Source organism: Telmatherina bonti (genome assembly GCF_933228915.1).
Source record: "Telmatherina bonti genome assembly, chromosome: 24".
NCBI classification, from domain to species: domain Eukaryota; kingdom Metazoa; phylum Chordata; class Actinopteri; order Atheriniformes; family Telmatherinidae; genus Telmatherina; species Telmatherina bonti.
This window is the reverse complement of record NC_136633.1, coordinates 11,200,897-11,272,985: the sequence shown is the minus strand read 5'-3', so window position 1 is coordinate 11,272,985 and position 72,089 is coordinate 11,200,897. Positions and strand designations below refer to the sequence as shown.

Genomic DNA, 72,089 nt, shown 5'->3' with positions numbered 1-72,089 from the left:
TAGTTGGAACCACAAGGACGGGAAATAAAAAGGAGGTGAATGTGGGAATTTAATTGCACTGTTATAGCTAAACACACACGGAAATGCAGACAAGTCAGTGAAAATAACACAGATAATTACATCCAGAGCAGTTTCAGCTAATTACCAGAAAGTATTTGCACTAAATGTGTTAGCTTGTACGAAAATAAGTTTGTTTGGACTTTTCTTAAGTTTCCATGGTTACCGTGTCATAATTCAATTCAGTTATCTCAAGGCTCAAATACACACAGTCCAATTCTTTATCATCCAGTTATAATCTACCTAAAATAAACAGTTCATACAAATCAATGCTCAGCAAAGGAAACCAGGAGGTTGCATCAGATTTCCATCTGGAGCTGCATGAGGTGACAGTGGAGGGGAAAAACTCCAGCTGAACCAGAACCAGGAACAGGTTGGGGGTTGAGAAGACAGGAAAGACAAGTCAACAAGCCAACAAGCACCACAACTCCAAACCAGGTATACGTGCTGAGAAAGCAAATTAACGACAATGTAAAATATGGGAGTAAAGAGGTGCCCAGTGCATCATGGGATTTCCCCCCCCAGCAGTTTCGGACGACAGCAGCAGAACTGAAGCGATGACTAAAGATCCATTTATGTTCTACACTAAAGTCAGAAAGCGTTTCGTCCACCTTCTGCGTCATTTCTGTGTAATAATGGCCATTTTTGGACATTTGTGGATGCATATTGTGACAGACTAGCAGAGCAGTTCCACCAGAAGATCCTGGATATCTAATATCTAGTCATAAAGACCTTTATATGTCAAGAAATCCATTTTTTTCATGCTTTTTTTTTTTTTTTTTTTTTTTTTTTAACAAGGAGCCATTTCAGAGATACTAAAGTTGGAGCGTCATGACTCTGCGGCTAGTTCTCATCAGAACAGGCGCCGCTGTGTCCGCTGGAGGCTTTCAGCACATCAGCTAGACAGAACAATAATCAGGAAAGTCAATTTAGTTTAGTTTAGGTTAGTTTAGTTATTCAGAATGAGCAAAAAAAGGTAAGAAAAGAAAATATATGTACTGTGTACTATACTTACATATGTACACACATATACATACATATACATACTAAGGAAGAAAATATTGACCATATTAATATTAATAATAACAATATTAATAATCAGGCCTCATCAGTTCATTATTTAAAGAAAAAAAGGAGTTTGAAAAAGGAGTGGGAAGAAGTTAGGGTTAGGGTTAGTAGTTACCCTACTTTAGTCCCGTTTCAATTCCGATTTTTTTGGGTGCCGATTTGAATTAAATTGCGATTCTCACAATTCCTTGAGGTTGCTGATTTTTGTAGATTAAAAAAAAAAAATGTACAAAATTTTTTTTTATTTTGGCCACTAATTTTTCTTGATTTCAATGAGGGAAAAACAACCCAGTAGCCAGACCGTTATTCTGCTGCTATAATGCCCAGGAAGACAAGTAAAAAGATCAATAAAAACAAAGAAAATTACATATTACAAAATTGTGAAACTAAAAATCCCAATTTTTCCATACGATTTTCCCACCCCTACTTATTTGGTACTTCAATCTTGAGTTTAAAAATACATGGAACTATACAGTCCGTCATCAATTTGGAAACACTTTCCTATTGGGTTCATCAAGAAGTGTGGTCGTTTTTCATCACTGTAACAACTGTGTTGGTTCAGCAGACCGGACACAGACATTCAGACGTCAGGACCAGTCGGGGATGATGTTATTACAACTTAAGCAGAAGCGATTGCCAGCTCTTCTGTGGAAGTGAGAAACACAGGCGAGTTTGCTTGAATGAGTCAGGAAACGTTTAGATTCTTACAAGGTTTGGCAGAGAACAGAGAGCGAGGCGGAGAGAGAATACAAGCGAGATAACGACTGAATGAAGCTTTTATTATCATCGCATGGTGTAAAATGACAGTTTGAGTGATATGTTTACAGATTATATAAACACCAAAGGAGAAAAAAGTGTGAAGGAAACAATTTTGTTGGTTCAATTACTGATACACAAGTATTGTAAAATACCTTCAGTTAAAATATTGGGCTAAAAACATCAAGAAATATTGATTAAAAAGTTTAAAAAAAAAACAACAATACACCAGTTATGCACACCGTAAAAAAATGTGAACTGAGGATTCTTAATAAAATTATGGCAACAATGTATGATGGAGTAATTTTAAAAGTCTAAATTTAGGCTAGAATATATTGAAAAAATTAACCGGATTTAAAAGAAAAAATAAAGTAGATGTTATTCGACAGAGCAGAGGAAATGTGTTGCATATACAGTGTGTTGCACTGTATATAAAAGATGGGCGGATCCTCTGTGACGTCACCCATAGGTTTCCGACGAGCTGAATTGAAGCTCGGTGGGCGGTTCCTACCATCACCATCTTGACAGGGGAATGCGTGTCGTCTCGTCCGGAAAATACAAAGATGGGCAAAGAGGTGGAGCTGAGAGGGGAGCTGTGAGCGTCATGGTGGATGATTGACGTCGAGCGAACGCCGAGCTGCCTGTAGCTAAAAGCTAACCCGGAGATAACGGGAGCTAACCAGCTAACAGAGGTAAGCGGGCTAAAGCTAAGTCACGTTGTTAACCGGCTAAAAATCGCGGTTGTTCTACGTTCTTCTTACTTGAAGCGGGATATCGGGTACCTGTCAATCAAAAGGACATGCCCCTAAATATGCCAAATTTCAAGATTAAATTACTTTTAACGGGGCGAGTTAGAAAAAAATTCACTCCCCTCACAGTTGTCATGAAGGTAAACCTGACCTTTTAAACCTAAAATGGATTTTTGAACCAGGCTGTAAACATGTTTATTTCTGCTGTAAACATGTTTATTTCTGCTGTTAACATGTTTATTTCTGCTGTAAACATGTTTATTTCTGCTGTGAAGTTGGTCTTTTTAACATGGGAGTCTATGGGGATTCGCTGTGTTTTGCAGCCCCTAGTGGATGAAGGGGGAACTGCAGTTTTATGCACTTCCACATAGGCTTCACTTTTAACCGCCGGAGGCTGCCGCTTGGTACAAACCCAGCTTCGGTCAGAATGTTTGTGCTGTGGCAACGCATGGATAATTTGAGGCAAAACCAAACGATCCCCGTGAGAATCCTTCTGTTTTCATCCATCCAACCACCTCCACATGACAACCCCCCCCCCCCCCCCCTTCGGTCAGGGCTCTCAGACTTTGATGGAGAATCTGCAGCAGATGGATTTTCCAGCCAGCTAAACGTCTTCTGTTCCGACTTTTCCACTTTGTGATTGTTCACAATAAATATGATCTGCAGCACTCAGAGCCATAGAACAAAACCCCACAGACCGAACTGCAGAGAGACATAACCATTCATAGTGGAGTGCAAAAACTCCATTTTCTCTCAGCACACACACACACGAACATGCACACACACGAGCGGGGGCTCATGTCACAGCTATTTGAAGGACAATCTGTGGTCAGACTCAAGTGTTCTACACTTTGCACCTCATGCTTTCAGCTGAACACAGTTTATCATGAAACATTCTTTACCGTGTGTTTCTGAGTGGAGCGTAACCTTTAGTTTCTTCGTGAACTGATGCATTCTTCGCTTCGTAGGGCATTAAGCTAATGTGCAATAAAACACAGGAGCCGTGCTGCTTTAAAGGAGCTTATTGCACCCCTGCAACACACACACACACACACACACACACACACACATCATATACAGTAAAATGTGAAAAAATCATTTAGCTTTGCTGCAAATGTGGCTCTGGACAATCTAATACGTAAAGCCTTGTTGTTGCTTTGGAAATACACAAGACGTTAAGTACTCCGCTGTGGAAAACACTCCAATACCTACAGAACATCGCGTTATTAATGAAAACAACTCTTTGCTTTTCATTTCTATTTGAAGTCCAGTTTAGTTTGTACGTTCAGTCTGACACGATGGATCCAGGTTTTCACCGACTTCTGGTCCAACTATCTGATACGTGCAGCTGAAACGGAGACTCATCAGACCAGCAATGGTTTTCCAATTCATCAGCAATTATTCACACAAATTCAGCCAATTATACATTTTATTTGATATAATTTTCAATGTATTTGAATTATTTAAGTCTTGCCATCGCATGCAGGAGAAGACAACTCCGAGTTTTTAGCTACCTGAGGTCAGGATGCAGAATTCCAGTATGTGGGGAAGTTTCTGGATGCGATCAAGGCCCACTTATTCCTACATATTGTCATATAAATGACTATATTGACATATAAATTATTTAAAAGTTCTGGTAACAAATGGCTGCTTTAAAATTGGCACTGATGGACTGGAGACCAGTTCAAGTTCTCCCATGACTAATTGGTCTAAGTGGTATAGGACATGGATAGATGGATGCATTGAACTGTAGTCTTACTGCCATTACATTTAACTGTTATTTACAGTATCCTTTAAATTATTTTGTATTTACATTTTTTAGATTTCATTTTTTATTTTTACTTGGTTTTACTGTGTTTTTTACAGTGTACCTTTTGTACTTTCTTTTAAACCAAAGATAGTTTTTATTGATATCATGACTTGTTCTGCGCTTTGGTGAAGAGAGGTTGTGTTTAATGTGCCATAAAAATAACATTTGAATTGAAATGAATTATTTTCTTTCTTCTTCCAGATTATTGCATAAACTCTCCTCTTACAGAGATCCTCTATGTCCTTTCATCAGGTGAGTTATAAATCTTACTTTCTTTGAGGTTTTTGTTCATTTTTATCTACTTTCTCAAATCTTTTCTGAGTGTTTTAACAGCTTTATATATAATTAGTTATAATACAGTTATTTGCGAACTCATAAAATCTAAAAACTTTATGATGGGATGGATTTTTGTATATCGGTTCCTGAAGCTCTTGTTTATAAATACACAATAAAAACTCAACTAGATCATTACTGTCTTTTCTACATATATATTAAAAATAAGAAGAAAAAGAATAACATTTAAGCTCCGCGGGAAGCCTCGTGTCCAAACGGTGCCTCTTGGCAGAGGGAATTTGTTTTGTAGCCAGACCATCACTCTGTTGTCATGATGTTGGACAGGATGGGTAAAAAAAAAGAAATAAAAACTGAGAATTGCTCTCACCTGGTTTGTCTGTGTGCCTCACAGATAAGAGATGTTGGACAGGTCCACCAGAAACCACTGAGCTCCCAGTGCACATTGGTTGTCTTATCTGTCTGTGGTCCTGGCTGAGGACGCTTCGCCTCGACTCCGGTTCCTGGGGGACGCCTCGGAGGGGAATTGGACTTTACCAGGACTGATCAGCCTGCTCCAGTTTTGCACACTTTTAGTTTTTAATTGTTTTTATTAAATCTTTGGCTTTCTTCTCTTTTCAGACTTAGCTGCTCTGCTTCCTCCGGGGATATTTTAATGGATGAGGTTTTTGGGGCTACTTTTGTTAGTTGTCAGCCTCTGCTGGGGATTCTGTTGTTTTTCATTTTTATTTTTATTTGCCATTACTTTGAGTGTTTTAAGTGTGTGCTGTGTGAGGGGAATATATACGGTGATCACGTTTGTGTAGTTTTTAGTTAGTAAAGAGTTTGCGCTTTACTAACTAAAGTAAAGAGCATCTCTTTAAACTCTTAGTTTAAAGAGATGGGCGGAGCCTCCGTGACGTCACCCGTAGGTTTCTGAAGAGCTGAATTGAAGCTCGGTGGGCGGTTCCTACCATCACCATCTTGGCAGCGTCATGCGCGTCGTCTTGTCTGGAAAATACAAATGTAGGCAAAGAGGTGGAGATGAGAGGGGAGCCGTGAGCGTCATGGTGGATGATTGACATCGAGTGAACTCCAAGCTTTCTGTAGCTAAGAGCTAACCCGGAGATAACAGGAGCTAACCAGCTAACGGAGGTAAGCGGGCTAACGCTAAGTCACATTGTTAACCGGCTAAAAACCGCGGTTGTTCTACGTTCTTCTTACATGAAACGGGAGATTGGGTTCCTGTCAATCAAAAGGACACGCCCCTAAATAAGCAGAACTTTGAGATTAAATTACTTATAAACGGGCGAGTTAGAAAAGAATTCACTCCCTACACAGTTAACATGAAGGTAAACCTGACCTATTAAACCGAAAATTAATTTTTGTACCAGGCTGTAAACATGTTTATTTCTGCTGTGAAGTTGGTCTTTTTAACATGGGAGTCTATGGGGATTCGCTCTGTTTTGCAGCCCCTAGTGGATGAAGGGAGAACTGCAGTTTTATGCACTTCCACATAGGCTTCACTTTTAACCGCCGGAGGCTGCTGCTTGGGTGACTCTGAAGTGTCACAGCAAAACAAAAGCCACAACACAACACAATAAGTCACAACGGGAGTGATATTGCTTTTTATTATTTTCTTCTTGGGACCACCGCAATGGAATTTACATCACCTGAAGTGAGCAGCGACGTCAGCTGTTCAGTCCTCACAGATCATAAGCAGGAGATTGTTTGAAAAAGTCAGAGAAGTACATAAAACACTGACGGTACAATTGAAAATTATTAAAATTATTTCAAAAGTGTATTATTTTTAGTATTACCTATCATTATTGTCTCAACTATGATATGTACACAAATCTCCGAAAATATTTTATTTCTCTGTATTTGTCACAATCAGCCTTGCTTCCTCCAGCATTGCTGCTTGCCACACCCCTAATCAGTTCACTGCTCTCACCTGCCTCTGCCACCTGTTCACAATCCCCATCAGTTCAGCCTGCGCATATATGCAGCCTCCACCATTCACTCACTGCCAGATTGTCATTGCTCTCATGCCTGACCTTCCAGCACTCCGACCACAATTGCCTGCCCGTTACCGACCTGATCTGTCCCCGACTTCCGCTTCCTGCCTTGCCCTTGGAGCCTGCTCCCCAGTGGTTACTGGGTTTCTGTCCTGGAGGACCCCCAACCGTGAGTTGTGGATCTTCACTCACCTTGTTGTGCTAGGTGTCCACTCTGTCGGCCCAGAGGAAAGTTACTCTGCCCTGCTCTGCTCCACTCATTGGGAACCAGAGTTCAACTCCAGCACCGAACCTCACCAAGTGGCTAAAATAAAGACTGTTAATCTGCCCAGATCTCTTGTGCTGCTTTTGGGTCCTTTCTCCAATCATTTCAATATTGCATTTTATTATTTCTTTAATAATGGTGTTGTGGCTTTTTTTTTTTTGCTGTGACACTTCAAGGCCACCGTAGAAACCAGAGGTGGCAGCAGGTTCTGTGTGTTTTATTTATCTAGTCCAAGATTTTTTAATGACCTTTTTAAAAAAGGTGATTTTCGATTCAGCCTTATTTGTATGGCGTTGCTTAGCAACAATGTCATCTCAGGACACTTAACAGACACATCAATTCGAGCTAATTCAAAATAAATAGTCTTGTTAGGGAAAACCAATAGATTGAATCAAAACTGCCGGAGGTTTTCTTCCTGTTAAAGGGGAGTTTTTTTCCTTCCCACTGTCGCCCCATGCATGCTCAGGATGGGGGATTGGATCGAAGTCATGACTCGATGCAATCAGTTGGTTTCTATTATAGGATATGTATGAATTGGCTCGAAATTATGTGTATGTTGATTCATGTATGTAAAGAACCCTGTGGCAACATTGTTGTGAAGTGGCGCTAGACAAATAAAGCTGAATTGAATTGAAGTTGAAAACTTCAATCTCATCTCCCATCCTGAGCATGCATGGGGCGACAGTGGGAAGGAAAAAGTCCCTTTTAACAGGAAGGTAAAACCTCAAGCAAATCCTGGTTGTATAGTTTGATGGGAAAACAGCAACACAGAAACCTGAGAGTCCTCCACTGGCCAGGTATTTTGCTGGTGATATGTTCTCCATCTTCTCATAAAAAAAGCAGCTTACATTTCTGTCATGGGGAGGATGCTGAGGTGTGGACCTAAATACAGACCAGAGAGGCAGGGGTGCAGAATCTAGAGGATTTAGTCTTTCGACGACAGAACACAGGAAACATGAAGACGCGCAGGGACTAATTCAAACTCAATGAACCCGCAAAACGCATCTGAACTGAGGGCGAGAAATACTGACAGAACTTAACAAGATTCAGGTGTAAAGAATGAACTAATGAGACCAGGTAACCTAACGAACAAGAACAAAGGCTACACAGGACACATTCTGACGGGTGCTGGGGTGTTACGTTCTATGTGGATTTTCTCTGGACTGTAGTTCTGATTTCCTGATTTATAACACCAGGTGTCATTGTTACTTATTTTGCTTTTTTTTTTTTTGCTTTGAACAAAAATGGGGAATTAAACAGATTTGTTCACAGTATCAGTTATCAAGTCCAAAAAGGATCAAGATGAAGTCATCACTTCATCACCTGCAGTCTGCACTGCTGATCCAAGCCAGGATAGATCCATGTTTTCATGCTGTTTCCACCAAACGCTGATCCTACTGCGGAGCTGAAACGGAGACCAACCGGATCAGCAGCGTTTTTCCATCTTCTATCTCAAGTTTTGTTGAGTCTGTGTAAATTTTCCCTGTGACTGAACCAAGCGGCAACCTCCGGCGGTTGAAAGTGAAGCCTATGCGGAAGTGCATAAAACTGCAGTTCCCCCTTACTCCACTAGAGGCTCCAATACAGGGCAAATCCCCATAGGCTCCTATGTTTACAGCCTAGTTCAAAAATCCGTTAGATTTAACAGGTCAGGTTTACCTTCATGACAACTGTGGGGGAGTGAATTTTTTTCTAACTCGCCCGTTTAAAAGTAATTTAATTTTAAGAATTTGGCATATTTAGGGGCGTGTCCTCTTGATTGATAGGTACCCGATCTCCCGCTTCAAGTAAGAATGTGAGGACTGAACAGCTGACGTCGCTGCTCACTTCAGGTGATGTAAATTCCATTGCCGTGGTCCCAAGAAGAAAATAATAAAAAGCAATATCACTCCCGTTGTGACTTATTGTGTTGTGTTGTGGCTTTTGTTTTGCTGTGACACTTCAGAGCCACCCAAGCAGCAACCTCCGGCGGTTAAAAGTGAAGCCTATGTGGAAGTGCATAAAACTGCAGTTCCCCCTTCATCCACTAGGGGCTGCAAAACAGAGCGAATCCCCATAGACTCCCATGTTAAAAAGACCAACTTCACAGCAGAAATAAACATGTTTACAGCCTGGTACAAAAATTAATTTTCGGTTTAATAGGTCAGGTTTACCTTCATGTTAACTGTGTAGGGAGTGAATTCTTTTCTAACTCGCCCGTTTATAAGTAATTTAATCTCAAAGTTCTGCTTATTTAGGGGCGTGTCCTTTTGATTGACAGGAACCCAATCTCCCGTTTCATGTAAGAAGAACGTAGAACAACCGCGGTTTTTAGCCGGTTAACAACGTGTCTTAGCTTTAGCCAGCTCACCTCCGTTAGCTGGTTAGCTCCTGTTATCTCTGGGTTAGCTCGGTTAGCTCTTAGCTACAGGCAGCTTGGAGTTTGCTCAATGTCAATCATCCACCATGATGCTTTCGGCTCCACCTCTTTGCCCATATTTGTATTTTCCAGGCGAGACGCCGCGCATGCCCCTGCCAAGATGGTGATGATAGGAATCGCCCACCGAGCTTCAATTCAGCTCTTCAGAAACCTACGGTGACGTAATGGAGGCTCCGCCCATCTTTTATATACAGTCTATGGAGTGAACATGTGGAGCTTATGGGATGACTTGCAGGTGTAGACCTGATCACAGCAGCAGGTCCAGGATTACAGCATCTGTTTTCCCCACTGAAATCCCCCCTTTCTGTTCCTCAAACTGCTCCGTCTGCAGATTTTGTTTGTTTAGAGTCTGAAATGTGCTCACAGTTGGGTTCCAGTTCTGACGTATCCCAGTAGAAACCGGCATCTCAGATTTTCTGACTCAAGAACTTCATGACATCTTCAAAACCTCCTTTCCCAGCAGCCTCACGTTTGCAGCATCTCCTCTTCAACTTGCTCAGAATTCGGTTTGCATCTCATGAGTTTAGACGCGCCAACCCATCATAATAAATGTTAAATAACACAGAATCATCCCAGAGTCTCTCATTAACCAATGCAGAAAGGAAAAAGCGGTTTCCTTTTTGCCACCCTGTCATCACCGGCGTTTCTGACTCTCATGTTGTCATTTCAGGTCCAATAATGAGCAGGAGAGATTCTCTGCAGTTTGCAAAATAAATAATTGACTAAACTAGTGCAGTGTGTGTGTCAATGTAAAATGTTTCTGCTTAAAAATGGCAGATTGTGAATGCAGCATGAGTGAGAGACCATTTGTTGTGGGAGGAATGAGCCGTCAGCAAGTACAAACTGATTTCAGATGCCAACTTCTGGCAGCACTGAGTCAGCACCACTACTACTGGAGGACTGGTTTGGATACAGCATAAGACATTATCTAGATTGAAAATATCTATGTCCTTTATTTTAGAAAGCTAATGGCAGATAATTGATCATTTGCCAACATATGAAGCACTCATTTTCATCAGACATGAACATATGATAGAACAACATCAACCGTTTCTTAATGGGAGTTTTTTATGGAATAACATTAAGCAGATGGTCTCATGCAATGTGGATGAATGTGAAAAAGTATAACATTTTGTAGGTAAAATAAGCATTAAATCTGTACAGGAAGAAAGCAGAAGAGTGGAGAGCAAATAAAAAAGTGTTTGGATGTGATGTTACACTACAAAAACGGAAATCTAAGCAAGATTAAATATCTTAAATTGAGTACACATATAATACAAGATAATTCTTAGTTTTTATGCCAGAGAATTCCTCTTGTTTTAAGAGAATTTTTACATGTTTTGGGAAATCTTGACAAGCCTAATTTTCTTTTTCTGTTGACAGATAATTTATTTTATTTTAAGCAACATTTACCTAATTTTTGTATATTTTTTTCTTGTTTTTTAAGGCTGACTTTTTGCAGTGTAGAGATGGACGCTGCTGCTGTTGGATACCATCCTGGAAACATAGATGAGAACAGACCGGACCTTGGAGTCGAGGATGATGTTCCAGAGAGGAGCGTAGTGGTTGAAAAGGAGCAGAAGCTCACATGGCTGAGCTTAAACAGCTGTGTGCAGACCTAGAAGTGAGTCTGTAGCTCGCATTGACTGGCAGCAGGAGGGTAGAAGTCAGGACCTTGGCATCCTGCAGCTTTTAGACCCAACCCTTCTCCAAACAGGTGAAAGACTCCTTACCAGGTCTCTGCAGGTCTGAATGACGAGTGGTGGAGGGGATTTAGTCTTTTATTTCAGATGTGATGGAGAAAGTTTGCATCTAAAAGTTGCAGGACAGCAGATCTGGTCCAGCAGGACCAGACTTGACAAGAGTAGGAAAGAGCTCATTGTATTTATAATTAAATGATGTGTTCAGAAAGGTCATTACTTGGTTGCCCATCTATGTATTTTCTTCTGCTAATCTGAGGTCGGGTTGAGAAGGCAGCAGGTTCAGGAGGGTGACCCAGACGCCCCCGTCCCCAGTGACACTCTCCAGCTGAGAGTACCAAAGTACTTCACAGCAGGATGTACACATTAAAAGGTTTGGAACGTCTACTGTCTACCTGCCTCCTGCGTCAATCGTCCTGCATTTAAATTTATCCTCTTCGCCACATAATGAACAAACCAAACTTCATTCTTCCAACTGGAAGAACAAAAGCTCTACTAGATCCTGTCAAACCCTATTTCTAGTTGAAAGCAGAATCACTTATATATATTTAGCTTCAAATATATATATATATATATATATATATATAGATCAAGGCAGTCTGGAAAGCTGGAAAAACCCCCATGATGCTTGTTAAAGGAACAGAGAATTTAAAGCAGCGACATGAACATAATATCATGTTAGCCTCACATAAGGAACCAAAAATGGCACTTAACAGTTTTAAAAATCAGCTTAAGTCACTTAGACCAATTCAAACCCCCCGCATACGGCCAATTTCCACCTCCTTGACATTATTACCTGCTATACTACCTGCTTGCTCCCATCAGGGCAATGCTGTAGGACAAGAAGGAAAATATGGACAAACACACTGAGAAACAGCTTTTTTCCACCGCTGTTACCTCTATCATTATGGGAGATGTTGTTCATATTTATATACTATTGTGTAGTATTGTGTGTGTGTGTGTGTCTGTGTGTGCATATGTAAGTGTGTAGGCAAGGCAAGTTTCTTTGTACAGTACAATGCAACAGGGTGATTGAAATTGCTTTAAAGAGACATTAAAAGATTACAAAATGAAAAGAATCAATTAAAATAAAGACAGAGGAGAAAATAAAAAGTAAGAACCTGAGATAAAAACTTCATAAAAAAAAACATGTTCACGTTTAAAAAGTCATGCTTGAACAAAACATATTTGGACTTTAAAATAAAATTAAAACGACTGTAATGCAACTACATGTATATACATGTACATATACATATATATATATATATATATATATATATATATATATATATATATATATATATATATATATATATATATATATATATATATCATATGTGCATGTATTTGTACATCTGTGTACAAATGACTTTTTGGGTTGTAAACAGGGGGTGTCAGAAAATCGACCTCAGGGACAACTGGCTTGTGGTGTTCATAGCGAAGTCGCTTTTTGATCCTTTGACGTCGGCTGTTCCCATCATTGTGAAGCAGAATTCACCAAGCGTTGGATTGTTCACCCACTAATGGGGAATGTGAGCTGGGTTTAGACCATCGTGAGACAAGTTAGTTGATATGATATGTTGTTGCAATAGTAATCCTGGATGTATGTATGCATGCATGTATATGTATGTGAAGGTATAAGTACATATATATATATATATATATATATATATATATATATATATATATATATATATATATATATATATATATATATATATATATATATATATATATATATATATATATATATGTGTGTGTGTGTGTGTGTGTGTGTGTGTGCATATGTATATACAGTCATGGGCCACTATTGCTTTCCACACAACTCTACCTTTTGTTGCAACAGGTATTAAAATGACCATGACCCAGATGGTCTAATCCATGACTGTATATGTAGAGATGTACAGATGAGCAGAAGTTCACCAGTCTGAGACAAACTGAGTCTAAAGTTGTGTAATAATTTCCGAAAAAATAAGTGGGAGTTGTATGATAAAGGATTTAGAAAGTATTGACTGCGTTTAAACAGGATTAAACTATGTTAAGCAAGTAAAAGGGAGGCTCGTCTCATTTTCAAGATGTATTTTAAATCAGTCTGCCGTTGTGAACCGCTGTGCATCAGTCCGAGTTCTTCACTCAGTCAACTTCAGACATGCATCCTCTTCTAAAATATGATGGCATAAAATCCTCTCCAAAGTGGGAACTCCATCACTGGTAACTACTATGTCTCTGTATTGCCACATAATGGAGCAACGAAATGTGAGCAAGCGAGATGATTGTATTTCTACCATGCTGTTTCTGGTTGCACTGCATGATGGTTGCAGTAACAAGAGCAAAGAGTTAAGTCAGCAAAGTTGAGGGATTTACTTCTTATTACTTGCTGTTATTGCACAGTTCAGTTCAGTGCTGCTCTCAGTTGTTTATATCTCCCCAACAAGCAGATAAATCCTCAGTCCTGGACCAACTGTACGCTATTATAAACAGACCAGACGGCTCACAGTCGGAGGCTCAATTGATTGTAGTGGGAGACTTTAGCAAAGCCTCAACGAAGATGGTTCCACCAAAAATACCAGCACACTGTTTTCCTGCACCAGACGTGATTAGATGCTCCGTTACATCCCATCCAAGGGCTGCTGCAATTCCCTCCGTGTCCCTATTTAGAAACTGAATCAATGTGCTGCAGAGATGGAAACAGAAAAAACTATTTCCACTGAGGCTAAGAGGGTCTTACAGGACTGATCTGAGACAGTTGGTTGGTAAATAACAAAGTCAGAGGCTCTATAATTGGTTGTTTATGCCGAACAGCTACTTCAGGTTCATCCCTTCAATTACCAGATAACACAAATATGTAATCAGCCAATCACATGACATCTGCTCAATGCATTAAGTCATGTAGACGCGGTCAAGACAACTTACTGAAGTTCAAACATGAGCATCAGAATGAGGAAGAAAGGGGATTTAAGTGACTTTGAAGATAACATGGGCCCATCGATGGACTGGCGAGGGGTCCAGGGTGTACCCTGCCTTTCGCCCACAGACTGCTGGGATAGGCTCCAGTTTCCCCGCGACCCTTAATCGGACTAAGCGGTTAGGACCATGAATGAATGAATGAACATAACATGGTTGTTGGTCTGAGTAGTTACTGAGATTTTCACACACATCTTTAGAGTTTACTGAGAAGGTATGAAGAAAAGAAAATATCCAGCGAGTGGCAATTGTCTGGACCAGAAGGACAACAGGAAGTAAAAGAAAAATCACTGGTTTCACCCAACATATGCAGAACATCATCTCTGAACACACAAGACGTCTAACCTTGAAGCAGATGGTCTCCAGTAGCAGAAGACCACACCGAGTAGTTTCCTTGTTCCTTAGTTAACTTAGCTAACTAAGAACGGGAAAATCAGTCTACACAGACTCAAAAACTGAACAGTCGATGATGGAAAAACGTTGCTGGTCTGATGGGTCTCCATTTGGGTCAGAATTTGGTAGGAACATCATGAAAACAAGGATCCATCCTACCTTGGATAAACAATTCAGGCTGCTGCTGGTGTACTGGTGTACGGGACATGTACTTGTCCTGCTTTGGTCCCCTTAGAACTAACATGGCATGGTTTAACCACCACAGCCAACCTGAGTATTGCTGCTGACCATGTCCATACCTTTATGAGCACAGTGTAGCATCATCTCTGAACACATGTCCAACCTGGAAGCAGATGGTCTCCAGCAGCAGAAGACCACACCGGGTTCCCTCCTGTCAGCTAAGAACAGGAAACTGAGGCTACAATTCACAGACTCACCAGAACTGGACAATAGAAGATGGAGAAACGTTGCTGGTCTGATGAGTCTCCATTTCAGCTCCACATTCTCACGAAAGGATCAGAATTTGGTGGAAACATCATGAAAACATGGATCCATCCTGCTTTGGATCAACGCTTCAGGCTGCTGGTGGTGTAATGGTGTGGGGGATATTTTCTTGGCCCACTTAGTACCAACATGACATGGACCATAGCCTACCTGACTATGTCCTTCCATTCATGGGCACAACATAGCATCTTCTGGTGGAAACTTCCAGCAGGATGATGCACCATGTCACAAAGCTCACATCATCTCCGACTGCTTTCTTGAACTAATGAGAGAGTTCTCAATGGCCTCTAAAGGGATGTGGTGGAACGGGAGATTCTCATCATGGATGTACAGCAACTGTGTGATTCTTTGTGTAAATATGGAGCAAAGTCTCTGAGGAATGTTCCCAATACTTTGCTGAATCTTTGACATGAAGTATTAAAGCCATTGTGGAGGTAAAAGGTGGTCCAACCTGGTACTAGCAAGGTGGATTAAAATAAAACAGCACCCCTCAACGATTTGTCGAGTGCTGCCTGAACACGGTGATCCATTGATTAGATTCAAGTGTGGTGCAGCAAGAAACTCCCAAAACCTGCAGGTCTGATGCCTTCAATCCCCCAAGGACTAACTTCGGACACCCTGTAGTGTATGCAAAGTGGGTCTGTACACCTTTCATAAATAGAAAATCATTGACAAAGATGAAGCAAGAGGTTCAAAAATGATTGCAAAGTAGACACATCTAAGAATGAGAATGCTCGGAAATCAACTGAACCCTTGTCAATGAATTTGATTAATGCAAAGAAAACTCTTCATTGCTCATTTCTAATCATACGACTCATGAATGCGCATTCTCTGTGTTGATCCATTTAGAATGGTTCGGTATTCATGCGCCGGCTGTCCGTGACTAATGATAATACGACACGGTCAGCTTGATTCCTTGCCGTCAATGAACTTTTGGAATCTTACTCTTAAAACCCCATAACGCCGACATGAAGCTGCAGATCTGCTCGGCAAATTAATTCACTTTCATTTGGCGGACAGGAATCGATAAGCGCATTCAGTGTTATTAAAGCTGGAGCTGATAAATCTGCTTCTTATATTGTGACGGACAGCTCGGGATCATCATCCTTTTAAAGCAGACTCTGTCACCGGCTCAGATGATACAGTCATTTGTAATTCTCCTCCAGTTCATGCTTTGATTACTAACCATGACACTTCGACATGAGGGAGTGCCCTAAAGCAATCAACACACAAACATACACGCTCGGGCAGACACACTGGCTGCTATTTACATTGGGATGATAAGCTCGTTAACTCCGTGGCTGATCGGTATCGCCCTCAGCTGCAATTCCCCAGCCAACCATTTGTCCTGGCTGAGATATCAGCAATCACCATTTTAAATGAGGAAAGGTGATATGAAATGCAAATTCAGCAACTTCGATCAATACTTTCCACCCCAGGGGAACGGAGTAAAGCAGCGCCTGCTACAAGCAGCTGTCCTTGAGCACTTAGTGAAAGACATGACGTCTCTCTGCAAAACACAAACTGTCACGAGCTGCGACTGAACGAGGCACTTCATCTTCTGCCAACACGTTTAACGACGACAACACATTTATAGGGACAGCCGATGCAAATGAGCTTGTTAGCTATGATCCGGTATGTTTACATCGGTTGCTTATAGATATTCACCAATTTGTAGAATCCCTATATAAAAAACCTAATAAATAAAATGAAAAAATATATAAGAAAAGAAAAATCACTCATATCACAACTTGAGAGAGGAATAAAGAGAGAGGTTCTAGTTCCGCTGGTTTTCCTCCTCACTAGCTGCGTTTCCATTGCAATATTTCAGAAAATAAAAGTGATATTTGTAAGTTATGATAAACAACAACTGGAATGTGCAGGTGTTTCCACTGAGCAGTGTTAAGTGCGCCAGCCTCCCTTCTCCACCGGACAAGATTTTACGAGAATTGCGGCTTATGCTAGGTAGCTACGTAGCCTTATTTTGGGGTTTTCTACTTGTTGTGGAGAATTTGCTGTGGCTTTTTGAAGCTTTTCCCCATCATTTACTTTTCTAAAGCTCTAAAATTCACTGCCGTTTGTTCCACACCTCGCTATCTTCACCAGAAATGAACTGGTGACGACCCCCCACGTCACATCTTGGGACACATAAATGCGAAATAACTGTTTCCATTCCTCTTTTGTGAAATATTTCTATATTGAAACATCTGTAAAACCACCTTATGACAGCCTGAAAGCTTTTTAGAGATATTTAATACTTTTTTCAAATTGTCGGTGTTTCCATTAGCATTTTTTTTGCTGCGATATCTCATTTTTGCGCAATTCTGCATGTAATGTGAACACAGCTACAGTTGCCTCAGGCTTCATTTGAACTTCAGCAATTCATCTCGATCTAGTCAATGTGACTAAAGACACTGAAATGCCACCATGTGATTGGCTGATTAGCTGTTTGAGTTAACAAACAGTTTACCGTAATGAAGGGACACATTAGTCCATTTCTTTTTGTAATTTGTTAAACAAAAAACAGTGGTTGCAACTATGATCTGCATCATATCAATGAAATCTGTGAGCTCTCTCTGACGTTCAAGTTTCCAAGTTCAAAGTCAAGCAGAGTTTGAATTTCACATTTTACTGAGGCCACAGTCAGACATTGAGGTTTGAAGGCAGGCAGAGACCAGTTGCATGTAAGAAGTGAAAATAAAGTTATCCAGGAACAGTTTGAGTGGGAGAAAAACCACACAAAGAAGCAGATATCTGCAGAGTGCAAGGAGGAGAGAACAAAACAGCAAACACCAAGAAAAAAAAGGTGCAAAGACATTTTGGCACCATATCATGTCATCTCAATGCAGGACAGGAGAAACTCAGGCCGGAAATAAAGTTACTGGAAAAGAGTTTTATTTTCTGTGTTTGTACCAGTTTTTGGGGTTTTTATTTTGCTAAGGGAGGAGGACATTTTGTCTTTTTAGGTTTTAAATTCCATTTAAAAGTAACACTCGAGCAGTATAGAAGAGTATTTTAGTGGATTTTATTCCCTTTTTTGTGAAGCACCACCCACACATTTAGCTGTTCAGCTCGTTCCAAAGAAGCTTGATCCTTACAGGTTATACATTAAAGGTGACTGATCGGGAATTCCAACAATATACTGTATAATGCAACAGTAATTGTAATATTAAAGTTTAGAAATGAGAGCCTAAAGACAAATTCTCATATTTTTTGTGTTTCTTTTATAGTAATCCATAATAAAGATCAATATTCACATTAATACAATGATTTATTAATGCTTCCTAACATTTGTGAAGTCCGCAAATCCCAGCCTGACTGTAGCTGAAGGTCAGTTTAGGCTGTATTTATATTTCCAGGTGCAGTCAGTTTCGTGTGAAAGTTACTTAGTTTAGACCAGTGGTTCTCAAACTGGGAGTTAGGACCCCCACAGGAATCGTGAGATCAGTGTAGCAGGTCGCCAGGTAAATGTATTATATATATTTTATCTAAATTTATTAATTAAATTTGGTATTTTTATCAGGACTTCTAAAATTAACTATTAATGCACAATTACATCTGCTTAATAAGCACCTTTGGTTTTTTTAATACATGAACCCATAAACAACTAGAAAGAGTGCAGATCTCCACCAAGCAGCTGATTTCCACCCACACTGAAGAAAATTCCTGAGTCAATATTTCCCCCCAGATTGAATGGAATCAGAGTTCGATGAAACCTCCTTTGCAGAAAAAAAATCACAAATCTGCACTGTAGTTTCCGCATAAAGTAACTAATAAAACATACAGATTAAAGCGTAAAACATTCTGTCCTTGATAGAGGTAAGAAAGTTTGGAAACATGTCAGATTCAACATCTGAATTTAGCATTATCTCAGCAAGAGAGGCTCATTTTTGGCCTGTAGGTTCCTTTTCACCGCTGTAAACCAAATCCACCACTTCATCCTCCTTATTTATGAAGATTCTGACAGTTTTCCAGCCCACATGCTGCAAATAATCATTTGATCCATCACAGACTTAATTGCTAAGTCGTTGCGTGTGGGGTGGAGGTCACCAACACCAGTGTACGTTATCTCGGAGGTCTTGGCTCAGAAAGTTTAAGAACCACTGATTTGGACTACTTTGAACCGATTCCTGCAGTGTCCATGTGTCACCCACCTGGGTCTGAGAGGCTTGTCTACACATTAAGGGCACATTCACATCAGCCTTTTTGATCCGAATCCGAGTCCATTTGCTTGGAAAGTCCACTTCGTTTGGGGAGCTGTGAATGCGCCAAACAAATCCTGATTCGGACCAAACAGCGGACTCGGCCCGCCAACAAACGCAGGTCTCGGCCCGTTTCAAGTGGACCAAACACAGGAAGCGGACAAAAAAAAAGATAAGTCACTTCCTGCATTTGGCGTAGCATTGCATTGTGGGTAAATCCATAGCGATGGGGTTAAGGGTCCTCTGCCTCGTCTGTTGTTCATACTGCGTCCATTGTTGCAGTGTCTTTCTGCAGTATACTTGCTTAAGACACAATAAAAACCCAAAACAGGGATAGTTTTATCTTCATGTTTAACTCTCAACAGAGTTTTCTTCTTCACGTGGGTCTTGTTCTTTTTTTTGCTAAATACTGGTGCAGCACCAACTTTGGTGGGAATGGGTATATATTATTGTAAAGGTTTGGCATGTTTGACCAAAGTGCAGCGTGAACGCGATCTGCGAATGCGATCGGTCTGAATGGATACACCCCCCTACAACTGAGCCGAGTGCCCAATTGGAGTCTAGCGAACTATCCTGATGTGAATGCACTCTAAAACATATGTGGAGGAAGAATGAAAAAACCTCTGCAAATTCTAGTGCTCCATCGAATCTAATTTCCTGCCGACGACATAAAAAATTACATAAAAGACAACAGGAGCTGGGTTTAGCTCTCAGCAATGGAGATTTCCACAACATTATCAATCTAAGCCTGCCACAAAGAGGGACAAAATGTGTGTTTGATAGCTTAGTTATTTATTGCGACAATGCTATTTGGTTCTATGTCTTATATCGTTGGAAAGCCTGAACTTCCCTTTGGAATGGTGCCTTTGGAAAGAAGACTTCGTTGGAGAAGCAGCACCCAAGCATGTGAGTTGTGGCCATGAAAGGCTTGCCAAATCTTCCCTGCAGCTTTCAGAGAGAGATAGATACTGGCATCTGCGCGGTTCAGCGACAATAGGAAGGATTTGTCAACACCAAGAAGACCAATGAAGTGGTCACTGATTTCATGGCCCAATGCTCCTCCTGTTTCTCCTTTCCATCAACAGAGACCTTCCTTTACATTCCAGTGACCTAATGTATCTGAGGGCCTCCTGGACAGAGAGCAATGCAACACTGGTCAGAGGCACAGCAGTGTATCTATTACCTGACAATCCTTTGGAGAAGGAAATTCTACGGAGAGTGTCCACTTTACTGCATTGCTGTGGTTAGCTGACTGCATGGCAGGGACAGAAAGAAGCTTTAGAGGGTCATCAAAGTAGTGGAATAGACTATTGCTTGCCCCCTGCTGTCTTTGTATGTCCTTACAACCTCCAGATGCCTCTCTCAAAATGGCCAGATCACTAACATACACCTCCATCCAGCCCACCACATGCTCAGGGTGATGCCATCAGGGACTAAAGGAGGATGATGATGTTTTCCTTGAGCCTTTGTACTGTATTTCTTACCCCAGCTTTCTCTTACTGTCCAAAGACATGCATGTTAGGTTAACTGGTTAGTCTACATCTGTAGGAGTGAGTTTGAGTGTGTTGGCCCTGCGATGGTAGGTATATTGCAGGGCCATGGTATGGTACAAAAAGGGTGTAATTAAAAGCAGAAATCCAGCAACCAAGGTCTAGGACTGTAGAGCAGCTAGAATCCTGCATCAGATCAGAACGTGACAACATTCCTGGTCTCCTCACTTACATGTTTACAGACAGATGTTTAAAGAAGATGGGTTGTCTGAGCCGGTCTGAGCCCTGCCCATGAGGTTTTCAGGACAGGGCTGGTAAATCCTAATACACCTGGGAGAGCTCAAGAGCAAAATGGAAAAAAATAAAGACACAATACACACAAAAAAGGCCACTAGTGTTACTTTAACTAAAATAAAAAGGTGTCAGGCATCTGAAATCAGTACATGATTCATGCAGTCTGCACTGTATAGCAAAGTGCTGCAATATGATCATAGCAAACCTTGCTATTATCATACGATGCATGACATTGTCAGTATCATGTTAACTTTTTCCTTGTTTCTGCAGAATGCAGATCCAGTTGATGACACACTGGAAGATACCATAAAGCAATGGATTTTTCTAATAAGAATGAATGTCATCAAAATGAGTCAGAAGTGCACAGGGTAAAGGTACACAGTCTTATCTGGTGCTGCTGTAATTATACAGCTGTGACATTACACAGTAGGAGATGTGAGAACTGCATGATTTACATACAAGACATGGTTTCAGTGATTTAATGTACTATAAGGGCAGCAGCTCAGGAAGACCAGTCATTTCCCACTAGATAGTCGATGGATCGATTCCAGGCTTCCCCTCACTACATTTCCAAGTGTCCTTGGGCAAGACATTGAACTCTGCATTTCTCGCGGATGTGCCTGTTGGGGTATGTGTGAATCTGTGACACACAGTCATAGGTTGGGCTGTGACGGTATGCTTTTGTCCCGATTCAATTCCGATTTTTTGGGTGCCGATTCGATTTAAATTGCAATTCTCACAAATCTTTGATATAGCTGATTTTTGTAGATTAAAAAAAAAAAAAAAAAGTAAAACTTTTTCTTGCTCATAATTTTTCTTGATTTCTATTAGGAAAAAACAACACTAAAGCAGACACCCTCCCCACCTTTAAGACTAGGCTGAAGACTTATCTTTTTGATAAGTCCTATAGCTAGGGATGGTTAGCATCCCTTAGTTATGCTGCTATAGGTTTAGACTGCTGAGGGACATTTCCTGATACACTGAGCTTCTTTCTCTCTCTCTTTAGCTCTCTATCTTATTTCCCCCCCAATAACAGTGTTGCATCATTAACATGTATGTCTCCTGTCTCAGCAGGTCTCCTTGGCTGGGAGTAGCAGTACCTGTTGTCTGTTGTCTTTCTGTCCTCTTCCCCCCACACAGCAGAGGCTGTCTGTCGGAAGTTTCCTTCCTGTTAAAATGGAGTTTTTTCCTTCCCACTGTCACCAGTGTGCTTGTTTAGGATGGGAGCTTCCAACTCAATCTGTTGGTTCCCTTATATAGGCTAATTGGCTTTCATTATGTTTTTTTTTTTTTTTTTTTCCTGTCTGTAAAGCGTCTTGAGATGACATTGCCGTGATTTGACGCGATAAATAAAGATAAGAAAGTTAAAACACTGTAGCCTGACCATCATTCTGCTGCTATAATGCCAAAGAAGACAAGTAAAAAGATAAATATAAACAATAAAAATGACAAAAATTTTATTGTGAATTTTTATTTTTCCGGAAAAAACAGACAATGTTTTAACAAAAAAATCTATTTTAAAATTGTGAAGCAAAAAAATCCAGATTTTCGATTTGATTTTCCCACCCATAGTAACAGGTACCTATGACAGGGGGTATAAAGTGCTTTATGTGGGGAAAAATGCTGTATTCCTTTTTACCCCTTTTTATTTAAGCAAAATCCTTAGCATGATGTACTAATTAGAATTTAAAAAGCAATAAATAATAATGATAATAATAATAATGACTCGAATAAAAATAATAATGAGATGCTGCATTAGTAGATTTTTTTTCAGATCAACAGATCTGAAACAGATTTTTTTTCAACAGATCAATGTAAAAAAATATACATTTAGCAAATAAATATGAGATTTTTTATTAAGGTTGTCAAAATTATTGTGCTAATGCAAAGAGACTAAAGTGTGAAAATAACATGTCAGTTTTCTAATGCACTATTAAGTAAATAGCAAATCTATTGCAGTAGCAAAATTCTGACATTATTTTTAATGACCTCAATAAGAAAAGATGATTTTCAAGAATTTGTTACAGTTTAGAAACAGCTTCTCTAATTCTTAGAAGTCTTGCATATGAAAACACTCAGCCATGACTTTCAGGTCCACCTGTTCAATTACATCTTCACAGTTATTAGCTTAGCAGCCGATCACATGGCAACAACTTAGTCATGTAGACATGGTGAAGACGACTTGCTCAAACTGAGCATCAAATGAAGGAAAAAAAGGATTTAACTGACATTTTATGTGAAATGCTTGTTGGTCTGAGTATTTACTGGGATTTTCACACACAACCATCTCTGGAGTTTACAGAAAGGGTTTGATGAAGAGAAAATATCCAGCGAGCAGCAGTTGTCTGGACAAGAATGCCTTGTTGATGTCAGAGGTCAGAGGAGAATTGACAAACTGGTTGGAGATGATAGAAAGATAACTGGAAGTCAAATAGGCATATGCTCTGGCCGGTACTCCTTATTGGCCTTCTGAGCTCCACCGACAACTTTAAAAAGAGGAAAAAGACAACAAGTAAAATGGGAAAACAAACCTAAACAACCCGATAGGCTGTCACACCCCAATCTAAAATTTCAGAATTTCTCTGTTATATTTAGTTAAAGTAAAATCACTGTTTCACAACTGACACAATGAACTGAAAATCACCCTTGCATATACAACGCAAGGAAGGTTGAATTTGTGAAATTGTGAAATGAAACTAAGTGCCACTAAAACAGCTAGCCTCCAGCGCTAGCTAGGAGCACTTCCAGCTCTAGCTTTGAGCGCTTCCAGTTGTCTCAGTGGCAGCAACACATTTAACCTGTCGTTCATGGTCAGCAGGCAATGTGGAAAATGAAATCCATCATTGGAAATGTGATTAGAGCATCCAAAGGCACAACACAGTACTATATTTCTTTCTACAGGAAAAGCTAGCTGTAGCAGCAGAGCCGCTAGCTGCTAGCGGCTAGCAGTTTGCGTGATTTATCTTTTTTCCACCCAACAACGTTGCTAACATACCAGTCACGTGATCAGTGACAAAAGTGGAGAATGGTCTTTTATTTGTAGACTATGTATTCATTTTTGGGAAATATCGTTGTGTCCCATCATGTTTGTTAAGTTTGCTGTTGTCTGGTCTGCTTCCCATTTTGGTTGTGTTTTTTTTTTTTTTTTAAGTTCTTACACTCCATGAACTGTTCAAGCAAATATGCCTGATCTGAATCCAAGCCTGTAGTTAAAATTAAACTATTTAAATTCAAATTGTCTCGGATGTCCTGCTTTTAGGTCCTGTGCTTGATATCAGCCTCACAATATCATGTCAAAATGCTCCCAAACAGGTAATGTCTTGCACTGTTCTGGTGGTTCTCCGTCTCAGTCAGGATAGTCAGTCGATGTGCTGAGTCTCAACATCACCTCAGATCACACAGAACACTTCTTGCATTTAAAGCGACATTTTCAGTAACTTAAATCATTCAGCGAAGTCGTCATGGGTTTTCACAGAGACATGTAGCATGATCGTGCATTATTTGGACACGCCACCTTTTGTTGATCAGGTTTTGGGGCTTCAGTGTTGGTCGTAAAACCACTATTTAACATCAGCAATTGAAAAATATTTACCATTTCATTGAAGCTATTGAGTCATTTTGGTTTTGGAACAAGGTTGTAAATGTTCATATGTGTAAGCCATTAATTAAAAATGTTTGGTTATGTATAATTCTGTATTTCAACCCCTGAGCTGAGCTCCATCCTTCATATGATGACTTCTAACACCTGAACTGAAGGAATTCAGCTCCTAATCAGACTTTGTGTGCAGTTATCCTTCTTGTGTTTCTGGCTGTGATGTTTTTTTGTTTTTTTTTTTGTACCATTCCACTATTTATATCCACAGACACACAGTTTCAGTCAGACAGCAAAGTGTGGCTCCAGGCTAGCTTCATCGCAGTCTCCTGCTACTTCTTCCAGACTGTCATCTCTGTGTTGTTGTGTTGATTTGTGGGATTGCAGGCATCATCAGGCTTATCCTCTTTTCCTGTGTGGTTTCTTCTGCACTCCTAATCTTATTGTTTCAGAGAGAAAAAGGTCTTTTTTTTTTTTTTAGTCGTATCAAAGCTGGAATGACACAAACAAACTCACATTTTTCATCAGTCTTGTGTTCTCCATACAGTCATGCTTTCTGAGCTAATGGGCGGTCTGGTCAACATCATAAACTGCGTCAAAAATGACTTTTTAGACAGAAAAATCTGATTTAATCAGTTAAATGTTGTCAAGCAGAAGCTTCAAATCCTTGTTTTTGGTTGGTAAAACAGGATAAAAGGGGCTTATTATGAATAGATAAATTAAAGAAACAGGTTTGAAGAGAAAAACAATGCTATTTTCCTTCTGGGAGGAATAAATTTAACAAGCCCAAAGACTTTCTGTAGTCGGAACAATATTTAACAGTTTTTGATCCACATCTCTGACAGGAACACAATGAAATGTACCTTCAACCTGAGAAGCAAAAATAACTGGGAAAAAATAAAATCTGCGATAGATAAAAATAAAACATGCTGCTTGTTATTGATCCAAAAAAAAGCTCATCTTCCCATTTTTATAACTATGATCAAACCAAATGCAAATGCTATATAAAAAGTTGTGAACAGTGGAAATCAGAAAATAAATTTCCCAAAAAAGTAATTTTGATGTACATCTCAATGTGACGGATCAATTATTCCTTCTATTGATTCTAAGAGCTGCGAGTGAACATGCTCTACTGACAGAGCATTTCATGTAACAGTTCAAGGTGTTTTACATAAAACATCAAAACCATTTCGACAGGAATGTCGAAATGGAATTAAAAACAATTAAATTATTAATTAAATTATATAAAAGGAGCTAAATCTCATATCATCTCTCATTTTCATTGTCTTATTCATACCTCGTCTACTGTTAAACTGCACCTTATCTACCTGTATCCATAATTTATGTATCAATCTTTTATACTTTATATTTATCCTTTTGCTTTTAATCTCCAGGATTACTTTTTTCTCTTTGTTTGTATATTTAATTTTTTTTTTAATGTATGGAAACCATGTCACAATTTCCAGCAGGATCTTATCTTATCTTATCTTACCTTACCTTACCTTACCTTACCTTATAGTAGATTAATTCCATGAAATACAAGTTCCAGTGTGAGGAATTGCTTTATTTTTGATAAAAGGCAGCAAATGGTCAAAAGGTTTTAACCCTGATTTTAAGCAGCTGAGAGTTTCAGCAGAGCTGCAGGTTTCTGAGAGTTTTTTTTTCCACATGTGAGGTGCAGAAAAACTGAACTCTCATTTAACAGAAAGCAGTTCTGACAGCCAATCTTCAGTTTAATCAATGCATTTGATCAGAGTTGGATTGGTAAGATGCTTATGTAGAGTGGTGTGTCAGTAATTTTAGAAATCCTCTGGTCCACCACCTGTTATCCTCAACACATCTCAGTTAAGACGAGACCAACAATAATGTCCATATGTTATATGTATATCATATGTATATATGTACATGTCATATGTATATAGTACATATGTAGTACACAGCAAGTACGCCAACCATTATGTTCACTACAGAGCTGGTTTTCTACATAATGGAAAGTGAGTAAGTTCTTGATCCTGAAGTGGAAAAGAAAGTCAATCAAACTAAGATTATTTTCTAGAATCAATCATAATCTTATCAATAATTATATTCTAAATGTGACAAATATTAACATTTATAAGAAAACCGTAGCTTCTGGTTCTGCTGGAGGTTTTGTTTCAGTTTAAAAGGAGTTTTACCTCTCCACTGTCCCACCCTGCAGCTCCGGAAAGAGAAGATTCACTACAATCTGTTCGTTTATTTACCAATGATTTTTTAAATGACTGGTTCATATGAACACAATAAACTGGACTAACATGGATCAGACGATGAATTTATTTTCATTGGAATATAATTGGACTACATTGAAGTAGATTAAATTGAAGTGTCTGTCTTGAATTTAGTGCACAGACTCCACATGAGCCACACAATGTGCTGAGCACCGTGCTTTACAGGAGGGCTCTTTTACAGCCTGAGGGAGAACTCTGTATTCACCATCACGGTACACAAGATCTCTGACGAGCTGCAGAGATTTTATTTAATGCAAAGAAAGCCAGGCTTGTGGCGCAGCTTTCACTGAGCGGTCATTGACTGGATGGATGAGCTATTCTGACGTGGTCCATCTGAATCCATTTTCAGCTGATGCCACATTTGTCAGATATGACCATTTTTGGACAAGAGTGGAACTTAATAGTAATGTCAGACAAATTATATTTATTAATACTCACCAGACACTTTATTAGGATCAACTGTTCAACTGCTTGCAACCTGGTATCTGCAGCACATAGTTGCCGATTAACAAATCTTATCTCCCAATTTTGAAGTTACTTTGTTTAATTGGTGGAAAGACCATGAAAACATGGATCTCCCTGCCTTATATCAACGCTTTGGGCTGCTTGTGGAGTAATAATCTATCTATCTATCTATCTATCTATCTATCTATCTATCTATCTATCTATCTATCTATCTCAGAAGCATATACACTCATCTCCACTTAAAACTTTTCTTTTTTATTTGTTTAAATTTGATTTATTTCTAATAATGCTAGAAACTTTTTTGGCTATATATGAAGAATCACGCATAAAATCTGCGTGTTGGTACACAATGTAAAACGGGTCATGAACTTTGATAAAGTTAATGTGCACTGAAAGCAAAGACACGCGGACTTCATTTCCCAAAAGCCATTGCGTCCGGTCGACAAAAAATTATCTGTGGAATCGCTGAAGTCAACTAAAATGGAAAACTTTTATGCTTCATCGACTTTGCTGCTTAGCTTCTACATTAAAGTTATGTAGTACTTAAAGATAGGTATGATTATACTATGTTTATGTAATTATTGGACTTTCTGTGTTAGCTTTGTTTGTCCACGTGTAGTGTGGTCAAGACGGAAATAAAGTGTGGAGTGAAACCGAGTGAAACATGCCCGTGTCTGGCAGAAGCTACAAGCCTGTGAGCCATGTCATTTTCGACATGGACGGATTATTGCTGGGTATATTTAAAGTTGTTATTCATTTGGTGCTGTTTTTCTTTTATAGTCGATTAATTAATCTGAACTGGAACCTCATAATGAAATAAATTCATTCATTCACAAGCATGAAGAGTTGTCACAACGAACTTCGTTGGAAAAGTGTCTTTTTAGGACATTTATTTAGAAATACTCACATATAGCCGCTTTTAAAACAAGTATTACCATTAATTTTATACATTGTGATATACTGATAAATTCGGCTTACATTTAAATGTCCAAAACTGCCATAAATAAGAGATATTAATGTTTAATGTTCTCCAAAATGACTGGAAGGTCATTCGTGTAGCGTTTTTCATCTGAACTGACACAGCCTTTAAATGTTAATAATTCACGGAAAATTAAACTATTTTTTAAAACATACGTGAGCCGAATTCAAGAATAACATCTACTGCCTATCCTGTAATAGTCTAATTTTACCTGACCATAATATTAGTACAGCATAACGGGGAGGAGGTAAGATATACAATTTTTAAATGATATTTGGTTGACATGTCTTAAAGACTGTCATGTGTTGCTGGGGGAGTCATTTTATATTTAACCTTGGTGATCAGGTTTCCTGGTTAGTTCAGTTTTATATTCACAAGTGGAGCTGTTTAAATGAAGATTGATTGATTATTATTGTCATTTTCATTTTAGACACAGAGCGACTTTACACGGTGTCCTTCCAGGAAATCTGTGACCGCTTTGGGAAGCAGTACACATGGGATGTGAAGTCATCGGTGATGGGTAAAAAGGCTCTGGATGCTGCTCAGATTATTCGGGATGCTCTGGAGCTTCCTATGACAGCTGAGGAGCTGCTTGCTGAAAGCAGGAAGATACAGGAAAGGATCTTTCCTTCTGCCAAACTCATGCCAGGTGTGCTTCACAGGATGATCCTCACAGAGCGAAATATAGAAATATATAGTCTGCTCAAATCTGGTGTCAAGTATGAGAGTAAAAACATATTCAGCTGCCAGACTGTTTTATTTTTTGCCCTCTGCAGGAGTTTGCTTGAATTGGAAGTTTGTTTTGTGTGAATCAGGTGTGGAGAAACTTGTGAACCATCTCCGGAAGCGCCGCATCCCCATTGCCGTGGCAACCAGCTCGGCCGGTGTGACGTTCAGCCTGAAAACCAGCCAGCACAAAGATTTCTTTGGTCTGTTTGACCACATCGTTCTGGGCGACGATCCTGCTGTGAAGAACGGTAAACCGCAGCCGGACTCCTTCCTGGTGTGCGCCAGCAGATTCAACCCCCCGGTTCCTCCAGAGCAGGTAATAGCTGTGGATTTACAACGAAGCCCAGTCACACAGGATTTTCATCCTTTCAGCTCTGCCTCTAGATTTGATGTGAGATTAAAATGAATGTTAACTTCCAGGTTAAACTAACACATCTGTTTTATGTATTTATTGTTACCTCGTCCTGTCCGGCAGTTTAGTAATCTCTGTAGATGTAAAACTCTTTTAGTAGTTGAGTATTGATGTTGGTTATTGCTGAGCTACTTTATTAAGCGGTACCTTATTTTTCAGACCAAAAGATGCACTGGATTATAAGGTGCAATATTAATGATCTTTTAATGTCACATCTTTTCTTTATACACACCGGGTTGTAAGGCACGTTATGGTCAGTGATAAGTCTGATGCCAACTGGCGTGCAGTATTTTTGTACGCATGCACACATAGTTTGGCAAATTAAATCACCTTTATATCATTCGCTTTTGGGGGTCACCATAGCAGTATGTTAACCAGATGGTTCAGATCAGCTGGCTTTTGACAGGTGAATAAAAGAAACGCGCTGTAGCCTGACAACAGTTGTTTGGCATAAACATACATCGAAACAAACATAAAACAGTTCCAATACTTTAGCATATTTAGTAGGGTTGGGGAAATCTATCGAAAATGGGGATTCTTTTGCTTCACAATTTTAAAATTGTTTTTTTGTTTTAAAAAAAAAAAAATTGATATTTTTTTAAAATAAAAAAGAAATTCCATCATAACTTTTTGTTTTTTGTCATTTTTATTGTTTTTATTGATCTTTTTACTTTTCTTCTTGGGCATTATAGCAGCAGAATGACGGTCTGGCTTATTGTGTTGTTTTTTCCAACTTAGAATCAAGGAAAATGACAAGCAAAAAAAAAAAAAAAATTTCAAATATTTTTTGGTTTTTAATCTACAAAAATCAGCAATATCAAAGAATGGTGAGAATCGCAATTTAAATCGAATCGGCACCCAAAAAAAAAAATCGGAATCGAATCGGGACAAAAGCATATCGTCACAACCCTAATATTTAGAAACCGTTGTGAAAAAGGAAATAAACATTTGCTATAAAATGTTTACTGTGTGGGACTGAGCAGGTTAAACAACGCCACTGCACGTCGCGGTGCTCTAGACTCCCTTTTATGCATTTAAACCCTTCCGATAATGCACGGTACCAAGTTGTTTATTGCACTTATTTCATGGTCCTACAAACTAAACCGGTTACGTTGAAGCCGAAGCTCAGTACGTATCACTCCGCGGGGCTGCTGACAGCCTTAACGTTCCAAAGCGGAGCGGCTTCGTAGCCTACCAAAGTTGTACACAAACATTTTGATAACTTTTTGAGCACCTTGTACCACATAAAATTGGTTTGAGGTAAATAAGCACAACCAGAATTAATTTTATACATAAGACACACTGGATCATAAGGCGTACTGTCAATTTTTTAAGAGAATTTAAGGATTTTAAGTGCGCCTTATGGTCCGGAAAATACAATCATATTTGTTCAGTGGCACCTACGTTGCTGATTTCAGACCAGCTGCTTGAAGCTTAGCACTTCTTGTTGCAGTAAATGAAACAGAGGCTGTGAGTTCGACCTAATTACATTTCTCAGATTCAAGTGTGCCAAATGACCTCTTAACAGTTAACAGTAGTCATAATGAGATCCTCACGCACATCCCCGATCCTGATCCTGACTGAAATTGCTTCATCAGAATGAGGAGATAAGGCACATTAGGCTAATGGCGCTTCTGAAACTGCCGGAGAATCTCCAGGTTTTATAGATTGTGTCAGACTGATGATTGTGGCATTTTGACATGAAAGAACAGTTTCTCGCCTCAGAGAAAGAAAAGAGTGATCCAATCAGTGCTGTGGAAAGACCTACAATTACCTAATCAGAACCACAGGCTGGTTGTCAAATGACGTCATGTTGAACATTGACATGAATTATATCCACTAAATATATAAAAGTCACATCACATCACTTTGTAGTTGCCTATTCATTAAAGCTGTGGGTGATGTTGCCTCTCTGGCATCACCCAAAGATTTTTAAAGAGCTGAATTAAAGCTTGGTTGGCGATTCCTCCCATTGCCACCTTGGAAGCGCCACATTCGTCGTCTTGACTTAATAAACCGAAAATGGTTTATTGTACCAGGCTGTAAACATGGTTAGTTCTGTTGTAAAGTTCGCCTTTTTAACATGGAGTCTATGGAGATTGACTCCTTTTTAGAGCCCCTAGTGGATAAGGTGGGAACTGCAGTCTTTTTCAAATCCTGTTGAACACAATTTTAAACTCGTCTCTGAGTAGTTAATAGATGCCAGGAAACAGAAAACAACATGATAATAATTTCACATGCAAAAAATAATAAATATCCCAAAAACATTTGATAATTGTCGAGTTACATTTAGTTTAAGGGTCCAATAAAGACCTCATATATAAAAAAAAAATGGTTTTCTCTCACTATTTTTTCTTATGTCAGGCTATAAAGGGTAACCCTATTTTTATTTCACTCAAGAAATCAAGCTTTTAACACTTGTTTAATCTCTTGTATTATTTTTTTTTGCCAATGTCTAATGTACACTGGCTGGGCAGATAAATCCAAATATTGATTGATACTAAGGCTAGTATTGATATCATTCCATACCAGCGTGATAAGGTTGATATGTTTTTTTATGGAGAAGTCTGTTGGGGTAAAAAGCTAAAGAGTGTGAATGAGAGCCAACCAATAGCAGGATATGCTAATTTAAACCATTACCTTTTTCCATAAAGAAGTTGTGTGTGATTAAAAAAAATCAGCCATCCAGTTTATTCCACCATATTCCACTGTCATATTCTGCGATTCCTGTCTTCGTCTCTCTTTGCCATACTGAAGGCTAATGTGCATCAATCACAAGTGACCAGCAGATTGGTATTGTTTACCATTTCAAAGTCCAAGTACTGTATACTGCCCCTAGTGGTGAACTCCAGTATTGAAATTTTTTGATGCAGCACCAACATGACATGTTTAGTGTGTGTGCACGTTTGTGTACACCAGGCCTTACTCATCATATCAGATCTTAAAACGCTCTAGTTTTGCTCATGCTTAACAGAATCTGACCGATTACCAAAGAGTCCTTCCTTCATCGCTGATGTTGGTGTGATGATAGAGATAAATGTGAATTCTTTTTCTCTTTTCTGGTGTCCGAAAAGTTAAAAACCCAAGTCTTTCTCAGCCCATGATTGTGATTGTGTGTTTGCACTAAAAATGGAAATGGCATAAGCAGAATCACCTGCACATAGAACAAAACGTGTGGGAGTCCATCCGCCACCAGCAGAAAATGCTGACTGATAGTTTTGTCCTCAGATGCCACATGTCTCCTCATTATGAATACATTTCTGTTGAGCTTGAAAACCAAAGTTGAAGTCGTGTGCTTTTTATTTAATTATGTTTCTGTTTCTAAAATGTCATAGCTTTTAAAATAACTAACACACTCTGTTGAATGCATTGAGAACACACAGCGAGAGCTGTCAGTCATCTCTACCGGCCTGGCTCAGGTACTGCTGACAACCTCCCGCCTCAGCTTTCACCCATCATGCATACAATCCCTGCCCAATGTGCAGTTTCTTTCTTTTAGTATGAGTCCAAAACACATAACTCAAAATATTATGTTTTGGTAATACTTTAAACAACTACTTTGTAGCTAAATCTGTGATGTCCACTGTAATCCTTGAAGGCTACAGTGTTGCCCATTTATGCTACCTTATGTATGTAAATATCATATAATGCCACCAAAGACGTTTTTCTGCGAAGGGCAAGGTGGGCGTTAATGTGTGTTCTGCTTAGTTAATCAGATTTTAACAAATGATAATAATTTATGCATTATTATGGTTTATTTTAACTGGGTAACTGATGCATGTTAATTATGATCTAACTTGCATTTTGTATTTTAATTATAAATTTAGGATTACTTTTGAAATATAGGATGGGGTTGGTCTGGTGTGGATTTTTCACCCAGGATGCAAAACTAGCCAGGACCGACTCTGGTTGCCACCCTTATACTTCCATGCATCTTTGCTTTGCCATATGTTTAAATCAGTTTGTCCACTAGAGGGCAGTGATGAGTTCAGAGTTCACGTCCATGTTTTGACATCGTTTGGACAGCTATTAAGTTGTTTACAGCTTTTTGAAAACCTCAGAAGAATTAGAAGAATAAAACCACAACGCTTTTAGCTCTTCTCAACTTCTTCTGCATCTTGTTCAAGTACTTTTTATTTGGCGGTTTCTGCATCGTCGTTTGCATGTTCTCCCCGTTTATGCGTGGGTTCTCTCCGGGTACTCCGGCTTCCTCCCACCGTCTAAAGACATGCGTGTTAGGTTTACTGGTTATTCTAAATTGCCCTTAGGAACGAGTGTTAGTGTGACTGGTTGTCTGTCTCTGTGTGGCCCTGCAATGGACTGGTGAGCTGTCAAGGGTGAACCCTGCCTTTTGCCCAAAGACTGCTGGGATAGGCTCCAGCTTCCCCGTGACCCTTAATTGGATTAAGCGGTTAGGATAATGAATGGATGGATGGTTTCTACATCGTCGTCTTCATTCTTCACCATTTTTCTGTTTGGTGCTTTTCTCTAGTTACATGTCAGCCATATAACTTAACACATTTTTTTTGCATCAGGTGATGGATAATAAATCTACTTGGGAAAAAAACAAATCTTGCATATAACCTTCGCAAGAGACAGACAGAACTGTCTGTCAAAAGTGGAGTTTTTTCCTTCCCACTGTTGCCAGTGTGCTTGCTCAGGATGGGAGATTGAGTTGGAGCCTCCAGGTTTCCTTATATAGGCTATTATGAATTGGCTTTCATTATGTTTTCTTCTCTGTCTGTAAAGCGTCTTGAGATGGCATTGCCGTGATTTGACGCTATATAAATAAAGTTGAATTGAATTGAATTTTTCAAGCATAAATGGGCCCTTTAGATGTTTCCCTGCTGCATCTCATAACCATCCATAACAATCTGGGATAGTTTACTGTATGGTGTTATCATTCTCTTGTATAGTTGTGTTGGTAATTTGATCCACTTTCTGAAGGTCCCATCATAAGATTTTAATCAGGTTGAGGACAATTGCACCTCAATTCTATTCCTTTTCGGACATGTGTTTTCAGCTGAATTTTAGCGGTCAGGCAGATTGACTCACATTTGACTAGAATATTTTGCGATACAGAAGAGTTCATGGTGCGCTCAAAGACTGCAAGGTGTCCTGGTCCTGTGCTGCAAAAGAATCCCAGATCATCATCCCTCCACTTCTTACTTCACTGATGGTATGAGGCGTTTCTGCAACAAACATCTTGGCTTTGGTTTCATCTGTCCAAAGGATACTAAGCATCATTCACCAACAATTCTCACAAACAAATTTGCTCTTCAGTCTTACTTATAATCTTTTTACAACAATTGTGGCCTTCATGGAAATCATCATAATTGACTAGCATTCAGGAAAACCTTTGCCATTATTTGATTGCCTATTTTTTGAAGAAAACCAGTGTCTGCTACAACGTGTAATTGCCTCCCAGGTGTCATTGATTTTGTTCCAACTTCTGCAACGAAACAAATTTGTATGGTGTTTCCACCAAATTCTGATCCAACCATCTGAATGTGAAGCTGAAATGGAGACTCATCAGACCAGCAATGTTATTAAGCAAAGATGTCCAGTGAGCATTACGTCCAGCTAACGGTGGGAATGCTGGTAAAGCTGGATCCAGAACCAGAGCCGATGAAGGCTCTGGGAACTAGACTGGCTCTCAAGCTGCTGGCTCCAGAGTCCACGTCATGGTTGTCGCCTCCTGCTCCAAAGACCATGTCATGGGTGTTGCCACCAGCTCCACAACCCATGTCTCCAGTTTCGCCACCAGCTCCTTGGTTCACGCCTACGCCTAGGTCCCATCCAGAGCTGCAGTCCCCCAAGTCAGCGCCCAGGTACCACCCTCCTTTGATTCCTGTTCCCGAGGGAGTCCCTGAAAGGGATGCTCCTCCTCTGTCCCTGGCTGCTCCAGTGTTCGAGGAGGTCGCTCCTCCTGCCCACTTCGTTCCTGCCATCCCCTGAGAGACTCCGCTTCTGTTGTCACAACCACTCCTGAGCTAAACCTGCTGTTTCTGCGGCCTACCAGCCGTCCTCTGGACATACTGTCCGTCATCTCAGTCTCCAAGCCGTCGTCCTGTGCTGGGTGTTTCTGAACTTTCCCCCAGGGCCCAGCATCCTTAGAATAGACTTTGTGTTTTTACCCTGGTCTCTCCTCCGGGCCCCCTCCTCCTACCAGTCTGCTATGGACTCTTTTGTTTTTTTTACCATCCGGTAGCTGTCCCTTGTGGAAGTGGGGTACTCTCATGGTTTGGCCTTTTTAGTGCTTGTTGTTCCTTCATGTTTGTTTTGTAGTTTTACTCCCCTGTGTATTGTAGTCTATTTTGCTTCCTGTTTATTACTTCACCTGGTTTGATTTGTTCATTATTTTCACTTGTTCCTTGTTACTCCCTCTGTGCATTTATACCTCTGAGTTGCAGTTTTTTCTTTGCTGGTTCATTGTCTGTAGTCTACCCTGTTTCCCCCGTCAATGTTTGGAACATTTTGGTTCAGCATCCTGCCTCCCATCTCTGCTTTCGGATCCATACCTCCACTATCCATAACAGAGTCTGTGTGAATTGCCTCAGTTTCCTGTTCTTAGCTGACAGGAGTGGCACCCGGTGTGGTCTTCTGCTGCTGGAGACCATCTGCTATAAGGTTGACAGGTTAGGCCTTCAGAAATAGTGTCAAGCACATGACTGGATATTTTCCTCTTCTTCTGACCATTCTCTGTACACCCTAGAGATGGTTGTGTGTGAAAATCCCAGTAGATCAGCATTTGATGACCAAAGTCACTTTAACCCTTTCTTTCTCATTCTAATTCTTTTTTTCATTCCCAGTTAGTCATCTTCACCATATCTACATGACTCATGTATTAAGTTGCTGCCATGTGATTGGCTAATTAGATATTTGTGTTAACCAAAAACTGAATGATGAAAAAAAAATTGACTTCTGAGTGTATAATTCCAGAGACATGAGATTTAACTTTTAATGAAATCAACAAGTCCCTTAGTAAAAGAGACTAATAATACAACATGTCAAACAGAGTGTCAAAAATATGCACCCAATATTATTTGTATTTATCTTTCTGTGTGTCAGTCAGGAGCTTTTTATTTGCATCTAATTTGCTTCGTTTGCGGAGATGCAGGCAGGACCTCATGTCAGCCACTTTCTTCCCTGATAGACACACACTTTCCACGCAGCGCTTTGATCAAAAGTAGTGAGCTTTCAGGGTTCCTGGGCTGTTTAAGATATATTTTCACACATTCCTGGAGCCTTTCGCAATCTTGAGTCAGTCTAAAATAGCTGCCAAATATTTCACTGAAAGAACCAAATAACTGTGAGGGCTGACCTACTTTTATAAAGATGCTCACTGTGGACCACAGGATGAAAATTTGAACAAATCTGCTGTTGATCATTATTAAATATGCAGATTATTAGTTAAATTTGTAATGAAATGGCTTTTTTCAATGTTCTCATTCATTTTAATGCTGTTTGAAACTGATAATTGAGTCCAGTTCCAGTGTTTTAGGGAATAATATACATCTTTTTAAAAGAGCATTATTTAATATTTGAATTTGGAGGAAAATGGCACAGCTATAGAGCAACATGAAATGGATATCAAAGATTTACTTTAGAAGATATTTTGCATGGATATTGTGGATAAAATGGGAACAGCTACCATGATGGGCCTGCCAGTGAGCCAGTAAATTTACATGGGAGACCAGTAGTGTGTTTTGCACACTTAGCTTTTGTTTTATACTGTAATATCTGAGAGTTTATGTTGAAATGGTTGGGTATGCAGGAAGTCTTAATTTATCACTAAACACAAACCATAAACCCAATGGAAAAATAGTTGTCTTTCTGGAAAAAGTAGATATAAGCCAATGAAAATGCTTTCTCAGAACCAGGAATTATGGCTGATATGACCAAAATCTCATATCCCGATATAATTCATTTTATATCCCCATAACTATACACAGAACAATATAAAACTGTGTAATTTTGTGTCAGTCATCAGTTATTTATCAGATGTGCTTGGCAACGGCAGCAGTGATATCCTTCCATCTGGGGGAACTATGGTCGTATGGCGTTTGACAGGTCAATACCTGCTGCAGCGTTTGTGTCTGGAGTTTATGATGAGCTTTCATCTCCACTTGACGCTGCTTTTGTGGCTTTTGCTCATTGACTCTATTCTTTACTCTGTATTCTTTATCCTGATTCTTGCGCAGGTGATAAAATGAGGTAGTTGTGTCGGAGTCGTTTGCATGTTCTCCCCGTGTATGCGTGGGTTCTCTCCGGGTACTCCGGCTTCCTCCCACCATCCAAAGACATGCATGTTAGGTTAATTGGGTACTCTACATTGGCCCTAGTAGTAAGTGTGAGCATGAGTGGTTGTTTGTCTCTGTGTGGCCCTGCGATGGACTGGTGAGCTATCCATTGGTTTATCCTGCCTTTCGCCCAAAGCCGGCTGGGATAGGCTCCAGCTCCCCGCGACCCTGAATTGGATTAAGCGGTTAGGATAATGGATGAATGAGTTGTGTCGGAGTCCTTTGTTGGGACTGTGAGCTAGTCTGTTGTCGGTTTCACATCCGTCTTCATTCATTCATTTATTTTCTGAACCGCTTAATCCAATTCAGGGTCGCGGGGAAGCTGGAGCCTATCCCAGCTGGCTTTGGGTGACAGGCAGGGTACACCCTGGACAGCTTGCCAGTCCATCGCAGGGCCACATCTGTCTTTTTATATCCAAACTGCATCAATGCAACAGAAATTTCCCTTCTTTTATGAACAAGCTCATCAGTTTGGGTTGGCTGGTCATCTTTTAGTGAATTATCCTGCTCTGAAACGCGTCTGCTACCGTCTTCCTCCACGTTTGTTTATACAGCATGCATGCCGTAAAGTCCATCTTGACATAAAATACTGCAGTAAATCACCTTATCGTGGCGTAAACAATAAAGCCTCATATGAAACGATCGACGGTTTCTATCGTCCAAACGATATATATCGTCATATCACCAACCCTACCGGGAATCAATATGCAGAAGAAGACAGCACTGCTTTAAAGTGACTACTGGAACAGCAGGTAGTCTTAAGATGGTGTAACAACTGGGGTAAAATGTTTATCTTTACACCTTCATTCTCAGGAATAAAAAAGTTGAGCTGGAGTCTGGAAACACCTTGACTTTTGTTGAATCGAGTTACAGCTGAGTGGTAGGGGACAGAATTAAGCATCCTAACCGTCTGGTGGAAGAAGCTGATCAATAGTTTTGTGCAGCAGGCCTGAAGGCTCTGGTACATTTTCCGTAAAAGCAGAAGGCTGTAGGGTGGGAGGTGTCACCAATGATGCTGATAGCTCTCTGGGTGATGTGGGTGTGATAATAGCTAAATGCATTAATTCATTAATTAATTCATTTTCTTAACCACAGCAGGAGGCAGTGCAGCCTCTGTACCATACAGTGGTGCAGCCCGTGGGAATACACGATAGTTTGCAAAAGAGGGAAGAAAAATTTTAATCAGCAATTTGGTGTTCCTAGATGAGGAACGTGTCCCTCCAGGAACTCGGTACTGTTCACCCCCTCCACATCAGCATCATTGATACACAGTAGGGGAATGCTATGGGTGACCTCTTCTAAAGTCACCACAGTCTATTCGCTCTCCCCCCATACTCAGGAATAGATTATTGTCTTTACAAGACTGGTCCAGTTGAAACTTATTCCAGAAGTTGCTTTCTTCATTGTTGGCAATGAGGTCCAACAGTAGCTGCGTTCTTACTTGCGCTTTTTGCTAAATAATAGCGATATTTGTAAAGTTTTGACAAACTACTTTTGTGATTTGCAGTTGTTTCCATTGAACAGTGTTTAACCAGAATTCTCATAAAATCTTGTCAACAGGATGAGATTTTATGAGAATAGTGGCTTATGCAAGCCACCATGTAGTGTTATTTTGGGGTTTTCTACTTGTGGAGGATATGCCATGACTTTTTGAAGCCTTCTTCCTCATTCCTCTTTCTAATACATTATAAAACTGTGCGTTTCACAGTCATCTGCTCCATACCATGCCATCTTTACTGAAAATGAACTGGTTACATAACCTCATAGATCCAGGGATGTGCAAATGCAAAAAAAAAAAAGTGTGTTCATTACACTTTTGCGATATATACTGAAATGGCTATAAAAAAAACACCTCATGAGAGATAAATCTTTTTAGTGATGTTTAGGAGGAATGTTAGTGTTTCCGTTACCTTTTTTTTTTTTTTTTTTTTTTTTTTTTGCGATATTTAGGTTTTGCGCAATTAAAAGTAATAAAAATGCAGCTATAGTCTTATGTTGATACACTGTCATAGGTCAGCAGGATGAAGAGTAGCAGGCTATTCACACACTACTGTGGGGCCCTTTTGTTCACTTTTATGCAGGCCATCACTTACTTTTGTGGCCTCTCTGTCATAAAGTCCAGTACCCAAGTCCAGAGAGACATTTTAAGTGCAAAGTGTGTGTTTTTGTATTAGCTGCTGGGGAATAGTTGTGATGAATGCAGAATATCTAACAACAGCAACCTTTACGGAGGAATTATTTAAGTCATGTTGGTGAGGGCTCAGTATTAGCACAGATAATACAACACACTTTATGGACCAATTTTATCTGATTGTAAACTGAAATAGGTTACAGACGTGAGGGAGAATGGACTTCCTGTTTGCATGGTCAGCTGCTCAAAGCACTTTATGATGCTTAAAGTCAAGGTTATGTCAATTGTTGTTATAGCCGAATGGGAGAAAGATAAGTTTTCTAGTCCTTTCTTTAAATAATCTTCAGGAATACTTCTCCAGGCTCTTTTAAGGACTTTCCAAAGCTCATCAGTGGATGTTAGCTGCCTTTTTTCTCTGTATTCTTTCAAGATGATCCCACATGACTTCAGTAATTTTGATTTTTGGCCTCTTGTATCCTTTACCATACTTTAGCCTTTTCACCCTGTTACCGTTCCTTATAAATGGCTCCTTGCAACCACCCTTTAACAGAGAATATTTCTGATGAAGCTTTGGCCAACTGGATGGTGAAAGTGATACTCTTAAGGATATTATTTTTAAACCCTGTTTTTCTGTGTAAATATTTTTTTTTTGGCCTGGCCCTTCTAATTTTGTCTTTCACTTATCCAGTTCGCTCAAATGTATTAGGGAGACACAGCACACCATGATGACATAGGCTAAGTTTTCAGCTGTTTAAGAATCACCTTGTTGCTACAGAAAACCTGTTTTCTTTCTGTCAAACTGTGTTATCTTTGCTGTGTTTTATTGACACCATAAAAGAACTGGAAAGCAGCTATGTATCTTTGTAGTAAGCTGCTGGTAGTTATTTAGGCGTGGATGGTTCATAGGTCAGTGTTCAGTTTCTCAACAAACAAGAACACATTCCTCTAAAAAATGGTCAAGTAAAAAAATTGATAATTGAAAATAAGTTACAACTTTTTTAAAAAATATCAAAAGAAAAACACTGGCAGACCCTAAAGTCTGGGGAACTATTGATATAAGGCCATCTCCAAATATTACTACAGCCTGACTGCTGGGAAGGTAAATCTAAAACAATAGGTGGTGGCTCAACACTTTTTAAAAGTATTGTATGAAAGAAATATTAACATGCAGATTTTTGTCCAATCCAAGTTGTATCCATTAAATGATCATTGTCATGCTTCAGTAAATGTCCCATTAAGTGCACATTTATTTGCAATGAATCCTATACTCATAAAGCTACAACCCTCATTAATATAGATATGGTGGACAGACTACTACAAACATTTCATTATAAAGCTGCATAAGGTTTAAACCTCATAGTTTTCTAAATGACCTGGAAGTGATTCAGTATAAAATTTTAAGCCAAATCGGACATTATAACCCTGGAGAGAACTTTCTCAACTGCTGAACTATAATATTTTAGTTTAACTAAGGTTTCATTTTTTAGTGTTGACATCAGACTAAGCAAGCAGTGCTCCAACTGTTTGGAGATTCCCAGAGCTGTAAATTCACTGTGCCTTCTTGTGTGGTTATTTATGTCCAAACACAAAGCACAGTGCACAGTTGGGAGGGTTATTCAAATCCAAAGCACAATTTAAGTCTTTAGAAATTTGGTGGCAAAACGTGTCTGACACTTTGTGTTGAGAATCAGTGTAGTATGTCTGGTTTAGCTGCCAAAAACAGCACGATAAACACATATGCAGCGACCTTGATATAGTGTTCAAAACTGAAAATTTAGTGATGAGGATGAAAAAAAATGGCTTCAGCTAAGTTTGGGAAGCTGATGACAAAAACACAATACAACTGAAATAAAACTTATAAATAATTATGTCTAGTAAAATGTCCACAAAATCTTAATGGCCAGATGCCCACAACCCCCTTTAGCAACTCTGTAAGGGTAAAGGACTGGTTCTTGACCCTGACGAAACCCACTCAGCTTCTTTTGTATCTAAGGTTTGACACTGTTAGAACTTTTTTTTTTTAAACACCCTGGAGTAAACTTTCCCAGGGAGGTGGAGAAGTTATACTCCCTGATAGTTGGACTTTAGTTGGGCTACCCCCCTGAGTTTTTCACTCCACTGGTATTATCAAGACTTTCATGTGGCATTGAAGAGGCTTTGTCATCCAAGACAGCCCCAAAATATCCAGATGCCTTTAGCATCTCGAGGCAAATCTTCTCTACCTTTGTTACCCTGCTGCCAGGGAGCTCTGGAACTACCCCAGTGACTTTTGCCTTGGTGATGCGTGTGCCTTCCTCTGAATTAATAAGGCCTCGTAGTAGAGGACATAGTGTCTAGATTAAAGATATTCTCAAGTTGTTCCTCCCCACACTTGCTGGCATTTCCAGTTCAGGTCAGAAGGTCTCCAGCAAGGCCAAGAACTACCGGCGACAGAGCCTGCTTTCCTTTCCTGGCCCCTTAAAGGGTTTGCCAGAACTTCTTTGAAGCCAACCAAGTCTAAGTCCTTTTCCACAGCTTTGCTAAATTCCACCCATGACAGAGTTTTAGCCTCTGCAACCATCAATGCTGCAGTCCTTTTCACTACACCAGTCACTTTAGATGATACCAGGAATTGCAAAGATCAAAAGGCATTTTGGGTTTGAAGGCTTTTTTCACTGCTGGTGTCCATAAGTGGGTACTCCGGTTGTTGCCACAGCACGCATTGACAATTTTTTGACCACAGCTCCTGAAAGTTGCATCCATTACAGAGTCTCTGAAAATGGCCCATTCAGATTCCATGTCTCTGACTTAACCCCAGAAAGTGTGAAAATCTCTCAAAGCTATATGTTAAAGACCTCACAGACAGGGTTTTTGAAATCCATTCCCAGTTCCCTCTTACTACCTGTTTGATTTTAACAAGTCAACCAAGCAGCCTTGCTCTTCACCAGATCTGCCTTATAACCAAATGGGGATCATTTGACAACTCTGTCTGTCTCCACCTGAGTCCAAAAGACACAGCTACAGGTAGACACGAATACAAATAATCATGGCCTGGTAAAAAGTAAACTTAATAAACATCTTATGGTCTTTGTTATCAACAATCTGTAACTTAGCATATAAATCCAATAAACAAACTCTTGTCGCATCGTGCATGCTTAGGATTGGAGATTGGATTGAAGGCAAGATTCAAAGCAATCTGTTGGTTTTCCTTAACTAGGCTATTTATTCTGAATTGGCTTGAGCTGATGTGTCTGTAAAGTGCCCTGAGATGACATTGTGAACTGAATTAAACACAACTCATGTTCAGATTTGGAAGGCTGTTCCTCTGAATCATGTCGCCTCAGTTTACTTCATCATTGCCCACATGGGCATCGAAATCTATCAGGAAAACAGCAGAATTCCCAAGCACCACCTATTCCAAGAAACCACCCTGAGACTTCAGTCAGAGCTTTCCCCCCCCATGACCCACACAGATAAATGGCAGTAATAGGAAATGGCTGTTGACTCATCCTATTTCCCATCACGTAATTACTACAAATTGTCAGCAATCAGGAGACCTACCATCCCTGATTTCATAATCCTTCACCTTAATTATTGTGACAGTAAAACCCTCAACAGTGGTTTTCAATTAATACTGCTTTTGGACATTTATAGCCTAATTGAACTGGAAAATTGGAGGCATCCAAGAGATGTGTATACTATACTTCCTGTCCTCTCACTTAAAAGTCTTTTTGATGCCTGTGGCACGATGCACCTGATTTTTTTTAATCTGGAGCCAGCCACAGTTAAAGCTGGCATTTTTCTTGATGAGATATGAACCTGCGGTTCAGAGGGGGAATCGACAGAGTGTTCAGTGGAATAACGAATGATGGTGCTTCACTCTCAGACTTCCACTCTGTGACACAGGAAAAAGAGGATGGGTGAAAGACAGATGATTGGGGGGGGGGCAAGCAGAGCAGATTGAGGTGAGGCTGGTGGCAGGAGGGTGGACAGGAAGATAAAAACACAAGAAACAGTCGCAAGGTAATAACACACATCCAGCAGTCAGCTCTTGCTGCCTTAATCTAAACTCAGATGAAAAAATACACCAGCTTGTTTTTAGTCAACAAGATGTGACAAAACTGCAGAAAAGCCAAAGTGTGTTGTCTCGAGTAAAAAATGGCTGGAAATATTATGTCCAAATCAACAACTTTTCGAGCTTCGAGTGAACCACCAATAAGATATTACAGCAGTTTTTTTTTTTACGTTAAAAAAGTATAATACCATGTGGTTCGCAGAGACTTCATGGATACAGACATAGTACTGTAACTACGACTCATTTTTCTTATCAGTGCAAAACAAACCAGCCATGTCCAACACAGAATGTATACACTCACCTACCACTTCATTAGTTCCACCTTTATAACTGCAGGGAAACACAAATAGCCAATCACAAATCATATGACACCAACTCAGTACATGACAACATGGGACTTGGTCAATGTAAGCCTTTGAAGGTAACATGATTGTTGGTCTTAGTGTTTCAGAAATTGCTGATCTTTTTCACACACACAGCTACCTCTAGGGTTTACAGAGAATGCTCACTAATATATCCAGTGGGCAACAGTGGTCTGGACTGAAATGTTTAGCTGATGTCAGAAGCCAGAGGAGAATGGGTAGACTGGTTGTCAAACAGAAAGTCAATGAAGCACTGGTTCCAACTAAGGTATGCAGAATATCATGTCTAAATGCACAAGACGTCCAACTTTGAAGCAGATGGTCTACAGCAGCAGAAGACCACATTGGATGCCACTCCTTTCAGCTAAGAACAGGAAACTGATGCTACAATTCACACGGACTCACCACAACTGGACAATAGAAAACGTTATCTGGTCTCCATTCATTCAGATTGTAGAATTAGAATTTGGTGTAAACATTATGAAAGCATAGTTCCATCCGGCTTTATATCAACAGTTAAGACTGGTGGAGGTGTAATAGTCTACCTGAGTACTGCTGCTGACCGTGTCCATCCATTTACGAGCACAGTGTAGCATCTTCTGATGGACACTACCAGCCAGATGTCACAAAGTTCACGTCATCTCCAGCTGCTTTCTTGGACATATCACTGAGTTTTCTATACTGCCTCTAAAGGAATGTGGTGGAATGGGAGATTCTCATCACGGACTACGATAACGATACTTATCTTAAAAGTAAACTGGAACTTTAATCATATCATCTTTTCCGTTTTTAGTTTTTTGTGTAGGATATGCTTTGCGAGTGTATTGCAAGCTTATTATTTTCTAATTTGATAAAATTATGTCCAAATGAGATCATTCTAAATACGTTTAATGATCTATTCCTGGCAGAGTTTTTCTCTTTCACTTACACCATGACTAACCTGTTTGTGTCGTAGTTATTTTGGTTGCAAGTGAGTAATCAGCGGAGGAACAAAATGACTTGATTAAATTAAATTAAATTTTGCAGAAAAAACATGGAAACATGGGCAGAGAGATGCAGTAAATTCATGCCAATACAGATGTCTAGATGATGTAATAAGCAAGGAAGTCTCTACATGTTTTTCAGTGTCAGATGCGTGAAAAAGACCTGGTTCTAGACCTGATTCCTGATGGAAAAAAAACAGCTAAAATTAACACTGACTGACCACTTTCTTGTTATGTTTTGTTAATTTATCTTTATCAGATATAACCAGTTAAGCTATGGGAACCATATTTAATGTAGAAAATAATAACAAATGAACATTTTGACCTCTTGGTTAAGTCATTAGTTTAGCTTGCAATTAGCTGAATATAGGTTGTTTTGGAATGAGATTTAACTTGAATTCCGCGGTTACGGTCCCATGACCGTCATTAAAGGCAGCTCTTTGTTCGCAACATGATTAAATGTTCTAAATTTGACCCTTTTTTCAGTTTTTTTCTACCAGCTGGTTATTTAATTTCATCAAGGAATTTCCCAGTGTAGTTTGTATGCCTTAATGTTTGGGTTGTTTTCACAATTCTATCAGTTTTCTGGGCTGAACGGTGTCATAGTGGACAGCACTGTGGCCTCACAGCAGGAAGGTTGGTGGTTCGATCCTCGGCTGGGACGAGGCTTGGATAGTGGCCTTTCTGTGTGGAGTTAGCATGTTCTCTCCGGGTACTCCAGCTTCTTCCCACCATCCAAAGACATGCATGTTGGGTTTATACTCTAAATGGCCCATAGGAGTGAGTGTAAGCATAAGTGATTGTTTGTCTCTGTGTGACCCTGCGATGGACTGGCGATCTGTCCATCTGTACCCTGCATTTCACCCAAAGACCGCCGGGATAGGCTCCAGCTTCCCCGTGACCCTTCATTGGACTAAGCAATCAGGATAATGAATGAATGAATGAACTTAGATTTGATCAAATTCCCCTCTGCCGGTTACTTGCATGCTGTTGCTTGTGAACACATCAAGTTAATTTCATGGGGCTTCGCTATGCTTCTAACAAGTGGAATATACATAATGCATCCATGATAAACATACTCTATGCATGTGTAATTGTATGTCTTTAATCTAAGCTGCTTAATTACCAGATGCTCAGTTAAAAGATCTGAGCTTTTCGTTTAAGTAACAACAGAATCTCAGCGTGTCTTTTATCAAATTGCAAGACAAAGAACTTCCAAAGAGTAATTACAGAGCGAGATGTTGTCTTTCTGAGGCACTCAGGCCCAAAGACAGCAACCTTTGTGTATCTGAATTTACAAGAAAAATTAGCCGTCCATGTCTTTATGTCTTTAAGACACGCTTGTAATATGATCAACTGATTAATTTTTATCAGGCTTGTTGGATAAGTATAGCTGAGTATCATCTGCATAGCAAAGGAAATTTATGTTACCCTGTTTATAATATTACCTAATGGAAACATGTAGAACAGGGTTGGGCAACTCCTGTCCTTGAGGGCCGCAGTCCTGCAAGTTTTTCCATGCAGCAACACACCTAACACACATCTGACATAATTAAAAAGCTTGTGAAGAACTCGACCTCGAACTGTGCACAAGTCTGCTAATTACCCAATTATTTGATTTAGGTGTGTTTGCGCAAGGAAACGCCCAACAGTTGCAGGTCTGTGCAGGACCAGAGTTGCCCACCCCTGATGTAGAATGTGAAAGGTATTGGTCCAAGTGGTGTTTGTGGAAAGCTCATTTTTATAAAGAAACTGTACTTTATCAGATTAATATGAATCCGTAACATTATGTATTGATCAAAGGTATAAAGTCTTTCAGCAGTTTTTTTTTCTGTGCTTTGATGTGTTCTCAATACTGACTGAAACTCAACATATTTTTAGATAATGAGGTAGGCTGTTAAGTAGATATTTAAGTTGGTAGGCTCGACAGTTGTGTCTTTAGAGATTGCACTCAAACTTCTTTCAGCCTTTCTATCATCTCCAACCAGTCTGCCTATTTTCCATTGACATAAACAAGACCTTTTGTTCCTGCCAACTACTGCTCACTAGATATTTTCTCTCCTTCAAACTCACTCTCTGTAAACCTTAGAGATGGTTGTGTTTATAAATCCCAGCAGATCAGCAGTTTCTAAAAAAAATTCAGACGTACAATCATACCATGTTTAGAGTCTCTTAAATCCACTTCTTTCTCATTCTGATGTTTAGTTTGTAGCAACTGAACTGATAAAAGTTCCTCGTGACTCTATTTCACAATATATTGCCTTATGTATGACCTTATGGACCTAATGCATTATGAAAGTCTCAGGTCCCCTTAGTATGAACACTGCTGCTCATCAGCCTCTGGGATGAGTGATGTGATGTTGATGCCAACTCTGAGCGAACAAGAAAGAAGCTCTCTTTTCTGTGAGGAGATGAGACATTTTTCACAAATATGTAGCAACACAGTTGATAAGACACAAGATTTTTCTAAAAAAAAAAAAAAAGTTCTCGACAGCCTGAATAAGATTAATGAAACATGAAAGTGAACTAGTTCTTGCTCATGCTGATAACGAGGAAGAGAACAAGTTCTTCTGCTGTCATTAATCATACAAAGCATTACACCTGGGGAAGGCTTCATAATCCAGATATTCAAATTGGGTGCAATTAAAATATCAGCTTTGTGTGACTATTAAACTGGCTTCTTATTACAAAGCTTATATATTCAACTTTGTCCCTAAATATTCACCTTTTCAGTTATTGACTAAGGTTGTATAAACTCTTGAACTACATGCCCTTCTGCTATAATACGCTTTAAGTGGTTGCATGACAGTGTCTATACAAAGTCACATCAACAAGATATTATCAAAGTAGCAGCAACCAAAAGCGATGCCTTTGTACAGCATCCATTCAGACAGACCTCTGAACCTTTTACTCTCACTGACATGCGATCCATAAAAATGATGAAAATTGCATGATCAAGGCAAAACCTCAGAGTTTGAAGGTTAAAAGGAAACCATTATATGAACTAAATTCTGACCCGCTGCAGGTATGCTTTATTGTCTGTCACAATTTCCCTTTTTTTTCTTTATGCTCAAGACCTGTTAACTTCTTCACCAACTCTAAGAGTTATTCTTTATATTTTTTAATGCCATCCATCCATTCGAGTTATGATTCATTATTATAGTAGGACAGAAACCCAGTGAGCTGAACTATGCAAATACTATGAAGGTGAAATTTAGGTATACTTTCCCAAATCACTGAGAATTATTCAACTATTCTTTTGAAATGTGACTGAAAACGAGAAGCAGAAGCTGATCTAGGAGGTGGTAGAAGGAGCTTGTTCCAGTAGAATGGCTGACGTATCCAAACAGAGGTATGGACCAAATCGGAGCATACAGCCAGCCACATCATCACTTGGGCAGAACTGAAGAATTTGGAGCTTCACGAACTTCCAGTTCTTAGTCTAGTCACCATATGACATTCTCTTGAGCCCTGCCAATCGTTTCATCTGAGGCCTAACCTGCGTGCAGCTTTGCCAAAGAGAAGATCTTTAGAACCTGTCCTCAAGAGCTGCTCAAAAGGCTTTGAAAAGGCTCATGTCGGTGGCTCTGCTTCCTGTGGGCAGTGGCTGACGCATCTGTATTGTATCGTCAACAGCAAGTGGCAACACCCTTCCAAGTGTACATTGCCTTTGTTCAAGCAGGGAAGAAGCCCCAGCACCCAAAGAAGATCCATGGGGGCTTGCTGGCAACAGCAGGAGACTGGCAGCTATTGGTTGATCTTGAGAGACAGTTGAGAACACCCAAAATCATTGCAGTAAAGACACTCCAGCAAGACATGCTCTTGATGTCCTGGGTGCCAATAGACTTGAATCTCCCCTGGAAGAAAAGAGGAATCTCAAGAGCAGAAGGCCCGATATGCCGACCTGGTGACTAAGTGTTGGAGGAACGTGTATAAGGCCTGCTGCAAGTGCAGTGATGTGGACTTTGAGGGTTCTGAGAACTGGACAGGCGTGGAGCTGTTAAGAAAATGATGGAATCCGCTGGAAAGGCTTTTCATTGGCTCTGGTTGAGGAGCAGGTATGCATGATGTAGTGTGATACTGAGGCACAAGTCAGAGATTGATCAACCCTGGTTGGGTCACAAGAGTGAGGGTGTCTGATGTATGACCAGAAACACCTCATGACCCTCATGTCAGTATGTCGAGGTTGCACCATAAGGTGCACCTTAGTATGATGCAACCTCTGTTGTGTAAAACTAACATATTATAAGACTATAATAAAAATGACCAATAATCAGCAGTAAGGCAGTTAGTTTAGTATGAAGTATGTTTAATTTTGGATGTGAAAAGCAATTAGCAGACTCCATTTCAAAGATAGTGGCTAAAGACATGTTCCCATCAGTTTAATGAAAGGTTTCTGTCCAGTTCTGTTAGCTAGTGCTGAATAGCTCTTTTTCTCTACAACAGATTCTTTTCAATGTTCAGAAACTGACAAATATTATATCAACTGGAACCCAAAAAACTCTGGTTCTACTTTGTTGACTGTAACATCATCATTGGGCAAAAGGCAGATCAAGCCGAATGACAGACCAAATAAGTAAGGAGCTTACGAAAGTAAAGAAAGAATACCACAACATTGAAAAAAATAGACTTGGGCAAAAGTGGAGATGGACATGGTGTCACATGGTTGTCTTTTGAGCTGCTGGAGAGTGTGATGGTAACAACCATCGTGTCATTTTCGTTTGAGGAAGGAACCAAGTACCACCTTCCACCTCAGGGTCACCCTGAAATCTATAGTTTATATTCAAGCATGGCCACTGAAACATAAGCTTTCATGGCCCAATATCCTAACTGTCCATATTTACTTCTACAAACTAAAGTCCTCCCAGTTCTGATTAAAGTGGCATGACCGCAGGTTCATTCGCCAGAAAAAATTAAGCTCCTGGGACTTGTTATTAATTCAGCCTGTTTTGTTTTTTACTGCATACTGCAGCTTTGAAGTGGTCATTGTGATAATTTAAGGAGCTTTTGCACTTTTTGTCCTAAGCAACTAACTTCACAGGTTAACTAAAGGATAACAAAAGCATAATAATGTAATAATTATAAAAATAAACTTGTTTTACTGGCCTGCGCTAATGTAATGTCACACCACTTCTATACAAGCCAATTACCTACCATGCAGCTCCATGGAAGTGCAGTGATTTAAGAAATGCTTGTGCTAAGAAAACAGATAGTTAGAAAATGTTCTTGCACAGGGTAGATAGAGCTGCAGAATTCCCTTTTGGCCACAGGAGCATTGAATGTGTAGATAATGATGCTGCAACATTGTGGTAACTGATTCGGGAGCTGCCTGACTCTCATGCTTCCATTGGCTTGCTTTCTTCTGAAAGCATCAGAGGTTTACAAGCATTCACAGTGCAAAGAATCAGCTCTGTGAAAAGCTCATGACTTTCTCATGACTCATGACTTTCTACCTATTGTCTATGCACCTTTATGCACCATTTATAACCTGATTTGATTTTTGTTTGAAGCTGATCTTGGCCAAGAAACACTAAAAAAGAAGTCTGTGTAGTTTTTCCTGCAATATTACAAATTATAAGCTTTTTTTAAAAATAAGTTCTGACCATTTTAATGGGTCACTGAATTTCTTAAAGTGCAGTGGACCACTTTATCTTTTCTGGATATGCAAATCTGTTTCCCTGTTTTTGCTCTTTAAGCTTCTGAATTCTATATCACCATAGACTTCAAATGATCAGTTAAATCCTGCTGCAGGGTCTTCCTCAGTAAAGCAAACGAAGACAGGGTGGCTTTGAGAACTGCAGGGACTTATTTTGCCTTAATTATGATATTTGATGAAGTCCCTGAGCTGAGCTGCCTGCACACTTTTCTTTGAGCCATTTGCTTACGGTTCAAACTCAGATTAGTGGTAATTTATCTCAATGGAAAAATATGCTCAATAATTATGAATTACTGCTTTAGCCAGTTTTTTTCTTTTTTAATTTTTTTCTGTCACTTGGTAAGTTAAGATGAAACTGACCCCTGTATCAGGATATAGTCCTTATACAGGCGGTCCTCAGTTGATGAAAGAGTTCCATTCCTATGCCGTGACGTAACCCAAAATTCTGCAAGTCGGTATTGGATTTTTACCCTTTTTACCCTTAAATACACCTTTAATCACTAAATAACGATCTAAATACACATATCATACATCATGTTAATGGGAAAACAGTACAGGCAATTGAAATAGACATCTAAATTAAAGTATTATAAATATACACGCACAGAGGTGTCATCTCAGCCTCCGCGTAATGTGTCCTAAGAGCTTATACCAAATCTCCTAATTTATTTAATAAGCGTTATAAAGTGGAAATGATGCAAGTGGAGAACCACGTAACCCGAGGACCGCCTGTATTCCTTTGTTTTGTCTGGAAAATGTAAGTTTTAAGGGAACGATGATGAGGAGGAGGCTCAGTAATGGCTGTAGCTTAAGCACATTTATGTTCATTCATTGTACTTTCAGGACAGTCCACAGTAGACTCGGTCCGATTGGGGACTCGGCTCAGCTGTGGGGAGGTATACATTCAGACCGAGATTGCATTTACACTGCACTTTGGTCAAATGTGCCAAACCTTTACAATAATATATCCCCATTCCCACCAAAGGTGGCGCTGCACTAGTATCTTTCAAAAGAGAGGAGAAGACACACATGAAGAAAAAAACTCTGCTGTGAGTTAAACATGGAGAGAAAACTATCACTCTTTTGTTTTTTGTTTTTTTTTATTTTATCTTATGCAAGTATACTGCAGAAATACACAGCAACAATGGACGCAGTATGAGCAACAGACGAGGCAGAGGACTCTTAACGCCATCGCTATGTACAATATTTTCCCACAACGCAATGCTAGGTCAAATGCAGGAAGTGACTTTTTTTTTTTTTTGTAGTCCGCTTCCTATATTTGGTCCGCTTGAAACAGACCGAGACCTGCGTTTGTAGGCGGACCGAGTTCGCTTTTATGGCTCGAATCAGAATTCATTTGGCGCGTTCACATTTCCCCAAACGAAGCAGACTTTCCGAGCAAACGGACTCGGAGTCAAATAAAAAGACTGATGTGAATGTGCCCTCAGGCAGACATTCTAGTTCTGCTGATGGTTTGGAGTCTCAGAGCCTTGTTGGTCTATGGCAAAACTCTCCGTTGTCACACCAGTTTAACTGGGACCAAAGTGGGAAGACTTGATGGAAGTAAATTGAACCATTTAGAGGCGTAATCATGAAAGCTGATGGTGAAGTTGGGTTTGATTGTGACCTACAGTTTTACTAATCAATATATGCAGATGACTGAACAATGTTTTAAGATATTAGAAAGTTAACACAAGCTTACATAAATCTAGCTGACCGAGCTTCATACTGGTTTCCAGGCAACGTTACACAGTGACATACCAGCCTTTTTACATACACCGCCAGAAATGTGAACTTCTTTTTTCTTCTGAAGCCCACAAAAACAAAATGACATCATTTTGTTCTCAGAGACGTGATTGGTGGCGTCTTCCGCCTTGTTCTCGACCTTTCTAGTCATGGAGCTGTATGTAAATATTCTATGATTGGTCGGACATTTGAGGTGGCATAAAAACATAAAGCAGAAAGTTGTTGCTTCTACATTTTTGCTGATGCAAGGTTGAAAAGAAAGGCTCCATTAACAGCTGATTGAGAAGATGAGAAAGTACAAAAATATATACACATAGCATTTAAAACACTGCCACAGTCACAATTCTAGCTTGTCGTGAGGTTTCTTGGTATTGCATAAAAACAGGCATCAGCTTCTTCACAAACAAAACATTTGGGTGTGGGATAACAAACGGCTCTGCATGGCTCACGGGGAAAACGTGGAAGAATTTGGTAAAACTTCTGACAGAAATTGGATCAACCAGACCACTAGGATCTGATGGACCCCGATTTTTGAAAAGGTCCAATTCGATTCAGAGGTGCAGTGTGAACACAGTCCTGAATAACTGAACCGAGGCCCCAATCAGACCGAGTCTAGCGGGCTCTGATGTGAATATACCTTAAGTCACTGCAAGAAAAAGGAAAAGAACGATGGACATAAGGTTCATTCTGTGGTTTTTAGTAAGTTTGGCTGGAATCTGGATTGAGCCATGAACAGACTAACTCCATTTATGTTATATACAGGAAGTAGGTTTATTTCTTTCAAAATGTAAAATGCAATTTGTGCTTTACGACATATTATCGTGACTCTCCTTGGCTGAAATGACATTTTAGTACATCTGGACCAATGGCTGTTGGATTCATCAAGCTGGTTATAAATGCTAATAATAACATTTAAGTTGATTATAAACTTTTAAAGTATTTTCTTAATATTACACATGTTAATATGATTCAAAACTGTCATCAAAGCTGGCCTTGAGGGGGAAGAGCCGTCTGAATCGACCTCTGTTTGACATCGGAGTTGTCCGCGCTCTGCAACACACATTCCTCACTCATGCTACCCCAGGCTCCAGGACCATTTAAAAAATGCGATGGGCCATCTGTCACCGTCATTTACTCACTCGCCACTGCGCCAGTGTTCTTTTACATCTACTTTTCATGCTGGAGGCAAAACATGTTAGTGTAAAGCTCATTATCATTCAACACTCATAGCCATCCATGGTGATGTCTTATACTCTGGAAATGTGTGTATTACAAATATGTGACCTGTTTTTTAAACTCCTAACATGAGAGAATGTGAGCAGACATTGTGAGTGCTGGAAAGCAATGCTGTTAGGAAAAAAGACAATATATAAAAGGAAGGGTGAAGATGTTTAGTAGTATAATGTGGTAATAGGTGGAGATGCAGGATAAAAAAAAAAAAATAAAAAAAAAAGCCTGGTCAGCACTTTTCTGCCAGATGAAGTTGTTCATCTGAAATTCAGCATAAAGAACACCCAATGTACACTCTGTGTTTGGGCTTTAACCAAGCGGCAGCCTACGGCGGTTGAAAGTGAAGCCTATGCCAAAGTGCATAAAACTGCAGTTCCCCCTTCATCCACTAGGGGCTGCAAAACAGAGCAAATCCCCATAGACTCCCATTTTAAAAAGACCAACTTCACAGCAGAAATAAACATGTTTACAGCCTGGTTCAAAAATCCATTTTAGGTGTTTACCTTCATGACAACTGTGAGGGGAATGAATTTTTTTTCTAACTCGCCCGTTTAAAAGCAATTTAATCTCGAAGTTCGGCATATTTAGGGGCGTGTTCTTTTGATTGACAGGTACCAATCTCTGGCTTCAAGTCAGAAGAACGTAGAACAACCGCAGTTTTTAGCTGGTTAACAACGTGACTTAGCTTTAGCTCGCTTACCTCCGTTAGCGGGTTAGCTCCCGTTATCTTGGGGTTAGCTCGGTTAGCTTTTAGCTACAGACAGCTCGGAGTTCGCTCGATGTCAATCATCCACCACGATGCTAACAGCTCCCCTCTCAGCTCCACCTCTTTGCCCATATTTGTATTTTCCCGGGCGAGATGACGCGCATGACACTGCCAACATGGCGACGGTAGGAACCGCCCACCGAGCTTCAACTTAGCTCTTCGGAAGCCTACGGGTGACGTCACGGAGGCTGCATTCATCTCTATAAACAGTCTATGGCTTTAACATGCATTTTTGTAAGAAGGAGCAGAATTTGAATAAAATTTGCAAGGTTTTGAAATCAAAGTGATATTCAGGAAATATTAGTCGCAGCTTTGCTTTTGTCCAACTCATTTTAAAACACACATCTCCACTGAATATCCTCCTTTTTAAAATTAATTTCTAAGCTAGCTAATAGAAAACCATTTCCTAGCTAAGAAAACCAGTGGACTGCACTGAAACTTCTCTTAAATTGAATCCGCCGTCCTGAGCTGCACCATGCAGGAGACAAAAAGTCAGGCCTACCAGTATGCTCATGCAGGTGCAAGTGTGCATTCACAGGCAAGTCATCCCCATGATGATGGTTGATACCAAAATCTTTCCCGTTGATACGATACCATTATTTCATGGCATTCACTGATATCGATATTTCTGGCACCTAAAAGGGAACTTATGGCTGTTTGGTGTGCATGAATATCTTTATTGAAAGGGTGAAATGGAATCTAACTCAAACTTAAGAAGAATACTTGAAAGAAGTTGTGAATCTCATGTCAAAACAGCCCCCCCACCCTGGAGTGTTTTAAGTCTCGTCTTAAGACTTACTTTTATCCTCTGGCTTTTAACACCGCCTGAGTTGTGTGGTCCTCTGTGTACTTTTTTTATTTATTTATTTATTTTTTTTTAATTTAATTAAATTATTTATTGGTTTTTATCAGTTTATTGGATTGATTTTAAGTTTATTACTTTGTTTTTATTGATATTTTAGTATTGTAACATTGTTTTTCTTTATTCTGTGCAGCACTTTGGAAACTGTTTACGTTTATAAAATGTGCGATGTAAATAAAGTGGATTGGATTGTGCTCTCCTTGTGTTGATTATTCCAAAACTAAAACTTTATTACTGGCATCTTGACCAGTCGACATGTTTTTTTAATAACAACTGACAAGAAGAAATTGTGGGTGCCAGCCAGACCAATCCACTGCAGCAGTGCAATGCATCATTATCATGTGTTGTGTTTGACAAACAGGCCAGTCAGGAAATTTTCCTACTCCTCCAAAGCAACAGCGAAGATCTTTAGCAGGTGTAAGTGAAGGCGAAAAACATCTTTTTTGAAGATTTTTAAATGTTCTTTTTGTGCTTGATACTTTTATTAACTACCAGACGACAATAACTTAGGGGTCCTGTGATGGACTGGCTACCTGTCCAGCATGCCCGTTCCTCTCGCCTAATGATTGCTGGGAAATCCTCCTGCTTCCCTGCAACCCTGATTTGGGTTAAACGATACAGAAAATGCAGGAATCAGTGTCCATCTTTGCATCCGGGAGACTCTTCCTCTCTGAAGTGCTCCTCATGTTATTAACCTGTTGACAGTTCAGCTAGTTAACTGTCTAATCCTGCTCTGGTTACTTTTTCCAGACTTTTGTTGCTCCCATTGCAGGATTTTACAGATGTGTTGGTGTCATCAGATTAAAACTAGCTCATATTTTCCATGAAATGATAAAAAAGTCTCTGTTTCAGCCTCTGATAAGTTGTTTATGTTCTGTAAAAAATGAGTTGATGGGATTTACACAATGTGTTCTGTTGAATGATGGCTGTAGTTTCAGAGTATAGAAGCATAAAGAAAGCCAGAGTGGGAACTGCAGTGGGTCTACAGGGTCCGATCTTCCATATTTCAGATTAAATACATATTCCAGCACGCAGGGGTCGACGTCACGCCTCCGAGGAAGGTCACGCCGAATACATTTAAATGGAAATGAACCTGTTGGCCACTTTTTTGCGTTTTGCTTCTGATTGAACGTCTGGAGGAGTGAAAATCTGTTAACCTGATAAAGCCGTCAGATGATATCTCTCCCTCGCTTCTCTCTCTCTCCTGTCTTTGCTCAGTGTTTGGTGTTCGAAGACGCTCCCAACGGCGTGAAGGCAGCCCTGGCCGCAGGAATGCAGGTGGTGATGATTCCTGACGAGAATCTGGACCCCAGCCTGACCCTGGAGGCCACGCTGCGACTCGGGAGCATGGAGGAGTTTGAGCCGCAGCTCTTCGGCCTTCCTGCGTACGAATAAACAAAGCTAAAACTACGATATCATTCAACCAAAGAAAACAGCTGGAAAGGATTTTGGAAAACCATTTTACTGCCATCCATTACAAACATCCAGATTCTTACACGACCAGGACTTTCAGTCAGTCTCATGACTCAGTATGTGTCTCATATGAAGTCCACAGGGTTGGTTTTTTTTTCTCTTTTTTACAGCTCTGCCTCCAGGACATCTGCTGCTGTCATTTAAAACAATAGTTTGTTAAATGTCAGGATTGGAAAATAAAATTCTGTCCAGCTTTGGTCTGAACTGGAAGCAGAATAATGAGGATTAACGACCATCATGGCTGCATGGTACAGGGGTGAAGGGGCTAAAATAGATCCCTCCATAATGAAGGTGATTTGACTGTTTTACAGCCGTTCGCACAGAAAAAAAAAAACATTTTACGTGTCTCCTCACTGACAACATGTCAGTGTTTTTCTCATAAAAATCCCAAATGAGATATTTTAGGATGTTGGGTCATGTTCAGCGCATACATTCAGGTCCCCAATCAAACGTTTCTGCTTCAGGTTAATAACCAGTCCAGTCCAGTTGCTCACATTGCTGCCCAACGTGCTGCATGTTGGACGTGGTGAGAGAAAGAGGCATGAAGTAAAAGAGGAAATTGTTAAATTTATTCTTCTCTTGTGCATGCTGAAGGAGAATCTGAAAACAACAGAATAACTGGTTAAATTGTGCTGTCTGTGTAATCTGCTGTGTGACTGACGATGAGCGCATCCTCATCGGCCCAGGAGGGTCTGTCAAACTGGATTTTCCTCAAAAACTTTAAATGAACCCCCCTTTCCTACCCAACGACAAAAAAAAAAAAAAAAGTGTTTGGATTGTAGATACACGCCAGTCATCTGGTGATATAACATGGTCAAAGGTTTTGGCTTGCTTTCTGGAGAAATTAGCTGTTTTATTCTGTGTTTTATTTTATTTTTTTTCTTTAATTTTGAACACATTGAACACGACGTACAAGGATGTCTGACAACACAATTTCACTCAACAGATTAATTTAAAAAAAATGGGAACTATGAAAACTAAACCCATATCTCACTAATAAGCTCACATCACTTTCAGTATTTACTCCTGTTTCCCAAATCTGAAACTAGAACAATGAAAAAAAAAGCCCCCATGAAATCACAATAAACTTACTTCCCTATAGTATTTATATTATTAACCTAAATGTTATGAAATTATAACGGTAAAGAGCAACTCCTTAAAGCTGGAGTATGTAAGATTTTCAATATTTTCAAAATAAATTAACTAAAAAAATAACTACAATCATAATTAGATAGTTTTATTTTAAACATGTAGGTTCCAGTATGTCCATATTTGATGTGTTATTAAATTACAAGTTTAATTAATGACAAAGACCCTTCTTAAATGTTTGCCTACCAGTAAAAAAAAAAAAAGTGCTTTTTGTCATTTGTCATTAATTAAACTTGTAATTTAATAACGCATCAAATATGGACAGACGGGAACCTACATGTTAAAAAAACTAATTATGATTGTAGTTATTTTATTAGTTATTTTGAAAACATTGAAAGTCTTACATTCTCCACCTTTAAGCGATGTTTCCCAGGATCATTCCTAAATAAATCCCCTTCACACATTGATTGTCGACAGTTAAATAAAAGCTGCGACATAAAAAAAAAAAACTTGAGCTGCTTGTGGAACCAACAGGAATGAAAAAACACCTTCCAGTGGTTGTAAATGATTAGATGGTGACAACATCCTCAGCTGCCACCTGTTAACCCCTGGGGAAGAGGCATTGCATGTTTCTGTGCTTTGGGGGCGTGGCTTTGGGCGAAGTCTGAAGAAAGGGGTTTGGATTTTTGGACTGGAGCTTGTTCGAACCCTTTTTCAGGGTTGGCGTGCCTTTAGGCCCATTTGTGCTCCCTTACGTACGTTAACGGGGACGTCCATTATAAGCGTTGTTGTACATCGCTGCGTTAATACTCTTTTATGTTGCCATGGTGAAGTCAGTTCATTCACTAGGGGGCAGTGCTGAGTTCAGAGTTCACCTCCACATTTTGACACCAGTAATGCACCACTATAAAGTAGTTTACAACCATCTGAGAACACCAGAAGTAGAAGAATAAAATCACAAAGTGTTGTTCTTGTTTTGGTGCTTTTCATTTCATTTAATTTTTGTTTTGTCGTCTTCTTCTTCTGTGGTTTGTTCCTGTCTGTTGTGTGTCAGCTATACAACTCAACACTGCTTCGTGATTTCCGGTGGTTTTACTCTGTTTTCTGATTGCTAAGCTTCTTAAAAACGAAGCATTTCGCGCGAGTAACCGACGCAGGAAACGGACGAAAATGTTCGTCCATCTTCTGTGTTTATGGGCCTTTATATTGTGACATGTTACGTTGCTTAGTGCAATGAAATGAAAACTGCTTTATAAGGAAATATTGCTACTCTGGGGCTTAAGGTTGAAACCATTTTTCATTTTCTTTACGCACATTAAGAAATATTTAATCTTGCATATATTTATCATGATGATCAAATGAGGTCAATACCGTACACAGAGCAGAGACAACATCCTGGTCACATGACCCTGACAGGGAAAAGACTTAAAGTGTTTCCCCGTTATCGTTCAGCACAGAAAAAGAAACACAAAACATAGAAAGAAGTGGAAAAACAAAGTGAAAGTACATGAAAGTTCTACAAAATTATCCCATTTTTCACTTCATGTGCAAATGCTGCAACTTAACAATCCATGAATCTAAGCTGGGGTGGTTACAGGAAGGACAAAAACAAAGGAAGAAGAACAAGAAGTAACATTTAGGAAAGAATACAATTACCTCTCTGCAAAGAAAAAGGTCATTCTGTCAAGAAAGATTTTGCAAACTGAATCGTACCATTCCCTTCTGGTTGCAGGAAATGGTTTGAAACTCTGCCTCTTTTACCCAGTCATATTATCTGACCTATTGATGATCGAGCTGATCGGCAAGTTGTTTCTTCAGCTGCTTCATTTCCACTCTTTTGCATTAGTCTTAAGCTTTGCTGTTTTGAAAATGTACAACAGAGTTAATATTTTTTCTAAAGTACGACCAGAGAGGTGTGTTCACACTGTTAAAGCTGAACGCTCGCTGCTGGTCATTAAACTGTCACTTTTGTGTCCAACGTTTGCCCCCCGCTCCCGACAAGCGGCAAACGCGGTGGAACAGGCGTCTCAGCCCCGTGTCTGGGTTCACCAGATAAATCGTAGGCATTCTGGTGAGTTTCACCTCCAGGAGCTGCGTGCTGATGAGGTTGAGAGGGTCTTAGCTGCAGCCGAGAGAATGAGGCGGGGCTGGATATCGGGCGGGGTTGCACGTCCAACCCTGCCCAATATCCAGCCCCGCCCTCAACCGTTTGATTGGATTAATCCTAACCCCAACCACGCCCATTACAACCACGCCCATTGGACGTCCAACCCCTCCCCTCAACATTTTGATTGAATTAACCCTAACCCCGCCCATTCAACATCCAACCACACCCATTTCACATCAAACCGCGCCCGTTGGACGTCCAACCCCCCCCAATATCCAGGCCTACCCCATTCTCCAGGCTGCAGCCGGGGGATATTGATGAGATTCACTTCCAGCGCTTTTTTCGTCTCACCACTTTGATTGGTTGACGCCCCATGTCAAGCGGCAAAAGTTCGGATTTTCCATCTCTGGCGTTTGCGGCGCATAACGCGTGTCAACCTTATAAAACTTTTTCAATTTTCACTGCGTGACTCACCGAAAACGCCACCAGAAAGCTTGACGCGCCTCCATATAGACTTTACATGCAAACCTGACGCTCTTGACGCTCAAAACGTGTCTGGTGTGAACACACCGTTAAGTTATATTTGGTTTTGTGAAAAAAAAATGAGATCTGATCAGATAAGCATAATTCAGGTGTCCATTATTTGTTTAGCATATATTGAAGGACTCACTACAATAGAAACCACAACATGTAGCAGATGGAATAAGTTAAAAACTACTATCCATAGTAATAAAATGCACATTAGCCGGATTATTTTGGAGTCTTACAACAGGTGGGATAAACAACCTCCTGAGCCTCTCTGAGCAATCACACTGCCATGCCTGCAGCTTCCTCCTGATGCATTTCTCCATCAGTTCTTCACCAGAGTCCACACCGCTCCCCGTCACTGACACACACTTCCTGATGAACAAGGTACACCTCGTCTCTTAACTTAGCAACTTTGGCGCTACATTTAGCCATTTTTCAGACCCCTCTTGTGAGTCTGTTTTTAATAAAAAGCAACTATGAACAAGTCTTGTGACTTTTTTTTTTAGTGATATTGGAGACTTTTGGCGAGTAATGTGAAAGAACATACTGTCCATTAGCAGCAGCAGCTGCATCCCCCATAATAAGAGTTGCTGTTTGGGGCAAATTGGTTATGGTTATGCCTTTAAAATATTCCAATTGATTTAGATTAATTGCAAAGCCTGTAATTAATTACTTGTTCATTGATTGCAGTAGACATGAATAACACCATTTTCTCTTGACTAACCTGAGAAAACATCTGCAGTATTCTCCTTTCTTTTCCAACTTCTTTTGCAGCCATAAAGCCTTTCTTAAGTCCATCCTTAAGAGTGAAGAGGCCAGAAGAGGGACAGACAGCTCCTTGACACGTGTTCTTGTCAGTGCTTATGACTGATAGAAGAAAGCGACGGTACGATCCATTCATCTTCTTAGTCAGGTTTTATATTTGGACCTTATCAGAGTTCAGACAAACAGCTTCTTTCACAGGCAAAGAGGAAACACAGACACGTTGCATAAATGACCTCAATTTTAACAAGAAACCTTTTTTCTTCTTTAAGATGAAGCGAACAGCCTTTGTGGTTTAATATGAAAAGCACAGGATGGAGGCTCATGTGATAATGGAGGCAGGTGTTCAGTCTTCAGACAGGAATTAAGGACATGGTTCTGATGACTTACTGATAGAATTGGGGAAAAAAAGGAGGAAACAACTCTGCAATATGTTCAATAAATCCAGCATGTGTTGGGAACACCGTAACAGTGTGTGTAAATCTGGACTTCTAACAGGGTAGCACTTTCCTTTCCAAGTAGCTACAACTCCACAGAGAAAACTACTGGACTTCGTTCACACTAGCCGTGTGTAATATTCTATCTACTCGGTGAGTTTAATAAATGCACGCAGCCAGTCTTCAACCATGTTCTGTGGTTCACTTGATTAAATCAGCATACTATTCCTCCTACGCCATCTGCAGGCAAGGGGTGGTACTACATGTAACGTACGGGGACACCCGCAATATTCAACACCTTTACCTTTAGAATTCATCCCAAAACCTAAATATTGGAATAAAAATTTGGTAATGAAAATCCCTGCATTTAAAAAAATCCTCTATAATATCTGTAAAAAGTTATTATACCTTTTTTACGGTGGTTTTTCATACATGTAGATATAGAAGGATATTATAAAAGTGTAATGAAAACACTTTTTTTTTTTTTTTTGCATTTACGCATCCCCAGATGTGATGTAAGGGGTCATGTGACCAGTTTCTGGTAAAGATGCCGCCGTATGGAACAAATGAGAGCATATTTTAGAGTTTTATAATGAATTAGAAAGGCAAATGAGGAAAATTAATTCGTAAAGGTGTGACAAATCCTCAGAGACAAGTACAAAACCCAGAAATAACACATTTGGGATGGTGAAAGCGAGGCCTCATGAAAGATCGAGTGAAATTTGACACAACTGCTTGAAATTGACGCATTGTGTCGAAATATTTGACCTGGTCGAAGAGCTCCATCTGTTGGCTGGAGTGTGTACTGCATCAGAGGGAACGCATTGAGGTGGTTCCCCACGTCTGTCATCGCTGTCTCATCTGACTAAGGGTTCAATAAACAATATGTCATCTAGTTTGTCTCCCTGTTGTCTATTACGCATCCATAGAAATGATAAAAATGGGGCTATTATGTGACTTTTTAAACAATCTATATTCTCAGTCATGCTTGCACTGAAGTTTGTTGTAACTGTAAACAGATGGGAAGGAGTGCTAGTGCAACGCTGATCATGTTACTGATTTCATACAGCTGAATAAAAATGATTTCTGACACATGCTTGTGCAGCTTTAACTTGTCATGAATTTTTATTAAAATAAAAGAATCTTCTCGATTCAATTCAATTCAACTTTATTTGTATAGCGCCACTTCACAACAATGTTGTCACAGGGCACTTTACATACACGACTCAACACATTTCAAGCCAATTAATACATATCCTACAATAGAAACCAACTGATTGCATCGAGTCATGACTTCGATCCAATCCTCCATCCTGAGCTGCACGCGGCGACAGTGGGAAGGAAAAAACTCCCCTTTAACAGGAAGAAAACCTCCTGCAGAACCCGGCTCAGGGAGGGCAGCCAGCTGCCTCCACTGGTTGGGGTGGAGACGACAGGAAAGACAGAACAACATGTACAACTGCACTTATTCAGGAAGACCTGCAGAAAAAAGGAGAAATAAGTTAGAGACGGAAATATTATCATATATTTATAGATTAATATATTAGAGAAATAGAAACAACTCGATGACGTTGGGCTTTAATCAGCTCCTCTAACTACCTCTCCAGCTTTGGAGAAGACCCACTCGCATGACACAGATGTAGCTGGCAATTGGAAATATCGCTCTGGAGAAGGTTCTACCAAATACCGCTGGTTCGTCTCAGTCTCCTTACACGCACCGAACACGATCAGACAGTCATCACACAATCTCCTCCAAACACTCTACACGTATGCAATATCTTACTCTAACTATGTGCATCTATGTAAATGTTTGTGTGTGTGTTGTGAGTCTATGTGTTATTCGTCCTGTATGTCTGTCAGTAAATGTCTGTCAACTGAATGCAATCTACTCTCAGCTGATACTAATGTGATGCTTTTCCTCAATCTGTTTTGAAATGTTTTATCATGCAGAACCGCTACCAGAACCTCCTCCTCCTCTCAAAAAGCCAAACTGTTCTGAACGTTTCTGACTCCACAAGCCAGATGACGTAACAAGGCCTCGGTTGGTGTGTTGACGTTGTAACTACTCTGGTCAAGAGTCCACGCTTCTTACTGATGCATACGCTTCTTTATTCCATGAACCCAAGTGGCAACGCCCGGCGGTTAAAAGTGAAGCCTATGCGGAAGTGCCAAAAATTGCAGTTCCCCTTCATCCACTAGGGGCTCCAAAACAGAGCAAATCCCCATAAACTCCCATGCTAAAAAGACCAACTTCACAGCAGAAATAAACATGTTTACAGCCTGGTTCTAAAAGAGAGAGTGAATTATTTTCTAACTCGGCCGTTTTAAAGTATTTTAATCTTGAAGTTCGGCAAATTTAGGGGCGTGTCCTTTTGATTGACATGTACCAATCCCCGGCTTCAAGTCAGAAGAACGCAGAACAACCGTGGTTTCTAGCTGGTTAACAACGTGACTTAGCTTTAGCCCACTTACGTCCGTTTGCTGGTTAACTCCTGTTATCTCCGGGTTAGCTCGGTTAGCTCTTAGCTACAAAAAGCTCGGATTTCGCTTGATGTCAATCATCCACCATGATGCTCACGGCTGCCCTCTCAGCTCCACCTTTTTGCCCATATTTGCATTTTCCGAGCGAGACGACACGCATGCCTCTGCCAACATGCCGATGGTATGTACCGCCCACCGAGCTTCAATTCAGCTCTTCAGAAACCTACGGCTGACGTCACGGAGACTCCGTCCATCTTTTATATACAGTCTATGCATGAACCACGAAGCACCGTGAAAACTGAAAGATAAAAATGTCTTTTCAAAATCAAGGCTCAAACATTCTTTTCCAATCACAAATATATAAGAAAACATTCACGTTTTAAATATCCAATTTAAACCTTGTTTACAATATATCCATAAACGAAAGAAATAGCTCATCAAACATCTCGTGTTCGCCTTTCAGACCATCAGTAGAATGATTAAGAGCATAAAACTCCTCCAGATGTCTCTATTACATTACTCTTTTTGGCGCTTAGTGAACAACTTCCGGGGCATAGTCACATGACCGATGACGCAAACCTCTTCCCACAGAAACAGCAGCACAGCGATCAAACAACGGCCAAAATCATCTGAGCATTTCCAAAATAATACAATCAAACACTCCAGAACTGTGTAAAAAAATATTCAATTTACATCAAAACCCACGAAGAAAAAACAGCGCAAACGCAGACTTCCGGCGTTACTATGGCAACACATAAACATTGTGCCGAATATGCTGCCAGCTACACACGTGACTTTTGGCAGCTGAATCAACCTATTGGAACAATGGTGGCAACGCTTCCGCGTCATATGCTCGACGCTTGCTCGAATATACGGCCTCGAGCGTGACGCCCCGACTTAGCATAAGCCACAGTTCACGTTAAACACGATTTTACTCAAACAGCAGCTTGTGCTTGTTCACAGGAAACACCAACAAAACACCTTATTTCTTACTTCCATTGGTTGGTCAAGAGTTACAACTCTATTTAGTGTTCGAAGACCCTCCCAACGGCGTGAAGGCAGTCCTGGCTGCTGGAATGCAGGTGGTGATGATTCCTGATGAGAATCTGGACCCCAGCCGGACCCAGGGGGGGGGGGGGGGGGGGGGGGGGGGGGGGGTCAAAGTAGAATTTTTTTTAGGCAGATTATTTTTGCAAGATGACAAAATTTGATTTACAAATTTACAGCTGCACAGTCTGGCTTTCTTTTGAGCCTGTGCTGATAAGCGAGGCAACAGCATCGCTGGACGTAACGTGATTTCAGCTGAACCAGGGTCATTCTCAGCTCATTTTCTTCAAACACAACACCACTTCAAAGACTTGCTGTAACAAAGACCCACACGCACACACAGGGCAACAGTTCTTTCAGGCCAATGCAGAGACATGGATCCATGCTTTTATCACCTGTAGAATGGATTACTGCTACGCACTCCTCGTGCTCTTCCTACAGAAACCATAAATCCATCACAGCTTTTACAAACTCAGCTGCTTGTCTGCGAATGAAGATCAGAAAAAGGGCTCGTATTACACCAGTTTTAAAATCTCTACATCCGCTTGCTGTGTGCTTCCGAACTGATTTTTAAATAGTTTAAATACTTTCATTTTTAAAACCCTTTTAAATTTTTTTTAATTGCATGTCTTTTTTTTTGTCTGAATTATATTCTATTCTGTTGATTTATTTACTTGATCTCAGCTTAAACTTCCATTGTCTTTGTTTCCCCAGTGTGTTTGGTGAGGGTTAGGGTAGTGCACATCATATTATGTACATGTGTGCATGTGGATATGTCATGCACACGTGTGACTCGTGGTTTTGTAGTCTGAGGGAGTCGATGAGTAAAGATGGTTTTAAATTCATTATGCTTTCACTGTAAATGTAATGCGTTGTGTGCTAAATTTTTTCTTGACATAGCACGGTTAGGCTCGGACAAATCATGTCAATGATTTGTGCTTGCATGCAAAACTACCATCTTCTGTTTAACCTGTCACCTTTCCAGTTCTAAACACACTCAAACATTTTGTCTTTTTAAACCAGACAGAAAGAGGAAAGGATTTGAACATCCCACATGAATATTTTGTCTTTTAGCTTGCACATGCTAACACACACCCACACAAAAACCCACATGGTCACAGATCACATGCTAACGGCTGCTAGCTTGTGGACACTGTTCCTATAGTAACAACTACTACTCTGTGACCTCTTTGCATTGTTTTCAACCATTCATATATTGTATGTTTCAAAGCAGAAGTTGCTCATAGAACTCATTGTCTGCACTGTGTGTGGTATCTGTTGCGAACAAACTCTTAAGTCTCATATCAGTTTCCAATGATTAGTCTATAGTTTACTCCTGGTGCTGCAAAATGATTAATGATTTTAATTAGTATTATTTACAGTTTTTGGACACCGCAAGCTTAAATAACTCCCATCTTTCCCCAGTAGGATCAACAATTCATTCTTTAAATTGATTTATCTGAAATAAATTAAAAAAGTTTGCATATTAAAACTTCTCAGCAATCCTTTAATTTAAAGACTTGGCCAAAACACATGGTTCTGTGTGCAAGGTGGGTCAGTTTTAGATAGAGTTCTCTTTTTTCAACTCTATGGAAATGCATATCTCAAGTCTGCATATCTCTAAAGCACAAGCCAGTGCTGAATTGCCAAGAAGGTTAGAGCAGAGAAGAATGCCAAAATCAGATGAAAGTACTGCTGCAAGATGCCATTTTGTATTCCACTGCCAAAGAGAGACCTCTCATCTTGAACCTTACGGGATTTAATGGAGATGAAGATATGGACAGGGTCTGACCATGAGCAACTCTTTGTCTTTTATGATCTGAGAGCAGACTCAGTCTTTTCTCTTTGCTGATGCAAACAGACCAAATGTTTTAGTCAGTGTTAAGCAATGAGAGAATGAAATTTTATAACAGAAACAGGTAATAAAGAGGATGATGTTTTTAATGAATGCAATCAGTGTTTAATGCACAATACAAGCAAGCCGATATCAGGTTGAGATGTTTTGCAATAATGCATTGTGGAATTAATGAGTTACAGCTCTAAAGCAGATGAACTAAAGCAACAGAAGATCACACCTGTTAGCTGAAAACGGGAAACTGAGGCTTAAATTCACACAGACTCACCAAAACTGGACAATAGAAGAACATTGCTGGTCTGATGAGTCTCCATTTCAGCTCCACATTCAGGTTGTAGAACCAGAAATTAGTGGAAAACATCAACATCTTCTGATGGAACATATTATGACCTCTGTTATTTCTCTTTCACTGACGTGCTTTTTCATTTTTTGGCACTAATTCTTATAAGCCCTCAAAAATGCTTTTATCAATTCTGAAAGCCAGAAACAAAACACATGGTGAGACAGCTTTTTATTGTTATGCTCTTTGCCTGTGGAACTTGAGAGCTGCTGAGTGGACTTTCGACATTTGTAAAGAAAACTTATGGTATCAATTTGTTTGGCTTTTTTAAAAAAAAAAAAAAAAAAAAAATGCTGGATAAGTAATTGGCTCAAACTTAAACAACTTGAAGAGGATTTACAACTAATTATGCTAATTTGCAGTGGGTCAGTAAAAATAGTATTTCAAAGAGCTGGTCCATCAGATGTAAAAATAAACAGAGGTTTACCAGTATGAGACAAACTGCATCTAAAAATTGTTGAACAATTTCAGAATAAACTTTCTCAATGTAAACTTGGAAAGAGCCCACGGCCTACAGTTTATCCCAGTAACATCCTGGACAAGCCCCCAATTATGTTACATCCCTACAGCGGGTCAAGGGGATGAAGGGAGTAATAGAACTCCAAAAGATGCCAATGAGGAGACGGTCTTAAGTTTCCACTTCAGTAAATGTTTATGGCCGTTCAAATGCAAAAGGGCCAGGGAGAGCCGAGGTCAACATAACAAATAATATAACACTTCTAAATAGAAATTAAAAAGGCAACTTACAGGAGAAAATGATCCATAAGAAAACAAAAAGACAGCTCTCCCCTACAAGGCCAATCAGGATAACTTAAGATAATAAGAAATTAACCCTAACAAACAAACACAACCACAAACCTAGGCTAATGCAACAGAAACATGGTAATGGCAGGTGGCCAAAAGACCCAGGCATGCAGATGCTCAGTCTTTTTATCGGCCACAACTTAACAGGAAAAGGAACACCTAAAAAGTCAGTAAAATATGCAAGAGTTAATAACATTCCTGGAACAATCAGAGAATCTGGAGGAATCTCTGTGTGCATGGGACAATACTGAAGGTCAAAATTGGATGCTGGTGATCTTCAGGCTTTCACTGCATTAAACCAGACATAATTCTCTGCTAGATATCACAGCACTGACTTCAGAAAACCTCCAGAAATCAATCTCTATGAACACAGTTTGCCCTGAAATGCACAAATGCAGGTTTCTGTTCTATCATGCAAAGAAGAAGCCATATGTGAAGATGATTCAGAAACACCACCATTTTCTCTGGACCAAAGATCACATTAGATGGTCTGAACTAAAGTAGAAAGCTGGGCTGTGGTCAGACGGATCGAAATGTTCGACAATGGGGATGATTGTGAAAATTCTGATAGTGATGGCAATAATGATTATGCTGTCTGAATTCATTTCTAGTGCTCTAATAATATCATATAGCCGTTGTCTTTGTCAGCGTGATAACAATGTTGTCACGGTTACTTCCAACTCCCAGTCCAATTTAATTTCTCTTTCTGAATAGAATTATCAAACATTAATGAGTCATATTCTTTTAATTAGGCTCTGCACTGGTCCTCTGATTCATTTATGGAATGGAACTGACTCTTGACTTAATTTTTAATGACATCTTTACCTATTCTACCTTTCTTTCTACTTGTACGACACAGGCAGAATTAAACTGGCAAGGGAATACGAGTTTCGGTACGCCTCAGCAGATGTTCCGTCTCAGCTGCTTTAACATCACGCTTCTGAATATCACAGCTGTTCCGACAAAAATGTCTTTTCCAAGTAAAGACCAGGTAGACTCAGCAGTAATCCAATGCATGAAGGAAAATGGAAAGTAAAAGGCGGTGAATTAATATTTGCTTCTTCACACTTTCATCTAAAGGAGAACAGCAATTACTGAGTCCCAGCATCTCATTTCTACAGATGTCACATTCTCTCTCTGGTTTTGTGGACATTGTGTGTTTAAACATCGGCCCCTGCACAATGCTTCATTCAGCCCTGTAAAGCACTACAAGGCCAACTGCTTTTGCTTTCTACTTGATGAAGACACATTCTGGTGATAGCTGCAGTAGAAGAGGAATATAATGTATACAGTTAAGAGAAAATGAACATCTAAAGGAAAGCAATTGATGCAGTAAAGAGGTAGTTTGAGTTCAATAAGAAGTGCCTCCGGCACCTCAGCTAGCACATCAGAAAAGATGGTCGCCAGTGGTTTCCTGAAAAATGTATCACGACACCATTTCTTAGAGCTACATGCAACATTCAATCCAACAGGATGTGAAACATATTAAAATACTCAAGTTATTTCAAAGTGTAGCCTATCTACTTTACATCTTTTCAAAGTGAATTTATATTTATATATGTGGATCTAATGGTGTCTATGACATGAATATAAACTGCTAAAGCAACCACAGAAACAACTAGATGGAGAGTGTAGTTATTCATTCATTGATTCGTTCATTTTCTATACTAGTACAAGACTGGATCACGGGAAAATTGGAATCTATCCCAGCAATCATAGGGCGAGTGGCAGGATATGCCCTGGACAGGTTGCCAGTACATCACAGGACTGGACAGTGTAGGGACGGCTATGACGGTTCCACACGGGGAGGGAGGTGCCTACAGATAAGGGTGTATGTATAAAAACAGTAAGACAACAAGAATATGACACAGTCTCTTTTTTCTAATGTAGGCCTCATTTATTTAATAAGGTTTTCATAACTGGACCACCAATGAGCCAAGCCAGTTGTCTAAAAACTCGCCACCCTCCAACTTGGAGAACAGAAAACTGTTTTTGGAAAATAAAGTAACTATGCACTGACCCAGGATATTTTGCACATCGGCGTAATCATTTGCTCCCTGATACTCTAACAAAAGCAGTGTGGGAACCTAATAACCATACATTTAGGACTTGGATAGCACATCTGGCGGATCCCAACTATGATACACCTCCTGAGTTCCTCCAACAGATCTGTAATGCTGGATAAGCCATATATTTTGATGACTGTTTTCTCATTCATCCCAAAAATATTCACATAAAGGTGAAAAACACTTTTTAAAAAAATATTAAATACATTACAGGCACACTTTCTAGCAGCAACATTGCTCTCAGGTTTGATAGATCACATTACGAGTGCTTTGTGTGAACGCTCAGTATTGCATATTCATTGTGGCAGACATAGTATGTGGATGTAGACGTGCTATTTTGCACCTTTGAAAGATGAAATCCTCTGTGTGCGCCGTTAGTAAATCAGTTTGTACATTATTAACTCTGCCAAGGATGTTTTTTGTTTTTTTTTTAATGGTGTTTATCTGTTTGTTTGTGTTCAAGATAACTCAAAAAGTTATGGATGGATTTTCATGAGCTTGTGTGCTGCTGCTTGTTTATGGACAACTAGACAATATACAGAAATAAAACACTAAGATTTTTATCTCCGTCAAGGAGGTTATGTGTTACCCGGTGTTTATCTGTTTGTTTGTTTGTGGTAAATGGTAAATGGTAAATGGACTTGTACTTCTATAGCGCTTTTCTAGTCATACAGACCACTCAAAGCGCTTTACACTACTTGTCACATTCACCCATTCACACACACACACACACTCACTCAACACACTCATACCCCGATAGGCACATCGGGGGGCAGTTTGGGGTTCAGTGTCTTGCCCTAGGACACTTCGGCATTTCAGGGGAAGCCTGGAATCAATCCCCCAACTTACCAGTTGAAGGACAACTGCTCTTCCTCCTGAGCTACAGCCGCCCAGTTATCTTGTGTTCAAGATAACTGAAAAAGTTATGATTGGATTTTTAAAAAAAATTCAGGAGTTGTTGGAAATGTGGAAAGGAAGAGCTGATTTAATTTTGCTGGTGATCTGGACCACCGTTTGGATCCAGGAACTTTTTAAAGGCCTTGGCGGAGGTTTGCGCTCTGAGTGCTATTCTAGTTTTGCATTGGCAGTGAGTTTGCACATGTTTTTGTACATGCAAACCTTTTGTAGATCTGTGCCTTGTATCTGAATGTTTGCTCTCCAATATCAAAAGTCAGGTTATCCTTTGTCCCAAATTGTGACATGAAACAATTCCTGGGGTCTCTACATAGGTCTCAGTGGTCTAGATGGCAGAGACAAGCTCAGTAAATCTAACATGTAAAGAGGGTATGAGGCTTTTAGCTGGTCTGCAAGCCTGAACCAACCTGGTACTTCCATTCTGTTTAGCTCTTTTTGGTCTGTGTCTTCCATGTTATCTTCTGCTGTAACATCGAGATTATGGTTTCAGTTAGTTAAAAGTAATAGCCATGTGAACTCTTGTCAACGATAACTGAACAGCGTCAGGCTGTGAGCAGCAACAAAAAGTTGGATGTTTGTCTCATGATGCTGATAACCTCTGACATTTTTATACTCATTAGAGTTAATGCCAATTTATTCTCTTGGAGATGGTTTCAGTTATAAAGTGAACACGTAAGGTTATGGATAAGACC

General features: G+C 39.8%; 1 protein-coding gene across 1 annotated transcript; it reads left to right on the top strand.

The window, feature by feature from the left end:
- The first annotated feature begins 27,931 nt into the window (after positions 1-27,931).
- On the top strand, positions 27,932-57,338 carry pudp (pseudouridine 5'-phosphatase). Its single transcript, XM_079263977.1, has 4 exons — positions 27,932-28,014; positions 28,690-28,908; positions 29,075-29,304; positions 56,712-57,338. The coding sequence occupies exons 1-4, from the start codon at positions 27,945-27,947 to the stop codon at positions 56,886-56,888; spliced, it is 696 nt and encodes a 231-aa protein (XP_079120103.1). The 5' UTR covers positions 27,932-27,944; the 3' UTR covers positions 56,889-57,338.
- The last annotated feature ends 14,751 nt before the right edge of the window (positions 57,339-72,089 follow it).

Coding starts and splice junctions, on each gene's coding strand:
- pudp (XM_079263977.1), top strand. CDS start 27,945: ATGCCCGTGTCTGGCAGAAGCTACAAGCCTGTGAGCCATGTCATTTTC. Junction 28,015..28,689: donor CATGGACGGATTATTGCTGG/GTATATTTAAAG, acceptor TTTTCATTTTAG/ACACAGAGCGACTTTACACG. Junction 29,305..56,711: donor CCCCGGTTCCTCCAGAGCAG/GTAATAGCTGTG, acceptor GTCTTTGCTCAG/TGTTTGGTGTTCGAAGACGC.